General features: G+C 49.4%; 1 protein-coding gene across 1 annotated transcript; it reads left to right on the forward strand.

Annotated features, from left to right (window-relative positions):
- Nucleotides 1-26391: 26391 nt before the first annotated feature.
- On the forward strand, nt 26392-27917 carry TMEM30B (transmembrane protein 30B). Its single transcript, XM_063141039.1, has one exon. It carries the CDS (start codon nt 26392-26394, stop codon nt 27475-27477), a length of 1086 nt encoding a protein of 361 aa, XP_062997109.1. The 3' UTR covers nt 27478-27917.
- Nucleotides 27918-63514: the final 35597 nt, after the last annotated feature.

Below are 63514 nucleotides of genomic sequence, written 5' to 3' on the forward strand. Positions count from 1 at the left end.
TTTATAGTTGCTTATAGTTGTTTTTAGATATATGTTTCTGTGAATGTTGCATGTTTTTGTGCTTTTAAATTTTGTATATTGTTTTTAATTGTTTTGATCTTATGTAAACCACCCAGAGAAACGTAATAAATAAAAACAGTTATTATGTATTTTATTGTTGTAAGATACCTTATTAGGGCTTCTGCCCTGAATGATGGCCAAGAAATGTTTGAAATAAATAAAACAAAATTGCACAAGTAGGCAACGGCATCTGCGCCCCCTTCTCACCATCCCCATTGCCTGGGCCAGAGCGAGAGGCAGCTGAACAAGCAGGTTGCAGCAGCAAAGAAGAAGAGTAGGTCCAGGGGACTTTTGTCAATGGGTCTCTGCTGGGCTGTGGGCCCTCAGCAAGTACCCAACTGTGCCTACCCTTGATAACAAATGCACTTCCCTTGACTAGCCAGACTAACCCATTGTCTTCTGAACTCTGGCGACCTGGGCAAAACAACTGCAGTGCCTGTTAGATGCAGGCAGACCCTGGCAGGGTGGTCATGTGTCCTACTTTATGGATAGTCCTTTACTTGAAGGACTGTCTTCTGTTTGAAGGTCCTCTTGAAGGGTTGCCCAGTCCAAGTCCAGTTTAATGATCAAGGTCCCTATAAAGGGAGAACAGCAGGAGCCTTGACGGTTCCCCAACAACAGTTATCACCTGGACAGCACACTGAGCAGGCACACATGTCTCCTGGGCACAGCCATCGGCCATGCTGACTGGGGGATGATGGAAGTTGTAGTCCAACACACCTGGAGGGCACCAGGTTGGGGAAGGCTGGTGTGGACCATACTGAGCTAGATGGGCAAACAGGTCTGTCCTGGTAGAAGGCACCTGCCTCTTTGGAGAAGGGCTGGAGCTCAGAGGTAGGGCTCATGCGTTGGATGCAGGTCCTGGGTTGGATCTCTGCCATTTCTATACAGACTGGGGGAATCCCTTGTCTGAAACCTTGGAGAATAACTGCTGACCTGTGCAAACCAGAGGTTTTGGAACTTTTCAGATCTGGGACCAGCGGAGGCTGGAGGCTCCGATAAGAATATTAGAACCTAAGAGCCATGCTGGATCAGACCAAGGGTCCACCTAGTCCAGCATTCTGTTCACATAGTGGCCAACCAGCTGTTGACTAGGAACCCACAAGCAGGCCATGAGTGCAATAGCACCCTCTTACCCATGTTCCCCAGCAACTGGTGTATATAGGCGCTGCTTCTGACACTGAAGGTATCACATAGCCATCAGGACTAGTAGCCATTGTTAGCCTTCTCCTCCGGGAATTTATCCAACCTTTTAAAGTTATCCAAGTCTAGTATTATGAGAGAGGGGAAAAAAATGTCTCCCCATTTACATTCTCCACATCACGTTCTCCGGTGTCATTGTGGCAATGAATCCACTCTGGGGACATAACTAGATGAGGGCTTAACCCAGGGATCACCCTGGGATCATCCTTGTGCATCCAGATGATGCACAGGGGATCCCGGGAGCAGGGAGGGATGATCCCTCCATTTCCCTGGGATTTTGCCCTACCCTTCTAGCCTGGTTTTTCTGCAGTCCCGGGTGGATCCTGAGACTGCAGAACATGTGGCTGGGTGTCGCGGCTTGTCCCAGCTCCTCGCAAGGAGGGTGGGGTGGGGAGCAGGGAAATTAATTGGGGGTGGAGTAGGGGAAGCGGGGGAAATTCTTATTTTTTAAAAAAAACCACTTACCTTCTGTGCACAAGCGCTCATGCGCTTCGTGTTCTTTGAAAGAAAAAATGGTGGCCATGATGTCGTGTGCTGTGTGTATACGAGGGCGACGATTTCGCAATCATAAAATTGCAAGATCGCCTCCCTCCGACCCCCTTGTCTGGCTGAGGCCTGGGTTTTAGTCAGAACTCCAAAGGAGCTACCCAAGGTGCTTTTGCACCTTAGATTAGCTCCTTTAGAGTTCTAACTGAAACCCTGAGTGGATTCACCAGCCCATTGACAACAAAGCCACAGACCTCCTCTGCCTGGGGCCCACCTTTAGCCCAGACATTCATCTGAGCACCCACTTCTTAATCCCCCATAGGGATGTTTTTGCAACCCACCTGACCTCGGAGCCAGGGTTCACACCAATGCTATTCCCCTGACCTCAATGCTGTCTAGGGTCCATAGAATTTCTCTCTTCCTCAGCAATAACCCATCCTGCACTGCCTTCTGAAGCAAGGTGTATAAATGACTTATGAAAAATGGTTCTTTTCTGCTCTTTCCCCAAATGCTGACTTTCCTTCCTTACTTGCAGCTCTCAGGCATTACTGGGATTGGCAAAAGTTACAATTTGAACAAGGAATATTTATTTATTTATTTATTTATTTATTTATTTATTTATTGCATTTTTATACCGCCCAGTAGCCGAAGCTCTCTGGGCGGTTCACAAAAATTAAAAGCATTCAAAGTATAAAACAAACAGTATAAAAGCATGATATAAAATACAAAATAAAAGCACAACTTGGATAAAGTCAGCAGCGGATCAGAAATACAAATGTAAAATACAAATTTAAAACAGCAAAGTTAAAATTAAATTTATAGACTGTTAAAATGCTGAGAGAATAAAAAGGCCTTCACCTGGCGTCTGAAATAATATAGTGTAGGTGCCAAGCGAACCTCCTTAGGGAGCTCATTCCACAGCCGGGGTGCCACAGCAGAGAAGGCCCTCGTCCTGGTAGCCGCTTGCCTCACTTCTATTATATTATGCCATGCCCCAGCCTTGAGAAGAAGTCCACAAAAGTTAATACCTTGCAAACAACAACAACAACTTGATAACCTGCCAAGAGGCTAGAAGTCTCTGTTTCCATGCTAGCCACAGAAGAAGGGAAACCTTTTAGTGTGCGGGATCGCCTTCTCCCATACAGTCCGCCCTGCACACTCAGGTCCTCTGGGGAGAATTTACTTCAGTCAGCCAAGACTAGGCTGACATCAGTTTCCCAGAGGACCTTTTCTTCTGTCGCTCCTGGATTATGGAACAGCCTGCTGAAGGAGATTCATAATATTAATTCTCTCTGTGATTTTAAGGCAGCTTTGAAGACTAGCCTTTTCCAGCAGGCCTACCCAGATTAATGTAAAATCAAGAATTTTTAAAATGTGTTGAATCCTGTACTAATGTTGTTCCCCGCCTCGATCCAAAGCGAGAGGCAGGTAATAAATAAATAAAATTATTATTATTATTATTATTATTATTATTATTATTATTATTATTATTATGCTAAGTAGCCTCTTAGCAGGCTAATAAAAAAATGGCCATCTCTCAAGCAGGCTGCCTTTGGAGATCTGGAGTGATCTGACCCTCTTTGCCAGCCCAGTGCATGCCCATGTTGGCCATGGGGGAAGTATTTTTGCTTCCTCCATGGCTAGCATGGAAACCAAGTGATCCATCCCTTATATACCAGCCCACTCATTCACGTGCATGGAATTCCTTGTTGTTTATGGTGACTGGGTGACTTGTTCAATGCAAGGCTGCCATGTACAAGGTGTCCTACATGAGTACCATGTAGGGATAGGGGGAGTGCAACCCTGTTGATTCTCCTGGACCTTTCAAGGCCATCAATATGGCATCCTTCTGGAAAGGTTGTCTGGGCTGGGAGTTGGAGGTACTGCACTGCAGTGGTTCTGCTCCTACTTGGATGGCCAATTCCCAAAGGTCGTACTGGGGGGTTATTACTCTGTGCTGTGGCACCTAGGCCAGGGGGTTCCACAGGGCTCTATTTCACCCCCACACACACACACACTGTTCAACATCTACATTAAAATGCTGGGAGAGGTTATCCAGAGATGTGGGCTGAGATATCATCAATATGCAGATGACACCCAGCTCTACCTCTCTTTTTCATTAAACCCAAGTGAGGCAGTAGCTGCTCTGAATCAGTGCCTGGGCATGGTAATGGACTGGATGAGGGCCAACAGAGACTCAATCCAAGCAAGATGGAGGTACTGCTAGTGGGTGGGTCACCTGTCTGGCTAAGTGATGTTCAACTTATTCTGGAGGGGGTTGCACCCCCCTGAAGGACTGGGTTCATAGTTTGGGGGTGCTCTTGGATCCAGAACTGTCACTTGAGGCACAGGTAGACTCAGTAGGCACATATACCAACTACACGCTTATCTGGGCAGAGATAGTCTAGGTACAGTTATCCATGCTCTGATACCCTCTCGCCTGTATTACTTCAATATGTTATACACAAGGCTGCCCTTGAAAATGGTCCCCAAACTTCAGCTGGTCCAAAATAGGGCAGAGAGATTGTTAAAGGGAACTGGCCAATGAGAATGCATGCCAGTCCTTTTCCAGCTTCACTGGCTGCCAGTCCAGGTCCGGGCCCAATTCAAAGTGCTAGTATTAACATTCAAAGCCCTAAATGGCTTAGGGCCAGGTTATCTGAAGGAACGACTTCTCTCAAATGTACCTGCCCGGACCTTAAGATCATCTTCAGGGGTCCTCCTCTGTGAGCCCCTGCCAAAGGAAGTGAGGCGGGTGTCTCCAGGAGGAGGGCCTTCTCTGTTGTGGCACCATGGTTGTGGCACAAGCTCCCTAGAAAGATTCGCCTGGCACTTATGTTATCCTCTTTCCAATGCCAGGGGAAAACCTTTTTATTTCCCCAGTATTTTACCATTTTACCATCCTAGTCTTTTAACTTGCTGTTGTAAATCTATATTTTAAATCTCTGCATTGTTGCTCGGTTTTATTCTGGTTGTACTTTCAAACTGTGTTTTTATATTGTGGTTTAAGTTTTATACTTAAGCTGTACTTTGTGGTTTTAATTTTTGTGAACCGCCCAGAGAGCTTTGGCTATTGGGCAGTATAGAAATGCAGTTAGTAAATAAATAAATGAATAAATTGACTGAAAAAGCAGGGACATGCCAAAACACAGTATCTCAAAATGGGATCTGGACAGGACACTATCGTGCACCTTTATTGCAGTCATTAGTTCACAACAGTCAGGTGTCGTGTGTTACGAAAGGTGCTGCCCTTTGTGGATTCAAGGATTTCCGAAAGCATGAAGAAGCAGGAATACAAAGAATGTACATTTCAAAAACATGTCCCCACATTTGGAGGATGGGTGAAGAGTCTAAAATGCCCACTTCTACAAATGCCGATAGGTGTGTGTTCCAGAAATCGTTCAAATCTCGATTGAAAGTTTGTATGCATTAGTATCCAAAGCCTGTATGTACAAGAAACTCACAACGATTAAACAGCAATGAGTCTTGTGGCACCGTAGAGTCCACGGAAAGTTATGCTGGGATGAATTTGTTTGTTTTTCAGCAGCCGCAAGAGTCTGTGTTGCTTTTGTGCAGAAGACTAACATGGCCACTTCCTTCAGATGTACAAAAATTACGATTAGCAGTTCCAGGAGAAGTGAAACAAATTGCAAGGAGCGTGGTGGTGTGAACATGCACTAAACTGAGCTGATCCCATTAACAGTGCCCAGAAAGCATAATATTGTGTGTGAGCAATGTGAACAATATGAAGAAATGAGTTAGAGTATCAGATGGCAAAAGAGTGTTAACAAGAAACAGGAGGGTTGCCTACATACCACAGTGATGGCGCATAGCTGTACAGAAAGTACCTATGGGAATGCTGGAAAAGTGATCTGGCAACCTGTTTCATGTCATTCTGGTTCTTCAGGTTGGGCGCCTTCATTTGTCTGGCTCTGACAGAGAGACCTGTCCTACATTCCCTTGTTGATCCTTGTTATTTGCTTCAGAACAAAGAAGATGAGCATGAAATGATGCATCAGGCGATTAAGGCACGGTTGAGCTATTCTGGGAGAGACGGCACCTCATCAAATTCCATTTGGAAGCAATGAGCTCATGGCGTTCAGGCGTGCTAGAGCCCTGTTGTTTGGTCAGAAGATATGGCAACAGTATTTCCCCATCAAGCTAGTTTTTGCACTTTTAGTAGAGAGTACTTCATATGCAGGAGCATTCAGCTATTGAGCCTGTTGGACATCATGACAGCTCACCACCGCTTAATTTACCTGCAGGGCCTGTCACATTGTGCCTGGCACCTGTGGGCACCCAGCTGAAGGGATTGTTTGGGGGGTTAGACAACTCTCAAATAACCCTAAAACAAGGCGTGGGTTATTTGAAGGTTGTCTAACCTTCTAACAACCCCTGTTGCCTGGGTTTGCATGGCAAGCAGAGGTGAGACACTGAGGGCCCCCAGCAGCTGTTAGACTCACCCCCCGAACTTTCTCCTTGCAATGGTCCTCCCCCTTGGTCATTATGCAACTGTTATATAAATCATATAGTGGTGCATTTGGGGAGGGCCCATAGCTCAGACGAAAAGCACATGCAGAAGGTCTCAGGTTCAACTCAGCCAAAGCATCTCATCACTGAGAAAGATCCTAGACTCCCTACTAGGCTAAGCAGGCAAAACTGGACGAACATCCAAATAGGTGGCCATCACCACATCTTCTGGACATTCCTAGTTGAAATTTGACTCAGACTAAGGCCACAGCTAGACCTAAGGTTTATCCTGGGATCATCCAGGGTTCACCCCTGCCTGAGCACTGGATCCTCTGTGTGTCACCTAGATGAACAGGTTTGACCCCTGGACGATCCAGGGATAAACCTTAGGTCTAGCTATGGCCTAAGACATAAATACATATTATCTGAATTTGTGCATTTCCCCACCCTCTTCCCCATGCCTTTTCCCTTCTGTGTTGTGTCTATCAGATTTTACACCATTAAACCACCTTGACTGCAATAACGGTAGGGGAATAACATTTTAGCAAAACCAGCCAACGCCATTGATCCATTTATATGACAGTGGTGTAGCCTAATGGCTGCTAAAAGATGTTGCTGAGCTACATAAGAAGAGCCCTAGTCGATCAGACCACGGGTCCATCTAGTCCAGCAGTCTGTTCACACAGTGGCCAACCAGCTGTCGACCAGGGATCCACCAACAGGACATGGTGCAATAGCGCCCTCCCACCCATGTTCCCCAGCAACTGGTGGGGATACACCAGTTATACAGACTTATTGCCTCTGATACTGGAGGTATCATATAGCCATGAGGACTAGTAGCCATTGATAGCCTTCTCCTCCAGGAATTTCTCCAACCCCCTTCTAAAGCCATCCAAATTGGTGGCCATCACCACATCACCAGGACATTCCTAGTTCAAATTTCACCTCTGACTTTATGTCCTTGGCGGGAGTGGGGAAGGAGGGAGCATAGGCAAGCCACTTTCTCTTAACCCCTGCTCCTATTTGCAGTATAGGGTTAATAATGCTGACCTACCTTACAAGGTTGTTGTATAGATTACAACAAGATTATATATGCAACACGCTCTGAATACTGCAAAGTGCTGCACTACATACATGCTAAGCATCAGGGGCACTGCTGGACACTTAAAAGACCTGTGGCCCAATCTTTCCACTGGCATCGATGGAAGCTTTTTTCTAAGCTCAGTTGCCATGCTGGGTTAGAGAGCATTGCAAGGTGTGTGTGGTGGGGGGTCAACCCTTTCCTCTCCAGCTGCAATCCCCCTTGAGTATTGCCTCCTGCATGGCAGTTAAGCTGAGGAGGAAAAGGTCCCATTGGCACCAATAGAAAGTTCAGGCTCTGTGAAGTAGATACAGGGGCCATGGGAAACAAATCCACAGCTGTAGACCTATGGGCTCAGGGCAAGTAATGGCCCTGCTAAGAATTATTATTAGTCTTATTAAGCAATGCTTGTTCAATGCTGGGTTTATCAGACTATTTATATCCAAACACATCCAATCAGATATGGAAACATCCTTTCTGGCCTCTTTGAAGAACATGCGCCTCATTAAAGTCCACACCCTTGGCACATCAGACATCATGCCTAAATTATCATATGATGTGCCCTTTGGTGATTGAGACGTTGGGATGAATCATAAAGAGAGTTATGATTCCAACCCTTCACTTCGTTTCTATGAACAGAAGCGCTGTGCTACCCTTAATAAGAAGTGGCAAGACATTGCATTGCATGGCTCACTGGCTTCTCGAACTACTCACAACTCTGGAACCAAGGCTGACGTCAAAGGTAGGCTTGGTCAGGCACCGGCTGAGAGCCCACACCCCAGCAGGGGCCCAATGGCAAGAGCCCCCCCCCCCCCCCGGGCTTGCTCCTCCTGCATTATTGCAACCTGCTTGTTCACCTGCCTCTTGCTCTGACCCAGGCAACGGTGATGGTGAAAAGGAGGAACAGGAGATGCCATGCCCTACTTGCTCCCTGGATCTCTGCCTTGCAATGAAGTAAGTGGTAGCAATGATGAGAAAGCAGAGGAGGAGCAATAGCAGTTGGTGACATTGGTAGTGAGAAGGTTGACTCACCCATGGAGGTGAGTCAACCTATGTTGCCCAAGGGTCCTCAAAAACCTGGAGCTGGCACTGCCTGGAACAATTTTAGCGCATAAAATCCTATGCAGGCTTAGGGCCTTGCTAGACCTACCTTTAAATCCGGGCGTGTGGCGGGGCCAGCCTGCGCTAGAAGTAGTGTGGGCTTTTGCTCTTGTCTACATGTAACACGTGAAGGGGTAAAGGAAAGCCTTGTTGCGTCGGCCATTTTTTTTTCAATTTAAAGGGGCCATGTGCGCAAGAGTGCACCAACGCTAAGGTAGGCTTTTTTAAAAAGGGGGGGTCCCCCACTCCCCCTGCCCCGATTCCCCCCAATGTCCAATACCCCCCGCGATGTCCAATGCCCCCCCGCCCGCCCCCATGATGTCCGATGCCCCCCATTCCCCCTGAGCCGCGATTCCCCCCCGATGTCCCCTGGGCCGCGATTCCCACCCAATCTCCTCTGGCCTCTGTTTCCCGCCCCCCGGATCTCTCTTGGCCTCCGTTTCCTACCCCCCGATCTCCCCATGGCCTCCATTTCCTGCCTCCCCCACATGTCTCATAGGCCGCGATTCCCCCCTCCCTGTCCCCGGCGTAGCCCTGATGGCCGCAGCACTCCTGTGGAATCTGGGGTCATCCCATAAAGCTGATTAGTGAGAGATTCAGGACAAATAAAAGGAAGTACTTCTTCACACAGTGCATAGTTAGTGGAACTCAATACCACAAGATGTAGTGATGGCCACCATTGGTTGGCCACTGTGTGAACAGAGTGCTAGACTAGATGGAACCTTGGTCTGATCCAGCAGGGGACTTCTTATGTTCTTATTGATCATTTTGTTCCGTGGAGGCTGGTGGTTCCTATGTCCGTGGGGTGGTGAATCCGCTTTGGGTTTCAGTCAGAACCAGCAGGAATGCTGGAACAGCTATCCAAGGTTGAAGCCTTCACTGATTTTGGTTGCCTTTTTCTCTTTTCCACCCTGCCTAACAAGCTCCCAGGAATGATTCAATCCCTAGGGTGACCAACTGTCAGGATTTCCCCGGATTTGTCCTGGTTTTTGTTCTTCCCATGGTGTCAGGGGGGATTTTCTATAATTTTCAATAATGTCCTGGAATGACACACCTTCCCCTTTAAGGCTGCCATTAGCATGGCAGGAGGGAATGACATGCTTTCTTGAGGCACATCATTCCCCCACCCCGAGCTCCAATTGAGGTCTTAAAGGGGAAAGTGGGTCATTCGTGGACATTATAGAAAAGACCCCAATTGGAGTGGATGGTGGGGGTGCAGAATGAAATCTTTTCCCCTCCTCCACTCCAATCGGGTTCTTTAAGGTGGCGGGGGAATAACGTACTTTTTGCAGGACTCAGAAAGCTGCTTCCACACACACACACTAGGTGTCCTCTTTTTTGGTTTCCCAAATATGGTCACCCTATCAATCCCCATCATCTCCAATTCAAAGAATCAGGTAGCAAGTGACAAGAAATACCTCTGCTTGATAACCTGGAGAATAGCTGGTGACTAGAAGAAGACATTGGCATAGGTATTTGCTACACACACACACAGGTTCTGGAAAGAAGATTCTGCAAGTATTGATCCTGGTTTGAAACCTTCTGCTGATGAAAGTGCTGTATGTGTTTCTGCTAAAACACTGTGACCTCAAACTATAGGACTGCAAAGAGAAAATAGGGTTGGGGTTTATTTATTTATTTTTCAGGCATACCTCAAAAGATGTTAAGAAACCTATTCATAAAACATTTTACACTTGACCGATTTTGCATCTCACTCTTCATCATTTCATGTCAACGTTGCACAAGCTATTGAGCAAATGTCACCATTATATCGCCTTCAACTCCCTTAAAAACTTCTCGGCCTCCAACCCAAAGAATAAATAATTGCATTAAACATCTTGCTGCCTGTGCTGTGGAAAGCCGGCTACTTTTTCCATTCAAAACAGAGTGATGCTAACCAGCACACAACTGCTAGGATATTAAATGACATCAAAAGAACTGGGGCGAACAAACATTTTCTATAGCTGTTGTACGGTATCATATATCAAACGTAAATTGTTTTGCAACAGTCGAGCATAAATAGTTAACGAAACAAGTTGTTAACAGCAACCGAGCGCAAACGGTTTACAAAAACAGCGTGATAACTGAATGGTTGCAATAACTGAGCTTCAGGCCTCCGGCTTCTTCCACCTGTTTTGCAATGCTTCCTCCGAGTCAGAATATCACAACTTAGATCCCCAGCCAGAAAACGCAAATCTTCAGGAGCGGTAACAGCTGGCTCCAACTGCTGCCTTCTGTATTGTTGCATTGTTACTTTTTCATTCAGCCTAATAATTTGTTGCAACTCAACAGCTTACATGGAGGCACGGAACTAATCTTCGGTGGGGGCCCCCTATCAGGCCCAGTAACAGCTCTAGGTTTTGGAGGACCTAGAGCCGGGGGTTGGACTCGATGGCTTTATAGGCCCCTTCCAACACTACTATCCTATGATTCTATGGCCCTTGGGCAATACACCCCAATGAACCCCCTACGTCAGTGAATCTACCTTCTCGCCGCCACTGTCACCAACTGTTCCTGCTCCTCATTCTTTTTCTCACCATTGCTCCTGCTTGCTTCTTGACAGGCAGAGCGCCAGTAAGCCAGCTGGCAGTGCCACCTCCTGCTCTTCCGTCTCACCATCGCCATCGTCTGGGTCAGAGCAAGAGGCAGGTGAAGAAGCAGGGTGCAATGAAGAAGAGGAGCAACTCCAAGGGGCTCCTGCCAGTGGGTCCCTGTTGCGGTGTCGGCCCTTGGCAAGTGTCCAACCATGCCTAGCCTTGACGCCCATCTGATCCGGCCCTCTACAGGCTGGATGATGTCAGTGCGTGCTGCTATGGCCACTGATGTCATCACTCCACCCAGTTTCACATTTTCTATGCTGAGGAGAGACATGGAGAAAGACTCAGCCAGTGCTGAATGAAGCAGGGGCTCCTCCTAGCCAGCCAAGTCCCTGGCTTTGTGCTCTGCTCATCACCTGATGGGAAGTGGTATATAAATGGATTTCGATGACCGCTCCTCCCAGTGATGATCAAGACGGGCACCTTCTCAATTGCCCCAAACTAGTATGCCATCAGGAGCAGCAAGAGGACTGCGAAGGAAGGTTCAGCTACTTGGAAGAGCAGCCTCTGCCTATATATGTCTACGAACATCTCCATCGGCAGCACTGGAAAGAGAGCAAAGGCGACTCGGATGATGCAAGTCCCCCGCTGCCCATCTCCTTGCTGTGGTCTCCAAACTCAGATCAGAGATAACAACAGGGATTCCTGCTGGTGGTGAATCCACTCTGGGTTTCACTCAGAACCAGTCAGAACTCTGAAGGGCAAGCACTTTGGAGAGCAGCAAGCATTGAGCAGGGGATGATGATGATGATTTGCATTTATATTCCACCTTTTTTCCTCCAAGGAACCCAAGGTGACATACATGATGTTTGCCGAGGTGATGCTTGCCCTGTCCTGGACGGGGTTGCACTCTCCCTAAAGGATCGGGTCCGTAGTTTGGAGGTGCTCTTGGATCCAGAACTGTCACTTGAGGCACAGGTGAACTCAGTGGCAAAGAGCACCTTTTATCAACTTAGGCTGATATACCAGCTGCGCCCTTATCTGGGCAGAGATAGCCTAGCTACAGTGATCCATGCTCTGATAACCTCTCGTTTGGATTACTGCAATGCGTTATACGTGGGGCTGCCTTTGAAAACGGTCCGGAAGCTTCAGCTGGTACAAAACAGGGCAGCCTAACAGGGACTGGCTGACGAAACCACATCACCCCAGTCCTTTTCCAGCTTCATTGGCTGCCAGTCCAGGTTTGGGCCCGATTCAAAGTGCTGGTATTAACATTTAAAGCCCTAAATGGCTTGGGGCCAGGCTATCTGAAGGAACGCCTCCTCCCGTATGTACCTGCTCAGACCCTAAGGTCATCCTCAGGGGTCCTTCTCCGCGAGCCCCTGCCAAAGGAAGTGAGGCAGGTGGCTACCAGGAGGAGCAGGGCCTTCTCTGCTGTGGCACCCCGGCTGTGTAATGAGCTCCCTAAGGAGGTTCGCTTGGCACCTACATTATATGCTTTTAGACGCCAGGTCTAAGACGCCGCTCTGCATGAAGAATTGGAAACTCTGCAAAACCCTTTTTATTCTCCCAGCATTTTAACAGTCTATAAATACATTTTAACTTGGTGTTTTAAATTTGTAATTTTGCATTGCTGCTGTTTTTATCTGGTTGAGCTTTTATATTGTACTATTTTATATTATGGCTTTATACTGTTGTTTTATACTTTGAATGGTTTTAATTTTTGTGAACCGCACAGAGAGCGCCAGCTATTGGGTGGTATAGAAATGTAATTAATTAATAAATAATAAATAAATACATAGTCATCCTCCTCTCCATTTTATTCTCACAACAAGAACCCTGGGAGGTAGATTTGGCTGAGAGTTAGTGACTGGCCCAAAGTCACCCAGTGAGCTTCCCTGGCTGAGTGGGGACCCAGATCTCCCGACTCCAACACTTTAGCCACTACACCACACCAGCTCTCGATGGCCTTATATGCCCGTTCCAGCTCAACTATTCTATGATTCTGTGAGATAAATCCAGGGCCAGGGGAAATAGAGTTCGGACTGGGACCTTATGGGCCCAGGATTAATGATGCCCTTGAGAAGCATGCCTTAAGTCCTTATCCCAATCCTCTAAAGCTAAAGTACTTTCCCAGTCTTATTTTGAATATGTATGGGTAGAAGGAGAGGAAGCAAGATTGTGCAAGCGCTCCCCACTCCCAGCCTGCTTGCAATGAAATTTCCACACAGATCAGCAGATCCATTCTTGGTGCATGCAGAACCTACCCACCCACCCACAGCGCTCTGCATGAAGAATTGGAAACTCTGCAAAAACAAAAACAAAACAAAAAACAAACAAAAAACCCACCCAACAGTGGCAGCTGGTGGTTCTGGTGTCAGTGGATTTCAATACAGAATCTCCTTTAGAGTTCTGACTGAAACAGGAGAAGATTCACTACACCACTGACCTCAGAGCCACCAGCCTCCACTGAGGATTCCTGGGGATTTCCCTATACATGGAAAGAAGTAGGCCCTGACACTTTTGCACAGAACACACAGCATCAACATGAATCTTGTCCTAATGTCATTAATGCTGTGACTCTAAACACAACACATGGATTTAAATCTCATTGTTTTCAATGGGATATACTTCCACCCTATCTCACAAACATCCTTCAAAAGGAAAAGCTAAAATTAAAACAAACCCCAATCTTTTGGTAAAGTCCTCTTTTGTTTTAATGAAATCGCCATTCCTCTTCTTTGAAACCATCAGTTCTGTTGATGTTTAACTAGTAATCGATCTTAAAAGCACTCAGATGGAAGACCTAGGGCGTTGCTAGACCTACCGGGTGTTCCGTCGTTGAGGAGCGGTGAAAGCGGCTTTTCCCGTTCAGCCGTGACGCCTCATCATCCACACCTGCCTTCGATTTGTGGTGGAAGTTTGCGCCGGTTGTGCTGCTGCCGCCGCGAGAACGGTTGCGCAGCCACACCGGCCTGATTGCCGCGGCTTTTTTTTTCGCTCGCTGCACGGTTTGCGCACGTCCGAAAGACCGCAAACTTGCGCAGCCGTCAGCGATGCCGCCGCCGGCCCTGGCGGCGGCAGCGGCGGCAGTGCCAGTGCCAGCCGAAGTGCTGCTGGTGCTGTTGAGGGTCAACATTGATGCGCTCACTTCCTGATGGGGGTCGTGGCGGGTGTCATATGACCCGAGGTCAATCGTCTGCATGGCCACTCTGTGCCTACATCTCCCATCATGCCTCTGAGGTGTCGGCGGCGATGACCGCCTCTGTGCCCTGTGCCCCATCCCAAGGAGCCAACCCACATCTGGCCGTAGCCATGGCAGCAGCCCACAAACAGCTCTGCCCTCTGCCAGCCTGGTACCCACACTAACAGGCAGCGTACAGCACCGCCATTATGCGGCCACGGTAGCTGCCCACCGCAAGGAGTCACCAGCCACTTTTCCGGTCCTCCGTTCCTGCGCAAACTGTCACTGGGGAAATAAAAAAAAAAAGCCGCTCCGCCGCGCTGCCCCAGCTGCCGGACTGCGCGCAAATGGCGGAGGCGGCTTGACCGAAGCCGCTGACCACTCCCCCTTAGCACGCCTTTTCCTGCCCAGTGCGGACCGCAGTGACCTCACATCCTCCCACACGTACTCCGAATTACCGCGGGACAGCAGGAAAAGGCGTCCTAAAACTCACTTTTTTAAAGTCGGGAGAAAGAGGCTTCACCGCGGGATAACGGCGGATCCTCGTGAACGTCATCTGGAAGCCTCGACGTGACTGCGGAAGGTAACGCGCGCTAGAGCCTCGTCTAGTAACGCCCCTAGAGTGCCCAAAGTTGCACAAGGATAACAAAAACAGCATTGCTTAACAAAAGAAACTGTGTTCAAGGACCCAGGCATTCGATGAGTTATGTGTGCACCACAGCGTTGGTCTTGTTTTTACTTCAGTCATTTTACTGCCAGCTGTTATTTATGTTCCAGCTTCCTTGAGAAACAGTGTGAAAGGGAGCTATGAACCAGGAAGTCAAATATCACCACCTCTGCCATGACTTCACTACGTGGTCTTAGGCAAGCCACTCACTCTTGGCCTCAGCCCCTCCCCTCCCCCCACATCTATCAATAGTACGGCCATAGTAACACTGACCTAACTTCAAAGGGTTTTTGTATGATTATTGAGCAGTGCTGGAGAGAAGTCCCAGAGTTAGGCTTGGAACTTTAACTGTAGTCTAACGCAACTAGAGGACATCAGATTGGGAAAGGGTGCATTTTGCCATTATATTTACAGCTCAGTGGTGGGGTGTGTGGGGTTCCCCATAGGGATGTATGAGAAACTTGTTTCCGCTTGTTGTTTTTATCAAGATTTTCCAGTTTGCGCCTTCTGGACTAAACATGGACTTGGATGCAATCTGCTGCTGAAGTCCATACACTTCTAAACTTGCAATATGATTCACACAACAACAACCAAAAATGTGTTTGACAACATATGTACGTTTGAAAAATGTGCATAAAAAGGCATTACTTTGGGGAAATGCACACAAATACACTTCGTCCCATGGGAGAAGAATGTGTACATTTTGATGATGTGCACTGCTGATGTGTACATTTGGAAAGGGACACATGAAAATACGCATGGAATTCTAATGTGAAAGGAAAAAAATTAAAAATGATCGAAAAGAGATCCTGGCCTTCCTCTGTGTGACAACCTTTTAAGTATTTGAAGAGTGCTATCATGTCTCCACTCAGCCTTCTCTTCACACCCTGGATCAGGACCAGGGTGTGAAGGGAAGAGAGTGTTTTTAAACCCACCCCACATACTGTTTTTCCCACTCCCCAAGTTAATATTTGCTCCTGAAAGTGCCATTGGGGGACATTGTAGCTCGAGGGGGTGATTATCAGTTGAAAAATTGCTCAGAGGAAGGGTTAAGTCATCAGGGCCCGTAAATGGGATCACACATACACACCCACACCCATAAACCATGGCTATATCAAAAAGAAATACAAGCCCAGGAGAGACCACATGACAATCATATAATCTAGGTATTTCAAGGTAGCTCACAATATATAAAGTAAACAAACAATAGCACCAATACATAAAACTCAGTAAGCATTTCAATAAGATATTTCAAATACAATATCAATATTCTAATCATCTCAGAAACAATTTTTTTAAAAATAATTACAAATCAAACCAAAATCTCTGCACATATATGAAACATTCCCTTTCCCTGTAAATGAATGTTATTTTGAAGAGGAAAAGCATGTCTGAGCCTTTTTTACACTGACATGCAATTTGTTTATAGCAAAAGTCCCAGATGATTTCACTATTCAATGACCTTTCATTCACCCATTCCTGTAATTAATTCAGATCAAATGAATGAACTAATCCTCTTGAAATTCAGATTGCTACATATAGTTTGGGGCAATAGTCTTGCTTCACTTTCATAGAAAACAAAAGACACAACATCTGAAAAGGAAGAGCAAGAAAACAATGGCTTCTCACGCTCTCTGCTACAAATGAAAAAAGCATTTTGTGTGCGCCATTTAGGGAATGCTGCCCTTGATTTCTATGAAGCTGCCACGAATATCAGATTTTGGCTGCAACCTTATGCACCAGCCTTGTTCCACCTGGCTCCCTCAGGATATGTTAGATGACAACTCCCATCATCCCCAAGCAGCATAGCAAATGGCTGGTGACTGTGGATGATAGGAGTTGCAGTGGAACACATCTGAATGGCAGCAGCCTGCAGGGGAGGCTGCAATAAATACTTGTGCTGAAGTAAGCTTATTTAAAATGATGGGATTTACTTTTGAGTATACTTGTATAGGGTTCCACTACAGGTCAGTTTCTCTTCTAAACGAAAAAAAAGAAGAACCTTTTTTAATATTAAATTATTGTTGCTGTTTCCTCTTATTTTTTGCTGCTGTTATAGTGTTTTGAGTTTCAATGTTAGGTTACAGGAGTTCATTAAAATTCTTAATTCATGGTTTTGTCTTTCCTGTTATGCACCTTGAGGTCTTAGAGCAGCCTTCCTCAACCTGGGGCGCTCCAGATGTGTAGGACTACAACTCCCAGAATGCCCCAGCCAGCTGGCTGGGGCATTCTGGGAGATGCAGTCCTACACATCTGGAGCGCCCCAGGTTGAGGAAGGCTGTCTTAGAGCATCATCACACAGGGGGAAACCGTGTTTCCTTTCCGTCAGTTCTCTGCCCGTGCATTTGTCCCTCATTACTTCCTCTTTTGAAAGAGGAAGTAAACAACATGGACGTGGCCTATTTTCATCCTGCTGCTTCTCCTGCACACAGCAGAAGATAGCTGCAACTTCCATCTTTAAAAATAACTTGACTGGGGTATTTTCTGTGACGCGAAGAAGGCTAGAAGGGGTAGGAGGGGCATAGGAGGCAGATGACATTGTGAGAGGGGCCCGCGAAAATCCGTGAGTGCCCAGTAACGAGCGTGCAGCAAACGCTCATCTGATGGAGCTCTTAGAAGGAAAAGCACGATATAAGTGTTTTAAACAAATAAATAAATATTACATAAATTGAGGTTCATGAGCTTTGGGGCATAAACAAATTAAACAGGATTGGGTCAAGTTGATTCCATCATCAAAATATTCCACATTGGTGCAATAGGATTTTTTAAGTGGTCAAAACTGAATACACATTGCATACATAACTTATCCATACATTTCTTTGTCAAAGGGTAATTCCACGAGAAAGTTTGAAACAAGGATCTAATTTCTGGCTCATGGAACTTAGGGTGACCATATGAAAAGGAGGATAGGGGGCTCCTGTATCTTTAACAGTTGCATAGAAAAGGGAATTTCAGCAGGTGTCATTTGTATGCATGTCGCACCTGGTGAAATTTCATCTTTATCACAACAGTTAAAGTTGCAGGAGCTATACTGTGACCAGATTTAAAAGAGGGCAGGGCACCTACAGCTTTAACTGTTGTGATGAAGAGGAAATTTCACCAGGTTCTCCATATATACAAATGACACCTGCTGAAATTCCCTTTTCAATACAACTATTCAAGATACAGGAACCCTGTCCTCCTTTTCATATGGTCACCCTATGAAACTCTCCCAAGCAAAACAGCACATTAACTATTTTGCTGCCACGTTGCCATGTGCATGAGCTCAGAGGGGAACTTTTAATGACAGCAGGTGAACAGGAAATGTTTAATCTCTAAAAATAAAGTTTCCGTTTTCTTTGTGAGGCATGCCTTCTTTGGTTGTAGCAAGCTTTATATGTGCACATATGTTTTAAAAGAAAAAGAAACTGTAAGATGTTCCGGTCACATGTCAAATTAGGTAGGGAGGATTTGTTGGAAAGTCTGTTGTGACTTAAAGCAGAGTTCTACAAAGAAAGTGTGGCAACACAGCATTTAGTATTGTATTAAACCTCCATCCGACGAGTGTTTTACTGCATGCTCATTGCTCTGGACTCACGGATTGCTCACATGATGTCGTCCGCCTCTCTCGCGTCTTCTGCCCCTTTTGGCCCCAGAAAAAGTCCGGTTGCTGCTCTCTCCTGCCAGACTGAATGGGCCTCATTACTTCCTGTTTTTAGGAAGCCACGTCGAAGCGACGACAGAGAGAAACAATGGGAGCTGCGCATTTTGACCTAGATGTGATGAAGCTTTTAGAATCTTTTATTTAAACACAGTAGTAGTACTTTCTAAATGGTTCTAGCCTACACTGAATGCAGACTGAAGCCAGTTTAGAAGAAGTTCAAATCAACTTACTTTATTAGGGCTTTTATACACATCATCAGAGAAGGCTATCTAACACTCTTTAACAGTATTTCATTTTAATGTTCACCATTTTTAACTTTTGTAAACCGCCCAGAGAGCTTTGGCTATGGGGCAGTATATAAATGATAATGATAATGATGATGATGATGATGATGATGATGATGATGATGATAATAATAATGGAACCAATGACCTAGGGAGGTCATGGGCTCCCCCACACTAGAGGCATTCAAGCTGCAGCTAGACAGCCATCTGTCAGGTATGATTTAAATGAAGATCCCTACATTGAGCATGGGTTGGACTCGATGACCTTATAGGCCCCTTCCAACCCTACTGTTCTATGGTTCTATGAACTACAAGCTCCACTTAAAGCTGGCTGCATTAGTGTAACTGAGTGAAGACATGAGATATGGTTTCTCTGCCCCCTCTGTGGAGAGATAGCATGGTGCTTGCTGCAGAGGAAGAGGGAAAGGGAAGGGAAGGAGCAAGTAATAGGAACTCATCAAGCTATAGGACATACTCTATCACCCCCTAGTGTCTGGAAGTATGCGGAGTTGTTCCTATTATCCAACAAAAATAACCATAGGAAAAGGCCATGGCTCAGTAGAGCACCTGGTTTTCATGCAGAAGGTCCCAGGTTCAATCCCTGGCATCTCCAGTTAGGGCTGGGAAAAGCCCTTGTCTGGAACCCTGGAAGCGCTGCTGCCAGTCAGTGTTGACAAAACTGAGCTACATCGGCTAATGATTTGATTCTTTATAGGGCAGCTTTCCTATCTTGCATAAATCAATACTTTTGAAATAAATATTAAAATATTTTCACAGCTTGTGCCTTTTCATTTCAGCTTTCATCTCAGGGGACAGTTATCAAATGACCAGTTTAAACATGTGTAAGAACAGCTACAACAGAAGAATAAGAGTCACTTTCTTAAAGATACCACACTGCAATTTTGCATGTTAATCAGAAGCTAAACCCATTGTTCACACTCCCAGGTAAATGTGCGTTGAACTGCAGTCTAAATAGTGTTGTGTGACAGAAACTCCAAGGAAGCTATTCCTTCTCTACTGAATAATTATTAACTTAATGTAAAAAGAAGATAAATTTTGATTGGCTTGTGCAAGTCAATGTTTTCTTAACTGTACCCTTGTAAATTCCTATAAAGCAGGGAAAGATTAAAAAAAAACAAGGAAATAACTGGTCTGGGTGTGTCGGTGCTCAGGGTTTTCAAACCTCTTCCTGGTACAGAACCTATTATGGCTACAATCCTTGAATCACTACAATGGAGGTCCTGGGGTCATCCCTGTTCCTGTAAATGATACACAGGGATCCCGGGAGCAGGCAGGGACAACCCCAGGACGATCCCGGGATAAACCTTAGGTCTAGCTAAGGCTTAAGTTTACAGAATTACTTCACACGATTTGAAGCATGCAAGCAATGCCTGCTTTGGTCCATATAGTCATGTTGCACATCCTTTCTACATTTCCAAAAAAGGGGAAATGTAACTGTAAAAGTGAATGTCTGATAACACTGCAATGGTTGTATTTGTTCTTAGAGCCAGTCTGCATATCTTCCTTGAGCCTCTATCTGTGGTTGCTGACCCATCAGCCCAGGAACATTTTAAACTTTAAATTGGTTTAAGGCACATTTCCACTAGGTTGCAGCAGATGGAGAAGTGGGAAGAAGCAGGGCCACCCCACTGGCTCTCCAAAGAGATCAGTTTCTTTTGGCTCCTTATTGCCCTGAACTGTTACGTTAAACCTGATCCTTAGAACCTTATAGCTTTAAGAACTGGTGCTTTCTTTTTTCCTCCTCCCTCCCCATCGCCTTTTCCTCTTGTGCCATCTGTCTTTTAGATGCACTGGATTTATTTTCTATTGACAGAGATGTTTCGACCTGGAGTGGCTTATCAAACAAGAGAACAAACTCCTGGCCTAAGGCCCACGATTTTCACAATACAATGGTTTTGGCAATGGTACTGGCACTGAAGAATTGAAATTAAAATATGCTGTATGTGTTTTGATTTGTAGAACAAAATAAATTTATTAAGTTGTTTGCTGAGATGCCAAGCAATTTTCAAGTGGTCAGTGAAGAAACAACAACCCTTTCCTCTAGGTGGCTGTAGAATTTTATGGTCCTATTGATTGTAAGGCCAAGTCTACTAAGGGCACAATCCTATTGATTGCGCCCTTGAAGATAGTAATCCCATGAACTCGGAGGGGAGGAGCAGGGGAGGAGGAGCGGCAGAGGTTATTAATCTTTCCCAGAGACAGGGAATAATCATTCCCGGAGACATATCTCAAATGATTAAATTAAATCTAAATTAGTTGATTCATGATATTTCATGAGATATTGATAGATAGGCATCCTTAAAGTTAAGTTTATGGGGCAAGGTTAATACACTTAAGATGAATACTATACCTCAAATTGTTTATGTTATACATGGAAGCTCTTTACTTATACCTAGCAAATATTTTCAAAAACTTAATACTTTGTTTGTAAATTCTTTGGGGGTTCCTGTCCACCAAGAATATCCCTGAAAAGGCTTTCCAGACCTTTTCATTGGGCTTATTTGCGCACCTGCACCAAATTTTGGTCCTTTCCACTTAGATTCGATTTTCTACCTTCAACAGTTTTGGAATCATCCTATTTGGAGCCTCTTTCCAAATTGATGGCACTAGGTTCTCAGCATATTAAAGTGGAAAGGGCTCCTCCCACAAACTTAGCAGTTAGAGATGTGTAGCATATAACGTCATGCCAATTACATTTTGATCCGTTTTCTCATGCTAATCTGACTCTATTATTTATTTATTTATTTATTTAGAATATTTATATACCGCTCCCCATTGAAAAATTTCAGAGCGGTGTACAAGATAAAATGAAAATAAAAACAGAATAAAGCAGTTAAAATTTAAAAGAAGCAAAAACAGAGATTCAAGGCTGCATATTAAGCAAAGGCTTCTTGGACTATAGGAGAAACCCAGATTTAAGAATAGGAAAAATGTTTTTATGGCAGACTTGGGCCTTTCCTAGACCAAGGGTTATCCCGGGCTGATACCAGGTTTCACCCGTGCGTCCAGATGACACACAGGGGATCCCGGGCTCAGAGAGGGATCATCCCTCCCTGGCCCTGGGATAAAGCCCTACACTTTGGACCCGCTTTTTCTCACAGTCTCTGGTGAGACCAAGAGGGTGTCGCCCATTTCTGCGGCTTTTCCTGGCTCCACGAGATTACTTGCTGTGCCCATCGGGGCTAGGATGGGGGGAGCGAGGAAATCAATTTTTTTTAAATAACACACAACAACTCTTACATTGTCTCTCGTGCAGCTGGCCCTTTAAAAGTTTTTTTTAAAATGGTGGGCACACAACGGCTCTCTTCTTGAGCTCGTAGTGACTCGTGTGTAAATGAAGGCGAGATCTCGCATTATTCATAAAGCGAGGTCTCCCCTCTTCTCCCCCGGATTTTCACTTAGGCCTAGCAAAGGCCTTGGACAGACAGAATGATTTTTACTCTGGATCAATTATTGGGTGCAGATGATGAGTTTGTTATTTTCAACTCTACATGATAATTTTAAATTACCTGCCACAGATGAATGGCAGTATTTGCAACTGCAACATTTGTTAGACTCTAGGGGCTCATCTACATCAAGCAGGATATTCCACTATGAAAGCGGTATATAAAAGGCAGGATCTGCACTACTGCTTTATAGTGGTACTGAAGTGCACTGACAACTGTTGGGACCCATTGACACATCTACACCAAGCAGGATATAACACTATGAAAGTGGTATGAAAGCAGTATATGGTCTGTGTCATGTGTCCCAACAGTTGTCAGTGCACTTCAATTCCGCTATAAAGCAGTAGTGTGGCTCCTGCCTTTTTAATACTGCTTTCATACCACTTTCATAGGAGAATAAATAGGGAATTGGAATGTCCTATTTTATAGAATCAATGGACCAATGTTTTGGCATCGGAATCTGATATGTCAATGGATCTCGTTTATGTTTTATCAAGCAGAAAATACTGTTTTGGGTATATTCCACGCCACAGCGTCTGTTTAATAAAGGTTTGTTCAAATCGACTAATTGTTGAAAGTGTCACATGGCTAATGCTTCTTTTGTTCATATGTTCTGGAAATGTCAAATAGTTGCCGCCTTTTGGGAGGAAATTAGCAGACATATTAGAAAAGCACTTTAATATTTTCAGATGTGCATGTCATCTTAAACTACATACCAGCTTCTTGGAAAATAACACACGGTCAAAGTAAATGGATTTTTCATGCCCTTTTCACTGCCAAAATAATTATTCTACAATATTGGAAAGATAAAACCACACTCCCTATAATACAATGGATTGAAGACTTAACAACAATAGCAACATTTGAAAGAGTGGTATACAGGCACCATTTACAAATGGACTTCTACTCAAACATTTGGTTTGCTTTTACGGACATTTATGTGTAATATATGCTATTTTTCTTTTTGTTCTTTTTTCGTTTTAAAAAATCACAATAAAAAATTGATTTAAAAAATGACTAGGGACTCTGAACAGGGCTGTTCACTGAGAATGTTAGGATGAAAAGTCACTTCCAAGCAGGCTTTGAGGTCCTCGTCCTGCACTCCCTTAGTGTAGAATGAAAGCATTCTAGAAACACTCCTGGCAAAGTGAATTTATTTATTTGTTTGTTTACAATATTTATATACTGCTCCATATCTAAAATAGATTCTGGAGCAGTGAACATAGGAATAAAACAGTAAAAAGAAAGACAATTAAAACAGCAAATTAAAATTGTAGAATTTAAAACAAAGTACCCATAAAATACAATGGCTGGTCAGGAAAATAGTTATTTTCAGGAGGCACCGTAAACAGCATAGTTTTGGCGCCTGCTGACCTCTAGAGGCAGGGAGTTCCAAAGAGAAGGGGCCACCACACTAAAGGTTTTTTCCTGGTGGACCTCAATCAAGCCAAAGATCCATGTGGAACCAGCAGGAGCATGCCCTCCAATGACCTCTGGGCAGGTTGGTAAGGGGGAAGGTGCTCTCTCAGGTATCCTGGTCCCAAGGTGAATGACAATGCAATCCTCTTAACCGCTGCTTCCTAATACTACTAATCAAAAATCATTACATCTCATGTACAAGTCCTATGCCTTGGGCTTTTATAGTCCACAAAAAACCATGTGTTAAGTCTTTAAAGTGTTGCAAGACTCTTTGTTGTTTCTGCTGAACACAACACAACACAATTGGCCTCTGGAAACAGTCACCCTCAGGAAATTGTCTTTGGAAATTGTCTTTCTTTGGAAGACTTCATAATCTGGAGCCCCATGTAAATTTCCATGAATAAGGCAAGGTGATTACACAATCAAAGCCTTGCCTGAGGGTGCTTCCAAATGAGACTTTTATTGTGCTACCATACTGGTTTATTTATGCGCTTTCCAATGGCCACTGCTGCTGCTGCTGCTGCTGCTACTTCTTCTTCTTCTTCTTCTCAGGAAAAAAAATCTGTTACGGGAGAAAAGACTGAAGAGCTGCAAAAATGTGTTTTGAGTGTTAGCATTAGGACTTCACGTAGGGTGGCTATGTGTTCTCTTTTACAGAGAACTGTCCTCCAATTGAAGACAGCCCTCTGTTTGAAGAGCTACTATGAGGGCGTTCCTCTATTTTGAAGTCCTCTATTTGAAGAGCTGTCCAGTCCAAGTCTGCTTTAAACCATCCTAATGAAGGGGTGGACCTCGAAGTTGCCCATCAACAGAATGAGCAAAGGCACACAACTCACCCGGTCATAGGCTTTCTCACTAAGGGGAGATGCATTGCAATTCTATTTAAATTAGAACAATTTTGAAGTGTGCAATGTCCTCTTTTTGGCCGATGCACAAGTGATTTGGTGATTCCTCAGTTCTCTGCCTGGAAGCCCTCAAGTCCCCACAGTACGTTCCATTGTGTTCAATGGGTTTTCCCTCCCAGGAAGGTGAGTAAGGACCATTTTCTAAAGGGTAGCTGTGTTAGTCCACTGTAGAAAAAAGCAACAGAGTTTTGTGGCACCTTGAGGTGCAATCCTATGCGTGTTAGACTGGGGGCGGGGGAGCCGTAAAACACCCTGCCAGTGGAGGCTGGTGACTCCTATGTCAGTGGGGCTGTAAATTCACTCTGGGCTTGAGCAGAACCAGCTAGATCTCTAAAGGAGTTTATCTGTAAGCTGCCCTGAGACCTTAATGACAATAGGGCGGGATACAAATGTTTTAAATAAATAAATGAGCTATCCAAGGCACTGAACCTATTTCAGGGCTATGAATCAGCACTTGTCTAACTCGTTTAGAGTTCTGACTGAATTCCAGAGCGGATTCATCGCCCCGTCAGAATAGGAGTCAGTAGCCTCCACTACTCCCAGCAACCCCCCCCCCCCCAAGCAAGTTGTTCGGTCTAAACCCGCATAGGATTGTGCCATTGAAGACTTTATGCATTTATTTTGGCATGCTGCGTAGGGTGACCATATGAAAAGGAAAACAGGGCTCCTGTATCTTTAACAGTTCCATAGAAAAGGGAATTTCAGCAGGTATCATTTGTATATATGGAGGACCTGGTGAAATTCCCTCTTCATCACAACAGTTAAAGCTGCAGGAGCTATACTAGAGTGACTAGGCTTAAAAGAGGGCAGGGCACCTGCAGCTTTAACTGCTGTGATGAAGAGGGAATTTCACCAGGTTCCCCATATATACAAAGGTAGGGTGACCATATGAAAAAGAGGACAGGGCTCCTGTATCTTTAACAGGTGCATAGAAAAGGGAATTTCAGCAGGTGACATTTGCATATATGGAGAACCTGGTGAAATTCCCTCTTCAACACCACAGTTAAAGCTGCAGGAGCTATACTGGAGTGACCATTTTAAAAGAGGGCAGGGCACCTGCAGCTTTATTTGTGGTGATGAAGAGGAAATTTCACCAGGTTCCCCGTATATACAAATGACACCTGCAGAAATTCCCCTTTCAATACAACTGTTAAAGATACAGGAGGAGCCCTGTCCTCCTTTTCATATGGTCACCCTATAAAAAGGATGCCTGCTGAAACGCCCTTTTCCATGCAACTGTTAAAGATACAGGAGCCCAGTCCTCCTTTTCATACGGTCACCCTAATGCTGCGGGCAACCGAAAACTCCGCGGCTGGCCCTGCCCTTTCTTACCTGTGGCGGCGCCTCCGGGCGGGGCGGGGCGAGGCAGGTGGAACGGACCGTGCGCCAACGTCTTCCCTCAAGCCTCTCTTTCCCTCCGCCCCGCTCCCTCTTCCGCGGAAGTGCCCGAGGCGACTGGGCGGGTGTGATAGACGCGTCCCCACCTGGGCTGCGGGAAGGGGCCCTTCTCCCCCGCCGAGCGCCCACCTGGGGCTCTTCGCTCCCTCGCACGGCTGGAGGCAGCGGCCAAGTTGGCGGCGGCGGCGGCGGCGAGCGCGCCTTGACTCGCACCTGGAGTGGGCGGTGACGCGAGGAAGCCGCGCGCCGGGACGTGGCCTCGCACACCTGCGGGGCGGGGCCGGCGGCCAACGGAGGTGGCACCGGTGGGCCGCTACCTGTGCAGAAGCGAGAGGAGAGGGAGGGAGGGAGAGACGCCGGAGAAGGTCCGGGCCGCTTCTCCCGCCGTCGCGGCAGCCTCGAGGGCGAGGCTTGCGCGTCCTCTCCTCAGCCGAGCCCGCGCGAGCAGGCCCAGCTCTCGCGGAGGAGAAGCGCCCCGACGACAAGATGGCCTCGGCCTCTTACGACGTCAGCGGCGCCCAGTTGCCCGACGGCGACGCCGCCGCCGCGGCGCAAAACAAGCCGGACAACACGGCGTTCACGCAGCAGCGCCTGCCGGCCTGGCAGCCGCTGCTGTCGGCCGGCACGGTGCTGCCGCTCTTCTTCTGCCTGGGCCTGGCCTTCGTGGCCGTCGGGCTGGGCCTCCACTTCTCCTCGGAGCACATCGAAGAGATCGAGATCGACTACACCCGCGTGCTGGACGGTCCCAATTGCTCCGCCTGCGCCCGCTTCGCCGGCAGCCTCCCCGGCCGCGGGCCCTGCTGCCTGGTGCGCTTCGAGCTGCCGGTGGACTTCCCCGCGCCCGTCTGCCTCTACTACCAGCTCTCCAACTACTTCCAGAACAACCGGCGCTACAGCATCTCCCGTGACGACGAGCAGCTCAGCGGCGACTCCACGGCGCTGCGCCACCCCATCCAGGAGTGCCAGCCCTACCAAAAGACCGCCAAGGGGACACCCATCGCGCCCTGCGGCTCTGTGGCCAACAGCCTCTTCAACGACACCTTTGAGCTCTATCGGGCGGTTGCGGGCGGCTTGCTGGAACGGGTGCCCCTGGACAAGAGGGGCATCTCCTGGTGGACCGACACCAACGTCAAGTTCCATAATCCAGAACCTGTCAATGGGTCCCTGAAAGCCGCCTTCTGGGGCACCGCCAAGCCCCCTTTCTGGCCTGTCCCGGTCTACGACTTGGATGAAAACAACATCAACAACACCGGCTTCGTCAACGAGGACTTCATCGTGTGGATGCGCATCGCCGCCTTACCCAGCTTTCGCAAGCTCTATGCCCGTGTCCGCTACGGGAATTTCACCGTGGGGCTGCCACGCGGCACGTACTATCTCAATATCACATACAATTACCCGGTCCTCTCTTTCCGTGGCAGCAAGAAGATCATCTTCAGCACGCTCTCCTGGATGGGTGGAAAGAATCCTTTCTTGGGCATCACCTACCTCGTCTTCGGCTCTGTCTGCATTGTCACCGGCATTGTGATGTTGGTTGTGCACATCAAATATCGGCACCAGGATGAGGAAGATTAATGGACAAAGCTCTGAAAGCCAACATGTTTGCGGGGAGATAGCTTCAGGAAGTGTGCCACATTCTTCCTGTATGTTGGCAGAATTCATCAACCCTAGTTTACGATGTCATCTTTGTCTCCGGCTGCTTCGGCCAAGAGTGGCCAACACTACATGGCTGGCTTTTCTGCCTTCCTTATAGGGCTGTCCCCCAAGGAAACGGTTGTTTAATTAAGGTGGAAAGCTCTTACCTGGTTAGTCCTTATAGACCTATGGCCTGTTCTCAAAATACTGCAGGAAGCATCCTTCTAGAAATGGCACCATGCCAATGTTTTCATACTGAGATGGGAGAACCAGACCAGAGCACTTTGACTTGAGCCAGGCTGAGAATCTCAATAGAATCACTCGATTCTTGTAGCATTGTATAGAGTTTTAAGGAGTCTTTTATTTCCCTTTAGCTCTGTATGGACTTAGAATCATAGAATAGTAGAGTTGGAAGGGGCCTATAAGGCCATTGAGTCCAACCCCCTGCTCAATTCAGGAATCCACCCTAAAGCATCCCTGACAGATGGTTGTCCACTGCCTCTTGAAGGCCTCTAGTGTTGTTGTCTGGTGAATGATTTTGTGGCCTCATTTTGCTACCAAAAGCAATTTGCAGTAAATTTGCACCAGGGGATTCTACATGCAGCAATATACAAAGTGTACATGCTGGTGGTGTTCATATTACGTTTCAGAATTGTTTGCAACTGAACATGCACCAGCTTCACCTGTTTAATATTTTATTTCAAATGCTTTGTTCGCCATCACAATTGTTTGATGCCTTGGGTTCTGGGATGTTTTTTCTTCTCTTCTTCCCAGTTTGGATCCACAATTGGACAATATCTTTATTAGGACTAACCAAACTGCAACAAAATCATGTGCAAGTTTTAAAGTTCACTGTAACTCTTCATAGTGATACAAAAAGCAGAGGGTGATGTGGAGACACAAGCAAGTATGAATATTAGGCTAGATGTTGTGGCGATATGGTCTGCATTTTAGATGAAGTCTCAACAGGAGATTTCAGACTGGATTAATTTATTACTCAGTCATTGCTAGGTGCTGGAGGCACCATGTTACACCTAAGATTCTGGTATAAGCAGTAGCTGACTCCCATTATTTAAAATATAAAGGTCAGCTATTACCCAGATTTGTCTCCAGCCTTGAATGGAACACAAAGGTTCCTGGGTAGGCAGAGAACAGAAGGGGAGGGAAACATGACAACCTTTAATTATTTTTGGACAGTGTAGTAGGTAAAATGTCAATTGAAGCCAAAATATGTAATATTTCTTAGCATTTGGAGGGAATGGAAAGTCCTTATTCAGAAGGTATAAAAAACACCTTTCTCTGGTTGTAGTTTCTGCCCTCAATGGCTAAATACTGTATTCTCCAAGGCACATGAAGATAGACATGCTGGTCCCATCCACACTTGAGCGCTACTTTCACTAGGACCAACCAAAATGCTTGAATGCTACCTTCTACACATCATGAGGGACACCAGGAGGGAAGCGCAAACTCCGTTCCTGATCATACTGTGTTAGGAGTGGGTCCTCTGCATGGCAGATGTGGAATTTTAAGTGTGTTTGTGTGTGTGTGTGAGACGAATGCTATTTTCAGGATAACAAGAAGAGCTCTTGAACTGCAGCTTCAGTTGTGCAAATGATACACAGATTGCAAGGCACTTCCTACCACTTTTGATTGGAGCAGCAGTGTAGGTAACATTTGAAAACAACTGGAAGACCAAATCACTGATCTGGTGAATCATGTTTGGTTGTTATGAGCTGAGTGAATATTTCAAGACAGGTTAGTCCATAGTCCTAGGTCAACAGGCCTTACCTGTTTACAAACGATTTCAAGATTGTGTCTTCAAGCATTTTACTTTTTTCTCTCTGTTTTTAAAGATGGCTCTAGGCTGCTGTTATCCCAACACTGGGATGTAAAGGCCTTGCCTCTATGTAGTAGCTTTCAAAAACACACACCCAAAAAGCTATGTTTGTCCTTTGATCTTTTGCTACTTGCATTTCTGCACAAAGCTTATCTCTGTGTGGTTGTATAAATAAGCATCTGCTTCCGCCACCCGTCCATGCACTACAAACCAGTGAAATGGTACATACAGAGATGTAAAATGGTAGACAGACCTGTTAGTGTATAGTTAAGGCAATTGTAAAACAGTAATTTTGATGTTCTAAACATTTTGTGTAGAAATTTGTTCTGTGTACAGTGCTTATAATATCCAGGATAACTCAGTATATTTTTTTTTCCATGATAAACCAGTCACTTACTGAGAAACTGAGTTCTTGTAGCAGCTGAAATGTGAAATGATGGCATGCACCAATGTCATAACTGTTCATGGAACAATTAAGGGGAAGTTCCTTTTCATAAATCTTCATAATAAAAAGCCAGTTATTTTTATAAATTTCTATAGCAGTCTTGATCATTCAAATGCCAAAATTAAGGAAAAAATGCTTTTCATTAGTATTTATAATAAAACCTGGTGATTATTTTATAAAGCCCTATGGCTCTCTTGATAATTCATATGCCACAATGGCTGTCTTTGTGAGATATCTAGATTTTCAGTGGTATTTTTCAGATATGTGTATGATCTCTTGCGTTTTAATAATGCAATTTCTTTTTAATAGAAGTTACGTAATGCATAAGTATACACTTGCATGAGATTTGCATACTGAAGTTCCTTGTATGTGAAGTAAAATGAAGGGCACCATGAAAACTCAAGTTTCCTAAAACTTTCAAAAATGTATAGTGCCTATTTTTTCCTCCTGAGAAATGGCCTTATGATAATAAATTATTTTAATTTTAAACCTTGTAAGGTAAACTTTGTAAATTTTACACCTTGCTGCTCGAGGGAGTGGATGTTGCATGAGGCCTTGCTCTGCCCACCCACCCCCAGCTGTGTGACCAGCCAAATGTCCACAGTTGCATCGAAGAAAAGTAATCTCCATACAGCTTCTGGAGGACTGACATAGCTGGAACCAAGGGACAATCAGTTTTGCCCTCAGACTACTAACACCCATGACTGAGTCTTGGGGGATCTGGGTTCTTAGTCCCCTCTCAGCCATGGAAGCTCAATGGGTGACTTTGGGATAGTCACAGACTCTCAGCCTAACCTACCTCACAGGGTTGTTGTGAGGATAAAATGTAGATTAGGAGGGTTATGTACACTCCCTTGGGTTACTTGGAGGGGGAGGGAAAGGCATGATATAAAAGCAAGCAAGCAATAAAATTAATACAATCACCTTTGTTTCTTTATATATCTTATGCATCTTTATGTATCTGGGCTTATGTCTTTATGCATCTTCTCTTTAATACAATCACTATTCTTACATCAGTTCTTACTTATGTATCATTAAGCATTTTACTTTTCTCTTCATTTGGAATTTTATAAAAAGCCATCTTATTTGGGGCTGAGAGATGTGGGTTAGCAATTTCTCAGTAGCCTTCACAGCAATTCCGATGAAATGAAACCCAGCTATTTTCTGGAAATAGGTCACAACAGCTATGGAGACAAGCATTAATATTGTATCCCAGCTTATGATGCTTGGATACAGTGGGCAGCATCGAGTCAGACACTAGTAAATTGTATTGCACAGGCATAAGAGGTGTCAAGCACAATGCAGCAGTATTAGTTGGTACTTGGTATGACAGTTTTTCTGGGGTAATCCTTTGACACCAGCTAAATGCTAATGGTGTTACACTAAAGTTCCCTATGCTAATACAATGTAATTAATGTTAGTGTCTAATTGTCCCCTCAAACTAGTTTAAAAGGGCTATTCTGGAAGAAAATGCAAAGTTTACAAAGGCCATCAAGTAGCTTACAACAGCATGTGATGGAGAGATTCACTACAACATGCAGATCAGGGTAAAGTAACCCTTTGTTGATTTATTCTTACACTGTGTGTGAGGTGTGTGTGGACCTATGCTGTGATGTACTCCAGAGAGATCATAAGAACTGCAGAGTGATGCATCTTGCAAGTTGGGATTTTTTTCTGCTCATAAAAGCTCCCCCTGTTAACATCTGATTGTTAATGTCTGATCCACCAGATAATGTTGTGTACTTTGCACGTCCATGGAAACAGCTGCCCCTTCCACAAATAAAATGCAGACTAGATCTCTATTTTCAAACCCAACTGCTTAAGAAAAGAGCCAATTTCTCTTTATCTTCCAATGCAAAGCAGTATCCAGAAATTATTTATTACCACTGGTCTGTCAGCTGAGAAAATTATTCTAGATTGGGGAGAAAGAATGTAAGCAGAATGTTACATAAGTTCTGGGCATTTCCCATTTCCTAAGGCAAATCAGCCAAGGGAGTTTACTCATTTTATTTTTAGAAAAGCTTTAAGCAAGTGGAAGAACAGGAGAGACTTTCACAACCTCAGCTTGCAAACAGAGGAACTGAGTGAAAAAGAGAAACCTTCCTCAGATTCACAGAAAACAGCATTGGGCAGGATCTACACTATTTTATAACAGCATTAACAACTGTTGGGGCACAGGACACATTCCACATACTGTTTTCAAACCGCTTTCAAAGTGTTATATCCCGCTTGATGTGGATCTGGCCTTGAGATAGAATTATATCTATCAACATTGTCCCGTATGATAACTTTTACTTGCTTATAGGATTGGCAAGGCAATAGAATGCCACTTAACAAACAGAACTATACAACAAATGAACACGCCCTAACAGCACAAGCTTCAATGTTTCTTTGTTTCAAAAGAAGGAGTGGCAGACACCTAATATAATGTCATGCTCAGAAGGCAGTCCAAGCAGAGAGCGTTCTAGTGAATAGGTTATGAGGGAACTACAAGGCAGAAGCCGGTGCACAGACATTATTCCAGTGCTCTGAACCTAAAAAGGAAGGCTTTCAGCCTAGATAAGGAGAGAAAACCTCCCTATTGACTTTTTCCATGATATGTATGTGTGTGTGTGTGTGTGTGTGTGTGTGTGTGTGTGTATATCTATCTATCTATCTATCTATCTATCTATCTATCTATCTATCTCACCTCTTAGAGCTTTATCACACCAGCATTATACTGTGCAATCACTGCAAATTGCATGCAAAGGACTCAGAAGTTTTCCACCTTATAATCTGCTGTGGTTGTGAAGTACTCCTATGCATCCTGCCTTAATTGTGCAATAAAGCAAAAAGATTCGCCATATTTAGCCCCTACTTTCCGAGCGTATCTTCTGAGCCGCCGCTGGGGCACAGGAGCAGGATTTTAAAGAAATGCTTACATGCTTTAAAGATATCAAATTTGAATTGAATTGGGTCATCCACTGATTTTTCAATGATTTTTTTTACATTTCCCCCCTTAAACTCACTTCCTGGTATGCAAAGGGTCACTGTCGCCCTGTAGCAAAAACAACAACAACCGCGAAAGCTTAGGGATAATCCGAGGGAAGCAGGTACATGGGATGAAGCTTTTAGATAGACTTGGCTTATTTCAAGCGTTTCATCACAAGGCCTTGGACCATCAACCCTTTCTTAAGTTTTTTAGATTTTTCCGGGGCAAAGACTTTCTACTATCAGACCAATGCAAACATTTCCCCACAGCTGGCCAGGCAATTCTCATTGCCTGTACTGGTGTTCATCTAATATAATAAGGTACTCTTTGTCCTTCCCATTTATATATCCAAATGATTATGCATTTTAATTTTAAATCTCCTCTATTTAATGTTGTGATTTTTAAAGTGTGATGATGACCTCTACATATAAAGAATAAGCTTGACTTGAAGAGTCCAGATCCTTCTTAGGATGGTTCATTTTGCTGGCGACGTTTCAGGGACACCTTTAATCGAGATGGGGGCATCATGATGCCAAAGTTGGGCGTAAGGTCTGGGGCCCTGGATTCATCTGGCCACAGTAGCTGGAAGTTTCTCAGGATGCTGGTGAAGAAGAGGAATATTTCTATCCGAGCCAGGTTCTCTCCTAAACAGCCCCTTGGGCCTGGGAATGAAAAGATAAGGAGGAAGTTAGTTCTAGTAAGACCTATAAACACCACCATTGATGGAATGGTGTGTTGGCTGCCTTTATCCCTTCTGTCAAAGGAATGCCACCACAGGGCTAGTTCAGATGTTCACAGCTGTTTATCATAGACATGTGCCAACTATCTGCAGGGACACAGAGAACATGACACAGGTCTCAATGGGTAGTATCCAATGTTAGTCCTATGTAGAGTATGAAATGAATGGGATTTTAAGTTAGCTGTGACTAATTTTTCCCATTTAAATGGGTCTACACTACGTAGGACTAACATTGGATACTACCCACATCTTCCAAAGATACAGATACAAGAGGTAGTGATGGGTACCAACTTGGATGTCTTTAACTAGACAAATTCATGAAAGGTAAGGTGAGCAATGACTGCTATTCATGATGATTATATTGTACTTCCAGTATCAAAGGCATTATAGCTCTCAATTGCTGGAGCACGTGAGCAGGAGGGTGATATTGTAATCACATCCTACTTATGAGTTTCCTAGAGGCATCTCATTGGATGCTGTGTGGATAGAATGCTGGATTTCGTGAGACTTCAGTCTGATCCAGCAGGGTTCTTCATATGTTTTTAGTTACAACCTCCCAAAATGGAATTCATGGTGGCACATATTTCAGCTGCTGCCAATGAAGTGGTAAAACAAACCGCGTACACACACACACACACACACACACACACACACACACACACACAGAGCATTTACCTGCTGGGAAAGGCAGGAAGGCTTCAGGCTTCATGGACTCTCACTTTTCGTTTAGAAAGTTGGAGGGGTTGAACTCACTTAGATACTTCCACTGAGACTCATCATGATGGACAGAATGAATATTAGGCCTTAGCTAGACCGAAGCTTTATCCCGGGGTCATCCCTGCCTGCTCCCGGGATCCCCTTTGTGTCATTTACATGAACAGGGATAACCCCTGGACAATCCTGGGATAAACCTTAAGTCTAGCTAAGGCATGGGTTCTCAACAAGGGGGGGGGAATTCCCCCCAGGGGGGAGTTTTAGGGTTCCAGGGGGGGAATTGGGACCACTATTCAGCAAAGTATGATGGGTGGCAGCTCCACAATGTGGGCGGCAGCTCCGCATTGCGGCTTCCGAGCAGAAGTCTGAACGTGGAACCGCCCCACCCCCACCCCAGCGTCCCTGGCTTTGCTTAGGCTGGGTGGGCGCGGGGTGCCATCTCACCCGCCCAGGCCCAGCTGAATCCTCGGGCTGGGCCAGCTCACATCCAACAATGCGTGTGAGTGCTGCGCGGCGCGCGGCGCCCCTCTTAGCTTGGCGCTCTAGGCAGCCACCTGAGTGGCCTCTATGGTAGCACCGGCCCTGGCTGCACCCCTCCGGGGACTTTGTCCATGTCCTGTGAAAGTCAGTCCACAAGCCATGATTAAATGGTGTGCAGGATTGCATTGTAGAACCTGTAGCATCTAAGCTGCCACAGATGTGAGCAGTGTGACGCATGTCACAGTCTCCTAATGGAGGCTTCTGAACGTCATCCTGGAAGACTCAGAAAAGCTCCAGTGAAGGACTAACCGTGTGCTCTTTCTTGTGTTTGGTCTCATTGGTCTCATTCACTTTGAGCTTTACACTGCCTGTGTTTTAGTTTTCTCCCAGTCTGTATCATTGCTCCCAGTTTGGGAGATCCATCCAGCCTTTTTTTGGGCTTGACGGATTTCTGTGCACTCAACCCTTGACTGACTCAGCTTGCATTTGTTTTCCCAGAAATCTGGGAACTCTTTTGGTTTTTTAAAAAATTATTATTATTATTATTATTATTATTATTATTATTATTATTATTATTATTAAATAGCCATTTGCACAAATTACAGGCACAATTTGTGCAAATTATGTCTATTTACATTTTTTTTAAAAAAACCCAACAAGAACGGAAATTCCCTGGATTGGTCTGACCCGATGAAGATCGAGTAGGGGCAACTTTTGGGGAAATGAGCCAAAGTCCAGGGGGCCAAGATGAGAAAAAGCTCAGCATGCTCCAACCCCTGCATGGACTCTTCCGACATCCCCTAGAACCCAGGCCCCTGGTAAACAGGATGGTCCCTGAGCGCCACCTTGTGAACGTGGAAGGAATAATGAAGTGAGGGTTCCCATCCATCCCAGCCTGTCACTGGTGTGACTTACTCATGTTTTCTGTAAATGCTTGAATCAAGTGAGTAGCCTCCTCCAGGATCCTTTCTTCCATTGATCTCTCGCCCAGTCCGAAACTCCTGAGAACCATCAGCGCAAACTTTCGTTGTTCCTTCCATACTTGCCCATAGGATGCCATGATTACACCTGCGAGACTACAAGGCAAAGAACTGAAAATGGGCACAAAATCATGAATCTGTATTCTTGCTAATGGGGCCCCAATTCCAACATATGGTTGCCAAAGGATGTGGATGCCAGATAAATTAGGGTGACCATATGAAAAGGAGGACAGGGCTCCTGTATCTTTAACAGTTGCATAGAAAATGGAATTTCATTAGGTGTCATTTGAATGCATGCAGCACCTGGCAAAATTTCCTCTACATCACAACAGTTAAAGATGCAGGGCACCTGCCTTCTTTTGTATCTAGTCATGCTATTGGATAAATCTCCCTCTTCTTGGTGTACATTCTTCCCTTCAGCCCAGCATCCAGGAAGGGAGATTGATAGTGGGATAACATATAGGGTAAGTTACTTACTTACTTACTTACTTACTTACCCAGACCCTAAGGTCATCCTCAGGGGTCCTTCTCCGCGAGCCCCTGCCAAAGGAAGTGAGGCAGGTGGCTACCAGGAGCAGGGCCTTCTCTGCTGTGGCACCTCGGCTGTGGAATGAGCTCCCTAAGGAGGTTCGCTTGGCACTTACATTATATGCTTTTAGACACCAGCTGAAGACCTCTTTATTCTCCCAGCATTTTAACAGTCTATAAATAAATTTTAACTTGGTGTTTTAAATTTGTAAGTTTACATTGCTGCTGTTTTTATCTGGTTGAGTTTTTATATTGTATTTTATATTATGGTTTTATACTGTTGTTTTATACTTTGAATGTTTTTAATTTTTGTGAATTGCCCAGAGAGCTCCGGCTACTGGGCGGTATAGAAATGTAATAAATAATAAAATAAATAAATAATAAATAAATAATAAATGATAATAATACTTTTATTTATTTATTTATTTATCATTACGTTTATATCCTGACTTTTATCATTTAAATGAACCCAAGGCAGCCTACATGGTCCTCCTCCTCCTCTCCATTTTATCTTCACAACAGCCCTGTGAGATTAAGCTAAGAGTGAGTGACTGGCCCAAAGTCACCTAGTGAGATTCATGGCTGAATGGGGATTAGAACCTAGGGACCTTGCAGGCATCGGATTGGGGCTCAATGCTCAGTGATTTCTTGCAGGCTCAGCCCCCTGGACACCAGTCTGTGATCCCCACACTTGCCTGACCTGTACTTTTGTTTAAATGGGTTCTTTATGGCTGCCATTCGCTCAAAATCAGAATGTATTGGAAAGGCTGAGCTGCCATTTTTATACGAAATGGCAGCTTGAGGAGGGATCATGAGGCCACTTGCCGCTTTCCAGGCTCCCATGGTTGGGGTCTGGTGTGTCGTCTGTGAGGTGGGATGAAGTGAGTTTGCTCATCCCTATTAGAATCTGGAGTCCTGAGTCCAGTCCGACATTCAAAACATTCTCCCTGGGTGCCTCACACACACCACCTTCCATTGATGCATACGTATGTATAACATATGCACATGTGGTCTTACGAAGAAGAAACAGAGGCATTAATTTTAAAGATAGGAAAAATGGCTTGGAATTGAATATTTAATATTCAGCTACCTTTTTTCTTAGAAATGAAGTCTATAATAGCATTCTGGCCTCACAGCAAATTCAGTTTCTTTCGTCACCAGGACCTCTTTTACATTATTATTATTTATTTATTTATATAGCGCCATCAATGTACATGGTGCTGTACAGAGTAAAACAATAAAATAGCAAGACCCTGCCGCATAGGCTTACATTCTAATAAAATCATAATAAAACAATAAGGAGGGGAAGAGAATGCACCAAACAGGCACAGGGTAGAGTAAAACTAACAGTATAAAAGTCAGAACAAAATCAAGTTTTAAAAGCTTTAGGAAAAAGAAGCGTTTTTAGCTGAGCTTTAAAAGCTGCGATTGAACTTGTAGTTCTCAAATGTTCTGGAAGAGCGTTCCAGGCGTAAGGGGCAGCAGAAGAAAATGGACGAAGCCGGGCAAGGGAAGTAGAGGCCCTTGGGCAGGCGAGAAACATGGCATCAGAGGAGCGAAGAGCACGAGCGGGGCTATAGTGTGAGATGAGAGTGTTTATACATAGGAGTGTTCCTCCTATGTATAAACTCTTCCCTCCATCTCTCCTGCCGGGTCCGCTCTTTCCCCCCTGGCCCCCATCATTCCCCCCCCCCCACGATTCCCTCACCCCTGGCCGGATGGGCACAGCGCTCAACTTCTCCTGGCTACTCACGAGTAAGCGAGCAGCCAGGAAAAGCCACCGAACCTGCTAGACTTTCTGCAGCCCCGTTCTTAGCCCGGGGCTGCGGAAAAACTGGCCCAAAAGTGGTGCCGGTTATCCCAGGCCAAGGGAGGGGTTAGCCTGGCCTGACCCCCGGATCCCCTGTGTGTCATCTGCATGCACAGCAGGGAGCCTGGACCTCGCACCGGGCTAAACCCTTGTCTAGGAAGGCTCCCAGTGTAGTTCCCCCCTTACTTTGGAAGTCACTACTCCTGGAGGTCAGTCAGGAGCCAAACACTGGGATGTTTCCAGAACCTCCTGAAAACTAGGGCTGTGCACCACCTCAGGCTGAATCCCTGAATCCGAGCTGAGGCGGGCTGATTCAACCTGCTTCAGTCCGAATCCAAGGCAGTACTGGGGCAGTCCGAGTCACCCTGAGGTCAAAGCAGATTGGCAACAAACCTGCAAGGCCAGCCTGCTCTGGGGGGGGGGGGGGAGATCTCGCTTTGGTGCCGAGGTAAGGCAGGCACCCCCCAACGTGTCCCAAGTCAAATTGGGGTGGTTTTGGAAGCTGTGAAATGGCCTCTGAGGTGAGGCAAGGGGGACATGCACAGCCCTACTGAAAACAACTTTATTTCAGTAAGCCTTCTTTGAAGCCATGGTTTTTATGGGAATTCTTCTTTCTTTTTAATAATTTTAAACATGGAATTCTATTCTTTTCTGTTATCTCCTATCACTGCTCTGGAATCTGCTCTGGAATATGTCGAGAGCTATATAAATGTTGTAAAATAAATAAATAAAAATAATAAATAAATTTATTTCTTACCCGTCTCTCCATTTTGATCAAGGCGGGGAACAACAGTAAATATAAAATACATAAAACTGAATTAAAACATAATATACATTGTTAAAACATCCTTAAAAAGCATGCTAAAAGCATCCTAAAATTCCACTGGATAGGCCTGCCGGAAGGGATCAGTCTTTATAGCTTTCTTGAATGCTAATAGACTGTTAAGTTGACGAGTCTCCTCTGGCAGGCCAAATAACAATGGAGGCATCAAGAACTCTGCCTCATGTGCTCAAAGCGGTATTAACACTATGGCTCCCATTTCCCCCAAACCCCACATCACATCACATCCCTCTCTCCCAATGGCCAACTTTGAACTTAGATTTCTCCCCCTCCACTGCAATCTTCTCTCTCTGGCAAGGGTCCACAGCCCCTGTAATTTCGCCCACTCCTGCTAGATAAAATTTACTACCGAGATCTCTTGACCTGGACCCAGTCAGGAGGCAACTAAACACCCCTTTTCTGGTCCTGTCTTATGGAATATCAGTTCTTCCTCTTGTTCTTCTTGCTTTTCTTGTTCTTCTCCATTATACCATGCAGTAGCAGGAGGAGGATAGTTAGTTAGTTTATTTATTTCGGTCGTAGACCAGCACAACAGAAAACATCATCACAATAATATTAAAAACCCCAATATACAATAAAATTCATACATAAAATCCATAAAACGTGGCAGTCTCAGCCTAAGTCTAAGGTGCAATAACATTCTTCAACATCAATTTCCGTCGGCTTATGGCAGCCGCACAAAAACTGGCCACTTTTAGAGTAACTTGAGGATTCTGATCCGATAGAAGATGTTTTATGTAATATTCATCTGATCTACCGGGAGTTCGCTGCAAGATAGAGGTTATAAATGTTTGGCGTAAATCTTGATAAAAGGAACAATACAGCAGAACATGGTTTTGCAAGCAGCATGGCTTTGAAAATGTGGTGGTTTGGCAAGGGGGCATTGGTGCCATTTCTCCCGTGGGCTGGGCTTTAGAAGTGATTATGCGGGAGTCGCAAACAACAATAACAACAACAATAATGCAATAAAGTGCATTATTACCAGCAAAGTGCTGGTATTGACATTCAAAGCCCTAAATGGTTTGGGGCCAGGTTATTTGAAGGAACGCCTCCTCCCAGATGTACCTGCCCGGACCTTAAGATCATCCACAGGGGTCCTTCTCCATGAGCCCCTGCCAAAGGAAGCAAGGCAGGTGGCTACCAGGTAGAGGGCCTTCTCTGCTGTGGCGCCCTGGCTGTGGAACGAGCTCCCCAGAGAGGTTTGCCTGGTGCCTACACTGTACTCCTTTCGTCGCCAGCTGAAGACCTTTTTATTCTCTCAGTATTTTAACACTTAATTTTAACTTAAATTTAAATTTTACTGTTCTAACTCTGTATTTTAATCTTATATCAATTTTTGCTGCATGGTTTTATCCCGGTTGTGCTTTTTATACTGTATTTTGTAATTGTGCTTTTAACCTGTTGGTTGTTTTATTGTGGTTTTAATTTTTGTGAACCGCCCAGAGAGCTTCAGCTATTGGGCAGTATAAAAATGTAATAAATAAATAAATAAATAAATAAATAAATAAATAAATAAATAAAATAATTTAATAATTATTGTATAGTGCTATTCTATGACATGCACACCCATAACGAAAGGTACCATAACCCAAAGAAAGGAGGGAAGGGCCCACATGGTGGGGTTATAGTATCAGTTTCTGTGTATCCCGCCTACTTTTACAAAATGTCCTCCCCCACTTTCACGGAATCATTAATCCCCCACAAAAGTGTGTGTGTGTGTGTGTGTGTGTCCATCTCTCCTTGTTACTGCCATTTGGAGACACGGAAAGATCACAAAGATGGTTTGTCAAAACGTTTTCATTCCACTTCATGATACCATGCACAGAATAACTGTTTCATAGTAGAAACACGAATTGTGTTCTCACGGCTTCCACGATATCCAACGACAGAGTGACTACATGGGCTTCAAAGTGGACAAGGACTGGAAAATCAGTCTTTGAACTTGGAATGGCAGCATTACTGAAAAGGTGTTCGTTTTCAGCCTCAGGAGGCACGGCCCCCTGAATTCCTAAGCATTGAAAGGCGTGTTTATCGAGGACCGTATCAACTTTGTGCTTCAATCTCTCCCATCACTCATCCAGCTTGGTTGCTACAAAGCTATGGGAAAGTCCAGGGCATGTTCAGTTTATTTTGAGAGGCTGTTGGTTCTGCTGTATCACATACTGGCCTTGCTCTCACAAGTAAGATGAGGTCTGTTGTTTGTTTGTTTGTTTACCAACTGGGAGAGTGACTGTGTCGATAATAAACCAATATGTTGTCCCTGTAAGGTGTATTAATGGACACCACATGATCAACAGATGAATTCCTCATGGCAGGCCCCTCATACATTGCTATGTTGGGGGTCTTGTGAGAGCAGGAGGAAATGACCCTCCCTACCCTGCCAGCCCTCAACTATGTTGCTTATGACACGGTCTCTATTGTGATGCAATTAGTATTCTGGATGAGAGGAGAGCAGCAGGGGTTGCTAGTGCATCCCACCCACCCCTGAGTTCACAGATCAAGCTCTTGGTGTCAGGTGAGTGGGAAAGACAGAACCCTAAAGCCAGACTCGTAAATAACAACAGCCAGAGTGTGGGTTGAATATTAGCTATTGTTGAATCCTGGGTTATTGTTATGTGCGAGCACTGCATTATGGTTTAACTATGGGGCTGTTAACCATGAACAACCCAAAAAGAGGAGCCATGAGTTTTTGTTGTTGTTGTTGGATTGCAAACTCTAATTTGTTTTTCATTAACCATCCCTATTTAAACCATAGTTCAGGGTTTATACATAGAGACAACCCATAATTCAATAATAACTCACACTCAACCCATACACTGTGTTGTCACTCTAGGTCATTGAGCTGGAGGAAAAAGGAAGACTTAAATAATGCAACAGAGAATAACACAGCAAAGTAGCACCCCACACATGCATTGAAGCAATGTGAGGTAAGTAAGGCATCTCAGGCCTTTGGTAGACCTACCTGAAAATCCGGGAGAGAGGAGGGGAGACCTCACGTTGTGAATAATGCGAGATCTCACCCTCGTTTACACGCAAGGCGCGACAAGCTCAAGAAGAGAGCCGTCACGCCCCCATTTTTTAATTCTTAAAGAGGTAGGAGCAGTACACCGATCCTGCGCAAAGGTGTTTTTAATTTTTTTTTTACCAACTTTCCCCACACCCCCCATCCTTGCCCCAATGGGCGCAGCTCCTGGCTCTGCGCAAGTAATCACTCGGTGCCGGGAAAAGCCACGGAAATGGGCCACACACTTACAGTCTCAAGACTGCAGGAAAAAGCAAGCCCAAAGTGTAGGGCTTTATCCCGGGGCCAAGGAGGGTTGATCCCTGCCTGAGCCCGGGATCCCCTGTGCGTCATCTGGACGCACAGGGGCGATCCCGAGTATCAGCCTGGGATAACCCCTGTTCTAGCAAAGGCCTCTGTCTGCGTTACCAAGGAACAGGAGATCAGCCCTGCCGTTGCTGAACTCTTGATACCATAGCAGAACAGGTGAGCATTTAACATTCCTTAACACCTTATCAGTGAGTTGTGGGGGACAGGAAGGGAAACGTTGCTGTAGAAGCCAGCGTCCATCCAACTTCTCCTGGTTTCATCAATACGGATCTCTTTTTGTCATTACGATATGTGTCGTTGCAGTAGCCAGTATTTCTCAGATGAATAAGGAAAATAAAATAATATGCAATCCTTCTAACATTTCCCCCCCCCCCCCCCTTATCCCCTTTTTTCTGTACTCAGGGAATTTATATGCATTGCAGGGAGAGAGAGAGAGACGGAAAGAGAGAGAGTTGTGTGAAGTGACACAACAGCAAAACAACTAGGAGACTTTGGATCCACTGTGGATGCGGCCAGTCTTAAGGTAAAATGTATCAGAAAGATAGAAAGACTAACAACAGGCCATTTTCAATAGAATTCTCAGTCAAAAATAAAAGGTAATCATCTTCTCTCTTTTCTAAAATCGTAACATCAGTGTTCAATGTGATTTTTTCTTTTGGTCTTTCAGTGGCGTGTTGTGATGTATTATTATTATTATTATTATTATTATTATTATTATTATTATTATTATTATTATTTGCCCAACCCAGGTAATAATTCATTGAAGGGCAAGATATAACTATTGATATTAAATTAATTAAATAACATTTCACCTGTGATTATGTTTTTACTATAACTTTCCACTAGAACTTATTATCTCTGTGAGGAGAACAGTTATCAGGAGCAACAGTTTAGAATGCCTGGAGGTGAAGGTTCCTCAGGAGAAAAAACACTTGATGATTGGAATAACACTTACAAATTGTCCTCTAGATTAAGGCCATTTGGACAAGGAGTTCTCAGTCAGGAATAAGAGGTAAGCATTCCCCCCTCCCTTTTCTAACATGGTAACATCATTTTTGAATGTGATATTTTCTGTTGGTCTTAAAGTGTTTTGTTCTTTTGTGGGTATTTATTATAATTGTTGTTAGACCCACCTGTCATGATCCATGGAAGGGCAGAATATAACCATAGACAGTAAATTAATTAACTTTACCATGAATTTCCATTGGAGCTTATTATCTGTGTGAGGAGAACAGGCCCAAAGATTTGGAGTGCAGTGAATCCTTTTTCACCTTCAGGTAAGAAAGACTCTTTCTCAAGGAGGAATTATTCATTTAATCAGGGTTATTTTCAGTTGGAAGCAGGAAAAGATCAAATGCATCAGAAGACATCTGCAGATCTGAAACCTGGCCATTGGCTAGCCAGCCTGAAAGTGGAGGCAATGGAGGATCTCCAAAGCAAAATGGAAAAACACAGTTAAGTTCAGACAACAAAGTCAGAACCAGGTAGGGATTTCTGTGCCTGTTGCTCTCTTTGTTCATATTTGTGACTCCTCATGTACAAGCAGTTCAATCAGTCCATCACAGCCCAGAAGCACATAGGCAATGAACAGTTTGGACTATCTGGCAATGGAATGGATTCAGTTCTTTTTCTGAGTACAATCTACAAAATCAGGAAGGAGACAGGAATTTGTCTTGGGGTGAGTCAGTTACTTTCAAAAGCAGGTAAGAAATGCTTCTTATCATCTTCCCCAAACTTTCAAAATATTGTTCAGCAAATCTATGTGCCACCTTATATTCATTAATCTTGTAGGTGCCAAAGTACTCTTTGTCTGAATAATGTGGTGGAACTGAATGCAGTCCAACGGTCTTCCTATTCGCTGATGGCAAGGATATGGATGGTCTAAAAATGTAATCTTACTTTCTGTGTTATTGTAAGTACGTTTTTACTGGGTGATATTTATTGGCTTTGCTCCTGTGTAAATTGCTTAGAGTGCTGCTGCAGGTTGAGAGGTGACCGGCAAAATTTAAGTCAAGAAATGTAAGAATGAGGCAGGACAAGTGACATCAAAGCATTGTGGAAATGGTGGAGAAGACAACAAAAAACGCATCAAATGTAAAGGACCCAGCCATATGCTTTCACTGCACTTTGGTCCAGATGGGGGGGAAATTACATCTGAACAAAACAGGTGAGAAGGGTTATTAAAGACACTGTTCTGTCAAGCAGGACTTCTGTTTGCAGGTTGGAAAGGGGAAACTCTCCCTAGCGAAAGAACTGCGGAACTTTTCCTCTCTGAAAAGGCATGAATGTGGCATAAGTGCATAATTAATTAAAAGGCTGGAGGCTGGAATGAAAATAATAATATGGCCATGAAGTTAATCAAGCAATTCATTTTTGCTCTCCATTCTGAAGACTGAGAGGTAAGCTTTCTCTCTCTTTTCTAGCATTATGTAAGATCATGGATGAATGTGATATTTTTCTGTTTATTGGGTTGTTTTGTTGTTGTTTTGTATTTATTATAATTGTTAGCACTACCCAAGTTGTGATTCATGGAAGGGCAGGATGTAGTTATTGATAATTAATTAAAATTTCTTCTCTAGCTATGTTTTTTACTATAATTTTCCATCGGAGCTTATTATCTGTGTGAGGAGAACAGGCAAAAAGTTTTGGAGCACGTGCAGCTGGGTCTCCTGAAGAGGATCCTTTTTCACCTTTAGGTAAGAAAGACTCTTTCTCAAGGAGGAATTATTCGTTTAATCAGGTTTATTTTCAGTTGGAAGTGGAAAAAAAGCATCAGAAGACATCTGCAGATCTTAAACCTGGTGTTTGGCTAGCCTGAAAATGGAGGCAACAGAGGATCTCCAAAGCAAAATGAAAACACACAGTTAAATTCAGACAACAAAGTCAGAACCAGGTAGGTATTTCAGTTCCTGTTGCTCTCTTTGGTTGCCTCCTTCCCTCTTGGATATCTCTTTCCTCTTGGCCCACTGGCCTCCACCTTCCCCCTTGGAGTTCTCTTTCCTCCTGGCCCACTGGCCGCCTCCTTCCCCTCTGGGGCTCTCCCTTCCTCCTGGCCCACTGGCCTCCTACTTCCCCTGTGAGGCTCCCCCTCACTCTTGGCCCACTGGCCTCCTCCTTCCCCTCTGGGGATCTCTCTTCCTCCTGGCCCACTGGCCACCTCCTTCCACCTTGGGGCTCTGTCTTTCCCCTGGCCCACTGGCCTCCTCCTTCCCCCTTGGATCTCCCTTCCCTCTTGGCCCACTGGCCTCCTCCTTCCCCCTTGGAGTTCTCTTTCCTCTTGGCCCACTGGCCTCCCCCTTCCCCCTCTGGGGCTCTCTTGCCTCTTGGCCCACTGGCCTCCTCCTTCCACATCTTCAATATGGCCCTTGCTGATATGCCCAGGGTAGCACTGATCGCCACTTCTGGGGTCGGGAAGGAATTTTCCTCCAGGGCAGATTGGCTGGAGACCCTGGAGGTTTTTCGCCTTCCTCTGGGCATCCAGCAGGGGTCACTTCTTAGGCCATTTCAGGAATTAAAAAACATATTAGAATTAAAAGAACTTTCAGAACTGAACTCCAAAATTAAAAATATAACCCATTTGTAAAATTAATAGGGACCGTAAACATAGAAACAGACTTTCCCTCTTGGCCCAGTGGCCTCTTCCTTCCCCATTGGGGTTCTCTCTCCCTCCTGGCCCACTGGCCTCCTCCTTCCCCCTTGGGGCTCTGTCTTCCTCCTGGCCCACTGGCCTCATCCTATACCCTGGGGCTCTCTCTTCCTCGTGGCCTAGTGGCCTCCTTCCCCTCTAGGGCTTTGTCTTCTGCCTGGCCCAGTGGCATACTCCATCCTCTCTGGGGCTCTCTCTTCCCCCTGGCCCAGTGGCCTCCTCCTATCCCCTTGGGTCTCTCCCTTCCTCCTGGCCCACTGGCCTCCTCCTTCCCCCTTGGGGCTCTCTTTCCTCTTGGCCCACTGGCCTCTCCCTCCCCCTCTGGGGCTCTTTCTTCCTCCTGGCCTAGCGGCCTCCCCCTCTGGGGGTATGTCTTCCTCCTGGCCCAGTGGCCTCCTCCTCTCCCTCTGGGGCTCTCTCTTCCTCCTGGCCCAGTGGCTTCCTCTTTCCCCATCAGGACTCTTTCTTCCTGCTGGCCCACTGGCCTCCCCCTTCCCCTCTGGGGCTCTCTCTTCCTCTTGGCCCACTGGCCTCCCCCTTCCCCCTCTGGGGCTCTCTTCCCTCTTGGCCCACTGGCCTCCTCCTTCCACATCTGCACTATGGCCCCTGCTGATATGCCCAGGGTAGCACTGATTGCCACTTCTGGGGTCGGGAAGGAATTTTCCTCCAGGGCAGATTGGCTGGAGACCCTGGAGGTTTTTCGCCTTCCTCTGGGCATCCAGCAGGGGTCACTTCTTAGGCCATTTCAGGAATTAAAAAACATATTAGAATTAAAAGAACTTTCAGAACTGAACTCCAAAATTAAAAATATAACCCATTTGTAAAATTAATAGGGACCGTAAACATAGAAACAGACTTTCCCTCTTGGCCCAGGGGCCTCTTCCTTCCCCATTGGGGTTCTCTCTCCCTCCTGGCCCACTGGCCTCCTCCTTCCCCCTTGGGGCTCTCTTTTCTCTTGGCCCACTGGCCTCCTCCTTCCACCTTGGGGCTCTCTTTCCTCTTGGCCCACTGGCCTCCTCCTTCCCCCTTGGGGATCTCTCTATCTCTTGGCCCACTGGCCTCCTCCTCTCCCCTCTGGGGCTCTCTGTTCCTCCTGGCCCAGTGGCTTCCTCCTTCCCCATCAGGGCTCTCTCTTCCTCGTGGCCCTGTGGCCTCCTCCTTCCCCTCTGGGGCTCTCTCTTCCTCCTGGCCCAGTGGCTTCCTCCTTCCCCATCAGGACTCTTTCTTCCTGCTGGCCCAGTGGCCTCCTCCTTCCCCTCTGGGGGTATGTCTTCCTCTTGGCCCACTGGCCTCCTCCTCTCCCCTTGGGTCTCTCTCTTCCTCTTGGCACACTGGCCTCCTCCTTCCCCTTTTGGGCTCTCCCTTCCTCCTTGCCCAGTGGCCTCCTTCTTCCCCTCTGGGGCTCCCTCTTCCTCTTGGCCCACTATCCTCCTCCTTCCCCTCTGGGGCTCTCTCTTCCTCTTGGCCCACAGGCCTCCTGCTTCCCCCTTGGGGCTCTGTCTTCCTCTTGGCCCACTGGCCTCCTGCTTCCCCTCTGGGGCTCTGTCTTCCTCCTGACCCACTGGCCTCCTGCTTCCCCTCTGGGGCTCTGTCTTCCTCCTGGCCCACTGGCCTCATCCTATTCCCTGGGGCTCTCTCTTCCTCGTGGCCTAGTGGCCTCCTTCCCCTCTAGGGCTTTGTCTTCCGCCTGGCCCAGTGGCCTACTTCTTCCTCTCTGGGGCTCTCTCTTCCTCCTGGCCCAGTGGCCTCCTCCTTCCACCTTGGGGTTCTCTCTCCCTCCTGGCCCACTGGCCTCCTCCTTCCCCCTTGGGACTCTCTTTTCTCTTGGCCCACTGGCCTCCTCGTTCCACCTTGGGGCTCTCTTTCCTCTTGGCCCACTGGCCTCCTCCTTCCCCCTTGGGGGTCTCTCTATCTCTTGGCCCACTGGCCTCCCCCTTCCCCCTCTGGGGTTCTCTTCCCTCTTGGCCCACTGGCCTCCTCCTTCCACATCTGCACTATGGCTCCTGCTGATATGCCCAGGGTAGCACTGATCGCCACTTTTGGGGTCGGGAAGGAATTTTCCTCCAGGGTAGATTGGCTGGAGACCCTGGAGGTTTTTCGCCTTCCTCTGGGCATCCAGCAGGGGTCACTTCTTAGGCCATTTCAGGAATTAAAAAACATACTAGAATTAAAAGAATTTTCAGAACTGAACTCCAAAATTAAAAATATAACCCATTTGGAAAATTAATAGGGACCGTAAACATAGAAACAGACTTTCCCTCTTGGCCCAGGGGCCTCTTCCTTCCCCATTGGGGCTCTCTTTTCTCTTGGCCCACTGGCCTCCTCCTTCCACCTTGGGGCTCTCTTTCCTCTTGGCCTACTGGCCTCCTCCTTCCCCCTTGGGGCTCTCTCTATCTCTTGGCCCACTGGCCTCCTCCTCTCCCCTCTTGGGCTCTCTGTTCCTCCTGGCCCAGTGGCTTCCTCCTTCCCCATCAGGGCTCTCTCTTCCTCGAGGCCCAGTGGCCTCCTCCTTCCCCTCTGGGGCTCTCTCTTCCTCTTGGCCCAGTGGCTTCCTCCTTCCCCATCAGGGATCTCTCTTCCTCCTGGCCCAGTGGCTTCCTCCTTCCCCATCAGGACTCTTTCTTCCTACTGGCCCAGTGGCCTCCTACTTCCCCTCTGGGGCTCTGTCTTCCTCTTGGCCCACTGGCCTCCTCCTCTCCCCTTGGGTCTCTCTCTTCCTCTTGGCCCACTGGCCTCCACCTTCCCCTCTGGGGCTCTTTCCTCTTGGCCCCCTGGCCTCCACCTTCCCCTCTTGGGCTCTCTCTTCCTCCTTGCCCAGTGGCCTCCTCCTTCCCCTCTGGGGCTCCCTCTTCCTCTTGGCCCACTATCCTCCTCCTTCCCCTCTGGGGCTCTGTCTTCCTCCTGGCCCACTGGCCTCCTGCTTCCCCTCTGGGGCTCTGTCTTCCTCCTGGCCCACTGGCCTCATCCTATTCCCTGGGGCTCTCTCTTCCTTGTGGCCTAGTGGCCTCCTTCCCCTCTAGGGCTTTGTCTTCTGCCTGGCCCAGTGGCCTACTCCTATCCCCTTGGGTCTCTCCCTTCCTCCTGGCCCACTGGCCTCCTCCTTCCCCTCTGGGGCTATGTCTTCCTCCTGGCCCAGTGGCCTCCTCCTCTCCCTCTGGGGCTCTCCCTTCCTCCTGGCCCAGTGGCCTTCTCATAACTCCTTGGGGCTCTCTTCCCTCTTGGCCCAGTAGCTTCCTCCTTCCCCATCGGGGCCCTTTCTTCCTCGTGGCCCAGTGGCCTCCTCCTTCCGCTCTGTGGCTCTGTCTTCCTCTTGGCCCACTGACTTCCTCCTTCCCCTCTGGGGCTCTCTCTTCCTCCTGGCCCAGTGGCCTCCTCCTTCCCCTCTAGGGCTCTGTCCTCCTCTTGGCCCACTGGCTTCCCCCTTCCCCTCTGGGGCTCTGTACTCCTCTTGGCCCACTGGCCTCCTCCTATCCCCTTGTGTCTCTCTCTTCGTCTTGGCCCACTGGCCTCGTTCTTCCACCTTGGGGCTCTCTTTCCTCTTGGCCGACTAGCCTCCTCCCCCTCTGGGGCTGTCTTTCCTCTTGGCCCACTGGCCTCCTTCTTCCCCCTTGGGGCTCTCTTTCCTCTTGGCGCTCAGGCCTCCTCCTTCCCCCTCTGGGTCTATCTTCCCTCCTGGCCCAGTGGCCTCCTCCTATCCCCTTGGGTCTCTCCCTTCCTCCTGGCCCACTGGCTGCCTCCTTCCCCCCTTGGGGCTCTCTTTCGTCTTGGCCCACTGGCCTCCCCCTCCCCCTCTGGGGCTCTCTTTCCTCTTGGCCCACTGGCCTCCTCCTTCCCCTCCTGGGCTCTCTCTTCCTCCTGGCCCAGTGGCCTCCTCATAACTCCTTGGGGCTCTCTTCCCTCTTAGCCCAGTGGCTTCCTCCTTCCCCATCGGGGCTCTTTTTTCCTCCTGGCCCAGTGCCCTCCTCCTTCCGCTCTGTGGCTCTGTCTTCCTCTTGGCCCACTGGCTTCCTCCTTCCCCTCTGGGGCTCTCTATCCTCTTGGCCCGCTGGCCTCCTTGTTCCCCACCAGGGCTCTCTCTTCCTCCTGGCCCAGTGGCCTCCTCCTTCCCCTCTGGGGCTCTTTCTTCCTCCTGGCCTAGTGGCCTCCTCCTCCCGCTCTGTGGCTCTGTCTTCCTCTTGGCCAATTGGCTTCCTCCTTCCCCTCTGGGGCTCTGTATTCTAGGGGTGTGCACGGACCCCCCAATCCGCTTTGTGGTCTGATCAGGAAAATCCGGATCGGGCCCAAGCCTCTTCGCGCCGCTCAGCCCGTCTCCCGCTCCGCTCTGTGGAGCGAGATCTGGCTTTGCCGCTGTCACTATATGGGCGGCGGCAGCGGCCGCAGCGCAAGAGAGACCACCCACCCACCCCGCCCCCTTACCTTCCTCCATCGCGGGATTCAATTGAGGCCCCGGTTGAAGCCAGTAGAGGCCTCGGCCTTCACTTCCAGCTGCAACTGGGGCCTCAATTGAAACCGGCGACGTAGAAAGGTAAGCGTCCCTCATCCCTGCTCCCTTACCTGGCGCCGCCACCGCCGCTGCTGCATGGATGGCGGAGCCGGTGACGCCAGGTAGGCCTGCCCCCCGCCCCTGCCCCCGCCCCTTTACCTTCCTCCATCGCAGGATTCAATTGAGGCCCCGGTTGAAGCCTGTAGAGGCCTCAGCCTTCACTTCCAGCTTCAACTGGGGCCTCAATTGAAGCCGGCGATGGAGGAAGGTAAGCGTCCCTCCTCCCTGCTCCCTTACATGGCGCCACTACCACCGCTGCTGCATGGATGGCGGCGCCGGTGGCGCCAGGTATGCCAGACCCCCGGCCTTGCCCCCGCCCCCTTACCTTCCTCCATTGCGGGATTCAATTGAGGCCCCAGTTGAAACCGGAAGAGGCCTCGGCCTTCACTTCCAGCTGCAACTGGGGCCTCAATTGAAACCGGCGACGTAGAAAGGTAAGCGTCCCTCATCCCTGCTCCCTTACCTGGCGCCGCCACCGCCGCTGCTGCATGGATGGCGGAGCTGGTGGCGCCAGGTAGGCCTGCCCCCCGCCCCTGCCCCCCCCTTACCTTCCTCCATCGCGGGATTCAATTGAGGCCCCGGTTGAAGCCAGTAGAGGCCTCGGCCTTCACTTCCAGCTGCAACTGGGCCTCAATTGAAACCGGCGACGTAGAAAGGTAAGCGTCCCTCATCCCTGCTCCCTTACATGGCGCCACTACCACCGCTGCTGCATGGATGGCGGCGCCGGTGGCGCCAGGTAGGCCAGACCCCCGGCCCTGCCCCCGCCCCTTTACCTTCCTCCATCGCGGGATTCAATTGAGGCCCCGGTTGAAGCCTGTAGAGGCCTCAGCCTTCACTTCCAGCTTCAACTGGGGCCTCAATTGAAACCGGTGACAGAGGAAGGTAAGCGTTCCTCCTCCCTGCTCCCTTACCTGCCGCCGCCGCTGCTGCTGCATGGATGGCGGCGCCGGCGGCGCCAGGTAGGCCAGGCCCCCGCCCCGTCCCCCGTCCCAGCCCCTGCCCCCTTACCTTCCTCTGTCGCGGGATTCAATTGAGACCCCGGTTGAAGCCAGAAGAGGCCTCGGCCTTCACTTCCAGCTTCAACTGGGGCCTCAATTGAAGCCGGCGATGGAGGAAGGTAAGCGTCCCTCCTCCCTGCTCCCTTACATGGCGCCACTACCACCGCTGCTGCATGGATGGCGGCGCCGGTGGCGCCAGGTAGGCCAGACCCCCGGCCCTGCCCCCGCCCCCTTACCTTCCTCCATTGCGGGATTCAATTGAGGCCCCAGTTGAAACCGGAAGAGGCCTCGGCCTTCACTTCCAGCTGCAACTGGGGCCTCAATTGAAACCGGCGACGTAAAAAGGTAAGCGTCCCTCATCCCTGCTCCCTTACCTGGCGCCGCCACCGCCGCTGCTGCATGGATGGCGGAGCTGGTGGCGCCAGGTAGGCCTGCCCCCCGCCCCTGCCCCCCCCTTACCTTCCTCCATCGCGGGATTCAATTGAGGCCCCGGTTGAAGCCAGTAGAGGCCTCGGCCTTCACTTCCAGCTGCAACTGGGCCTCAATTGAAACCGGCGACGTAGAAAGGTAAGCGTCCCTCATCCCTGCTCCCTTACATGGCGCCACTACCACCGCTGCTGCATGGATGGCGGCGCCGGTGGCGCCAGGTAGGCCAGACCCCCGGCCCTGCCCCCGCCCCTTTACCTTCCTCCATCGCGGGATTCAATTGAGGCCCCGGTTGAAGCCTGTAGAGGCCTCAGCCTTCACTTCCAGCTTCAACTGGGGCCTCAATTGAAACCGGTGACAGAGGAAGGTAAGCGTTCCTCCTCCCTGCTCCCTTACCTGCCGCCGCCGGCGCTGCTGCATAGATGGCGGTGCCGGCGGCGCCAGGTAGGCCAGGCCCCCGCCCCGTCCCCCGTCCCAGCCCCTGCCCCCTTACCTTCCTCCGTCGCGGGATTCAATTGAGGCCCCGGTTGAAGCCAGAAGAGGCCTCGGCCTTCACTTCCAGCTTCAACTGGGGCCTCAATTGAAGCCGGCGACGGAGGAAGGTAAGCATCCCTCCTCCCTGCTCCCTTACTTGCCGCTGCCGCGGCTGCTGCATGGATGGCGGCCCAGGCCCCCACACCCGCCCCCTTACCCTCCTCCACTGCAGGATTCAATTGAGGCCCCTGTTGAAGCCGGTAAAGGCCTCGGCCTTCACTTCCAGCTTCAACTGGGGCTTCCTACTTCCCCATCAGGACTCTTTCTTCCTGCTGGCCCAGTGGCCTCTTACTTCCCCTCTGGGGCTCTGTCTTCCTCTTGGCCCACTGGCCTCCTCCTCTCCCCTTGGGTCTCTCTCTTCCTCTTGGCCCACTGGCCTCCACCTTCCCCTCTGGGGCTCTTTCCTCTTGGCCCCCTGGCCTCCTCCTTCCCCTCTTGGGCTCTCTCTTCCTCCTTGCCCAGTGGCCTGCTCCTTCCCCTCTGGGGCTCCCTCTTCCTCTTGGCCCACTATCCTCCTCCTTCCCCTCTGGGGCTCTCTCTTACTCCTGGCCCACTGGCCTCCTGCTTCCCCTCTGGGGCTCTGTCTTCCTCCCGGCCCACTGGCCTCATCCTATTCCCTGGGGCTCTCTCTTCCTCTTGGCCTAGTGGCCTCCTTCCCCTCTAGGGCTTTGTCTTCCGCCTGGCCCAGTGGCCTACTCCTTCCTCTCTGGGGCTGTCTCTTCCTCCTGGCCCAGTGGCCTCCTCCTATCCCCTTGGGTCTCTCCCTTCCTCCTGGCCCACTGGCCTCCTCCTTCACCCTTGGGGCTCTCTTTCCTCTTGGCCCACTGGCCTCTCCCTCCCCCTCTGGGGCTCTCTCTTCCTCCTGGCCCAGTGGCCTCCTCCTTCCCCTCTGGGGCTCTCTCTTCCTCGTGGCCCAGTGGCCTCCTCCTTCCGCTCTGTGGCTCTGTCTTCCTCTTGGCCCACTGACTTCCTCCTTCCCCTCTGGGGCTCTCTCGTCCTCCTGGCCCAGTGGCCTCCTGCTTCCCCATCGGGGCTCTCTCTTCCTCTTGGCCCACTGGCTTCCCCCTTCCCCTCTGGGGATCAGTACTCCTCTTGGCCCACTGGCCTCCTCCTATCCCCTTGTGTCTCTCTCTTCCTCTTGGCCCACTGGTCTCATTCTTCCACCTTGGGGCTCTCTTTCCTCTTGGCCGACTGGCCTCCTCCCCCTCTGGGGCTGTCTTTCCTCTTGGCCCACTGGCCTCCTTCTTCCCCCTTCGGGCTCTCTTTCCTCTTGGCCGACTGGCCTCCTCCCCCTCTGGGGCTATCTTCCCTCCTGGCCCAGTGGCCTCCTCCTATCTCCTTGGGTCTCTCCCTTCCTCCTGGCCCATTGGCCGCCTCCTTCCCCCCTTGGGGCTCTCTTTCGTCTTGGCCCACTGGCCTCCTCCTTCCCCTCTGGGGCTCTCTCTTCCTGTTTCCCCTCTGGGGCTCTCTCTTCCTCCTGGCCCAGTGGCCTCCTCATAACTCCTTGGGGCTCTCTTCCCTCCTGGTCCAGTGGCCTCCTCCTTCCACTCTGTGGCTCTGTCTTCCTCCTGGCCCAGTGGCCTCCTCCTCTCCCTCTGGGGCTCTCTCTTCCTCCTGGCCCAGTGGCTTCCTCCTCTCCCTCTGGGGCTCTCTCTTCCTCCTGGCCCAGTGGCCTCCTCATAACTCCTTGGGGCTCACTTCCCTCCTGACCCAGTGGCCTCCTCCTTGCGCTCTGTGGCTCTGTCTTCCTCTTGGCCCACTGGCCTCCTTGTTCCCCACCAGGGCTCCCTCTTCCTCCTGGCCTAGCGGCCTCCTCCTCCCGCTCTGTGGCTCTGTCTTCCTCTTGGCCAATTGGCTTCCTCCTTCCCCTCTGGGGCTCTGTATTCTAGGGGTGTGCATGGAGCCCCCAATCTGCTTCGTGGCCTGATCCGGAAAATCCGGATCGGGCCCGAGCCTCTTCGCGCCACTCCGCCCGTCTCCCGCTCCGCTCTGCGGAGCAAGATCCGGCTTTGCTGCTGTCACTATATGGGCGGTGGCAGCAGCCGCGGCGCAAGAGAAACCACCCACCCACCCCGCCCCTTATCTTCCTCAGTCGCGGGGTTCAATTGAGGCCCCAGTTGAAACCGGAAGAGGCCTCAGCCTTCACTTCCAGCTACAACTGGGGCCTCAATTGAAACCGGCGACGTAGAAAGGTAAGCGTCCCTCCTCCCTGCTCCCTTATCTGGCGCCGCCACCGCCGCTGCATGGATGGCGGGGCCGGTGGCGCCAGGTAGGCCAGACTCCCGCCCCTGCCTCCACACCCGCCCCCTTACCTTCCTCCACTGCGGGATTCAATTGAGGCCCCGGTTGAAGCCAGAAGAGGCCTCGGCCTTCACTTCCAGCTTCAACCGGGGCCTCAATTGAAGCTGGCGACGGAAGAAGGTAAGCGTTCCTCCTCCATGCTCCTATACCTGGCGCTGCCGCCACCGCCGCTGCCGCCGCATGGATGGCAGCGCCGGCGGCACCAGGTAGGCCAGGCCCCCGCCTCGGCCCCCACACCCACCCCCTTACCTTCCTCCACTGCGGGATTCAATTGAGGCCCCGGTTGAAGCCGTTAAAGGCCTCGGCCTTCACTTCCAGCTTCAACCGGGGCCTCAATTGAAGCCGGCGACAGAGGAAGGTAAGCGTTCCTCTTCCCTGCTCCCTTACCTGCCGCCGCCGCCATCGCTGCTGCATGGATGGCGGCGCCGGCAGCGCCAGGTAGGCCAGGCCCCCGCCCCGGCCCCCACACCTGCCCCCTTACCTTCCTCCACTGCAGGATTCAATTGAGGCCCCGGTTGAAGCCGGTAAAGGCCTCGGCCTTCACTTCCAGCTTCAACTGGGGCTTCCTCCTTCCCCATCAGGACTCTTTCTTCCTGCTGGCCCAGTGGCCTCCTACTTCCCCTCTGGGGCTCTGTCTTCCTCTTGGCCCACTGGCCTCCTCCTCTCTCCTTGGGTCTCTCTCTTCCTATTGGCCCACTGGCCTCCACCTTCCCCTCTGGGGCTCTTTCCTCTTAGCCCCCTGGCCTCCTCCTTCCCCTCTTGGGCTCTCTCTTCCTCCTTGCCCAGTGGCCTCCTTCCCCTCTGGGTCTCCCTCTTCCTCTTGGCCCACTATCCTCCTCCTTCCCCTCTGGGGCTCTCTCTTCCTCTTGGCCCACAGGCCTCATGCTTTCCCCTTGGGGCTCTGTCTTCCTCCTGGCCCACTGGCCTCCTGCTTCCCCTCTGGGGCTCTCTCTTCCTCCTGGCCCACTGGCCTCATCCGATTCCCTGGGGTTCTCTCTTCCTCGTGGCCTAGCGGCCTCCTTCCCCTCTAGGGCTTTGTCTTCTGCCTGGCCCAGTGGCCTACTCCTTCCTCTCTGGGGCTCTCTCTTCCTCCTGGCCCAGTGGCCTCCTCCTATCCCCTTGGGTCTCTCCCTTCCTCCTGGCCCACTGGCCTCCTCCTTCCCCCTTGGGGCTCTCTTTCCTCTTGGCCCACTGGCCTCCCCCTCCCCCTCTGGGGCTCTCTCTTCCTCCTGGCCTAGTGGCCTCCTCCTTCCCCTCTGGGGCTATGTCTTCCTCCTGGCCCAGTGGCCTCCTCCTCTCCCTCTGGGGCTCTCTCTTCCTCCTGGCCCAGTGGCCTTCTCATAACTCCTTGGGGCTCTGTCTTCCTCTTGGCCCACTGGCTTCCCCCTTCCCCTCTGGGGCTCTGTACTCCTCTTGGCCCACTGGCCTCCTCCTATCCCCTTGTGTCTCTCTCTTCCTCTTGGCCCACTGGCCTCCTCCTTCCCCCTTGGGGCTCTCTTTCCTCTTGGCGCTCAGGCCTCCTCCTTCCCCCTCTGGGTCTATCTTCCCTCCTGGCCCAGTGGCCTCCTCCTATCCCCTTGGGTCTCTCCCTTCCTCCTGGCCCACTGGCCGCCTCCTTCCCCCCTTGGGGCTCTCTTTCGTCTTGGCCCACTGGCCTCCCCCTCCCCCTCTGGGGCTCTCTTTCCTCTTGGCCCACTGGCCTCCTCCTTCCCCTCTGGGGCTCTCTCTTCCTCCTTCCCCTCTGGGGCTCTCTCTTCCTCCTTGCCCAGTGGCCTCCTCCTTCCCCTCTGGGGCTCCCTCTTCATCTTGGCCCACTATCCTCCTCCTTCCCCTCTGGGGCTCTCTCTTCCTCTTGGCCCACAGGCCTCCTGCTTCCCCCTCTTGGGCTCTCTCTTCCTCCTTGCCCAGTGGCCTCCTCATAACTCCTTGGGGCTCTCTTCCCTCTTGGCCCAGTGGCTTCCTCCTTCCCCATCGGGGCTCTTTCTTCCTCCTGGCCCAGTGGCCTCCTCCTTGCGCTCTGTGGCTCTGTCTTCCTCTTGGCCCACTGGCTTCCTCCTTCCCCTCTGGGGCTCTCTTTCCTCTTGGCCCACTGGCCTCCTCCTTCCGCTCTGTGGCTCTGTCTTCCTCTTGGCCCAGTGGCCTCCTCCTTCCCCTCTGGGGCTCTTTCTTCCTCGTGGCCTAGTGGCCTCCTCCTCCCGCTCTGTGGCTCTGTCTTCCTCTTGGCCAATTGGCTTCCTCCTTCCCCTCTGGAGCTCTGTATTCTAGGGGTGTGCACGGACCCCCCAATCCGCTTCGTGGCCTGATCCGGAAAATCCGGATCGGGCCCAAGCCTCTTCGTGCCGCTCTGCCCGTCTCCCGCTCTGCTCTGTGGAGCGAGATCCGGCTTTGCCGCTGTCACTATATGGGCAGCGGCGGTGGCGCAAGAGAAACCACCCACCCACCCCGCCCCCTTACCTTCCTCTGTCATGGGATTCAAGTGAGGCCCCGGTTGAAGCCAGTAGAGGCCTCAGCCTTCACTTCCAGCTTCAACCGGGGCCTCAATTGAAGCCGGCGATGGAGGAAGGTAAGCATCCCTCCTCCCTGCTCCCTTACCTGGCGCCACTACCGCCACCGCTGCATGGATGGCAGCGCCGGTGGCGCCAGGTAGGCCAGACCCCCGCCCCTGCCCCCACCCCTTTACCTTCCTCCATCGCGGGATTCAATCGAGGCCCCGGTTGAAGCCTGTAGAGGCCTCGGCCTTCACTTCCAGCTTCAACCGGGGCCTCAATTGAAGCCGGTGACAGAGGAAGGTAAGCGTCCCTCCTCCCTGTTCCCTTACCTTCCGCCGCCGCCGCTGCTGTATGGATGGCGGTGCCGGCGGCGCCAGGTAGGCCAGGCCCCCGCCCCGTCTCCCGTCCCAGCCCCTGCCCCCTTACCTTTCTCCATCGCGGGATTCAATTGAGGCCCCGGTTGAAGCCTGTAGAGGCCTCGGCCTTCACTTCCAGCTTCAACCGGGGCCTCAATTGAAGCCGGTGACGGAGGAAGGTAAGCGTCCCTCCTCCCTGCTCCCTTACTTGCCGCTGCCGCCGCTGCTGCATGGATGGCGGCGCCGGTGGCGCCAGGTAGGCCAGGCCCCCGCCCCGTCCCCCGTCCCAGCCCCCGCCCCCTTACCTTCCTCCGTCGCGGGATTCAATTGAGGCCCCGGTTGAAGCCAGAAGAGGCCTCGGCCTTCACTTCCAGCTTCAACCGGGGCCTCAATTGAAGCCGGTGACGGAGGAAGGTAAGCATTCCTCCACCATGCTTCTTTACCGGTCGCCGCCGCCGCCGCTGCTGCATGGATGGCGGCGCTGGCAGTGCCAGGTAGGCCAGGCCCCCGCCCCGGCCCCCACACCCGCCCCCTTACCTTCCTCCACTGCAGGATTCAATTGAGGCCCCGGTTGAAGCCGGTAAAGGCCTCGGCCTTCACTTCCAGCTTCAACCGGGGCCTCAATTGAAGCCAGTGACAAAGGAAGGTAAGCGTCCCTCCTCCCTGCTCCCTTACCTGCCGCCGCTGCCGCTGCTGCATGGATGGCGGTGCCGGCGGCGCCAGGTAGGCCAAGCCCCCGCCCCGTCCCCCGTCCCAGCCCCTGCCCCCTTAACTTCCTCCATCGCGGGATTCAATTGAGGCCCCGGTTGAAGCCAGTAGAGGCCTCGGCCTTCACTTCCAGCTTCAACCAGGGCCTCAATTGAAGCCAGTGACAGAGGAAGTTAAGCGTCCCTCCTCCCTGCTCCCTTACTTGCCGCTGCCACCGCTGCTGCATGGATGGCGGCACCGGTGGCGCCAGGTAGGCCAGGCCCCCGCCCAGTCTCCCGTCCCAGCCCCCTCCCCCTTACCTTCCTCCGTCGCGGGATTCAATTGAGCCCCCAGTTGAAGCCAGAAGAGGCCTCGGCCTTCACTTCCAGCTTCAACCGGGGCCTCAATTGAAGCCGGCGATGGAGGAAGGTAAGCATCCCTCCTCCCTGCTCCCTTACCTGGCGCCACTACCGCCGCCGCTGCATGGATGGCGGCGCCGGTGGCGCCAGGTAGGCCAGACCCCCGCCCCTGCCCCCACCCCTTTACCTTCCTCCATCGCGGGATTCAACCGGGGCCTCAATTGAAGCCGGTGACAGAGGAAGGTAAGCGTCCCTCCTCCCTGCTCCCTTACTTGCCGCTGCCGCCGCTGCTGCATGGATGGCGGCGCCCGCGGCGCCGGTGGCGCCAGGTAGGCCAGGCCCCCGCCCCGTCCCCTGTCCCAGCCCCCGCCCCCTTACCTTCCTCCGTCGCGGGATTCAATTGAGGCCCCGGTTGAAGCCAGAAGAGGCCTCGGCCTTCACTTCCAGCTTCAACCGGGGCCTCAATTGAAGCCGGTGACGGAGGAAGGTAAGCATTCCTCCACCATGCTTCTTTACCGGTCGCCGCCGCCGCCGCTGCTGCATGGATGGCGGCGCTGGCGGCGCCAGGTAGGCCAGGCCCCCGCCCCGGCCCCCACACCCGCCCCCTTACCTTCCTCCACTGCAGGATTCAATTGAGGCCCCGGTTGAAGCCGGTAAAGGCCTCGGCCTTCACTTCCAGCTTCAACTGGGGCCTCAATTGAAGCCGGCGACGGAGGAAGGTAAGCGTCCCTCCTCCCTGCTCCCTTACCTGGTGCTGCCGCCACCGCCGCTGCATGGATGGTGGTGCCAGCAGCGCCAGATTAGTCCCCCTCCCCCCACTTCCCTTCAGGCGAAGCTCCGGATTGAGGCAATCCTCTTCGCCTCGATCCGCAGCCCCCCTCACTCTCTTCGCCTCCGCTTTAAGGGTAGGCGAAGCCCCCAGCTCTGCTCCTGCTTCTCCGGTTCGAGTAGAAGCGGAGCACATCACTACTGTATTCTTCTTGGCCCACTTGCCTCCTCCTATCCCCTTGAGTATCTCTCTTCATCTTGGTCCACTGGCCTCCTCCTTCCCCCTTGGGGCTCTCTTTCCTCTTGGCCCACTGGCCTCCTCCTCCCCCTCTGGGGCTCTCTTTTCTCTTGGCCCACTGGCCTCCTCCTTCCCCTTTGGGGCTCTCTTTCCTCTTGGCCCACTGGCCTCCTCCTATCCTCTTGGGTCTCTCCCTTCCTCCTGGCCCACTGGCCTCCTCCTATTCCCTTGAGTATCTCTCTTCATCTTGGCCCACTGGCCTCCTCCTTCCCCCTTGGGGCTCTCTTTCCTCTTGGCCCACTGGCCTCCTCATTCCTCCTTGGGGCTCTCTTCCCTCTTGGCCCACTGGCCTCCTCCTATCCCCTTGGGTCTCTCCCTTCCTCCTGGCCCACTGGCCTCCTCCTATCCCCTTGAGTATCTCTCTTCATCTTGGCCCACTGGCCTCCTCCTCCCCCTCTGGGGCTCTCTTTCCTCTTGGCCCACTGGCCTCCTCCTCCCCCTTTGGGGCTCTCTTTCCTCTTGGCCCACTGGCCTCCCCCTCCTCATCTGGGGCTCTCTTTCCTCTTGGCCCACTGGCCTCCTCGTTCCCCACCAGGGCTCTCTCTTCCTCCTGGCCCACTGGCCTCCTCCTTCCCCTTTGGGGCTCTCTTTCCTCTTGGCCCACTGGCCTTCTCATTCCCCCTTGGGGCTCTCTTTCCTCTTGGCCCACTGGCCTCCTCATTCCTCCTTGGGGCTCTCTTCCTCCTGGCCCAGTGGCCTCCTACTTCCCCTCTGGGGCTCTGTCTTCCTCCTGGCCCACTGGCCTCCTCCTCTCCCCTTGGGTCTCTCTCTTCCTCTTGGCCCACTGGCCTCCACCTTCCCCTCTGGGGCTCTTTCCTCTTGGCCCCCTGGCCTCCGCCTTCCCCTCTTGGGCTCTCTCTTCCTCCTGGCTCAGTGGCCTCCCCCTCTGGGGCTCCCTCTTCCTCTTGGCCCAGTGGCCTCCCCCTCCCCCTCTGGGTCTCTCTCTTCCTCCTGGCGCACTGGCCTCCTTTCCCCTTGGGTCTCTGTCTTCCTCCTGGCCCACTGGCCTCCTCCTTCCCCTCTGGGTCTCTATCTTCCTCCTGGCCCACTGGCCTCCTATCCCCTTGGGGCTCTCTCTTCCTCCTGGCCTAGTGGCCTCCTCCTTCCCCTCTAGGGCTCTGTTTTCTGCCTGGCCCAGTGGCCTCCTCCTCCCTCTCTGGGGCACTTTCTTCCTCCTGGCCCAGTGGCCTCCTCCTATCCCCTTGGGTCTCTCCCTTCCTCCTGGCCCACTGGACTCCTCCTCTCCCTCGGGCTCCCTCCTGGCCCAGTGGCCTCCTCCTTCCCCTCTGGGGCTCTCTTTTCTTTCTGGCCCACTGGCCTCCTCCTTCCCCCTTGGAGTTCTCTTTCCTCTTGTCCCACTGGCCTCCTCCTTCCCCTCTGGGGCTCTCTCTCCCTCCTGGCCCAGTGGCCTCCTCCTTCCCCTGTGAGGCTCCCCCTCACTCTTGGCCCACTGGCCTCCTCCTTCCCCCTTGAGGCTCTCTTTCCTCTTGGCCACTGGCCTCCTCTTTCTGCCTGTTTTCACATCTGCACTATGGCCCTTGCTGACGTGCCCAGGGTAGCACTGATCGCCACTTCTGGGGTCGGGAAGGAATTTTCCTCCAGGGCAGATTGGCTGGAGACCCTGGAGGTTTTTCGCCTTCCTCTGGGCATCCAGCAGGGGTCACTTCTTAGGGCAATTATTAAAAGTAGAGATTATATGTATATTAAATAGGACGATAAACCATAAACAAAACAACTAAACTTGAAAAAATCACTCTAAATAAGTGGTTTTAAAAACTAGATAGAAATAAATAATAAAATTCAATTCATCTTGATTGCAATAAACTTTGTCTCATTCTCCTTTGTTAAGTTTTGCACATCCTTGGGACTTCTTCACCTTCCGGGTTTTTCTTGCAGTTCTCTGGTTCCTTATCTCTATTCCAATCATCCACAATTATATCCCCTTCTTCTGGGATGTAAATTTTGGCACTGAAATGTTAAACCTATGCAAGGCTATGCTGGTGGTGGGAAAAGCTTGCTTTTCCAAATGGGATGTGTTCGCACGATTTGCGAACAGCAATGTCACTCTCATGCATCCTGAGCATCAAGTACTTGATACATCCATGTCTTCGCTCCCGTACTGCTGGTGATTATTGCTCCTTTACTGGATTCACAGCAGTGGCAAAAGGAAACTAGACCTCCATCCCTCAAAATAAGTAACCAAATTGATGCTTAGTGGCCCAGTGTTCTTTGTCTCCATGGAGGCAGGCTTCCTTACCAGGCTAACCTTGCTAAGGTGCAGACCTCATCCTCTGCTTGGAAATCTCTCATGTTTTCCCCCTTACTGAATTGCTCTTATCGCAGAAACCCCATTAAGGAGGGAAAAGACTGAGTCACTGCACATGGCCTTTTCTTAGTAGCACTACCACCCCTTCATCTGGAGGCACCTGCAGAAATTTATTTATTTATTACCTTTATATCCACATTTTTTCCTCCAAGGAACCCAAGGTGGCATACATAATCCTCCTCCTCTCTATTTTATCCTCACAACAACAACCCTGTGAGGTAGGTTGGGCTGAGTGCGTGCGACTGGCCCAAAGTCACCCAGTGAGCTTCCTGACTCCCAGGCCAACACAACACCTCACTGGTTCTTCCGTCCTTGCTTGCAAGCAACTCTCTGATATTGTACTATAATTTTACCACTGGGTGGCAGTGAAGGATTGTCAGTGTTTTCCTGCACCCACTTACCTCTGGGACTTTAACACTGTCTAGGAACATTATTCTTTGCAATGATAAAAAAGAAAGAAAGAAAGAGAGTAAGCGGACCTAACGGCAGTGTCAGAATTATTATATTATTATTATATTTATTTGTATCCCGCCTTTTGCCCAATGCTGGGCCTCAAGGCGGCCTTACAAAGTTTAAAATATACATGGGGGGGGGAGGGAAACAAAACCATAAACAATTAAAAAAATACACAACAAAATTATAAGACATTAACATAGATGGAGGGCTGGATTATTCTCCAAAGGCCTGCTTGAACAAAAAAGTTTTAGCCTGCTTCCGAAAGCCCATCAAGGAGGGAGCCAGCCTAGCTTCCCTGGGAAGAAAGTTCCAGAGCACCGGAGCAGCCACCGAGAAGGCCCTCTCCCATGTTCCCACCAAGCGTGCCTGTGAAGAAGGTGGGACTGAAAGAAGGGCTTCTCCAGAAGATCTCAAAGCACGGGCAGGCTCATAGGGGAGAATACGTTCTTTCAAATAACCTGGACCCGAACCATATAGGGCTTTATAGGTCATAACCAGCACTTTGAATGGTGCCCGGAAACAGACTGGAAGCCAGTGGAGCTGTTTTAACAGGGGAGTTGTCTGCTCCCTGTAACCAGCCCCGGTCAACAATCTGGCTGCAGCTCTTTGAACCAGCTGGAGTTTCCGAACACTCTTCAAAGGCAGCCCCACGTAGAGCGCGTTACAGTAATCCAATCAGGATGTAACTAAGGCATGTGTCACCGTGGCCAGGTCCGACATCTCTAGGAACAGGCGCAGCTGGCACACTAGCTTTAACTGAGCCTAGGGCATGAGGAGCACCAGGAGAGCCATCAGCGTATACCACGCCATCCACTCTGGACAAAGGAGGAAAATACAGGAAACCAACAAGATGCTTCTTAGGTGTCAGATAGTAGTCCTTGACTACTATAAAGCTCCCAGGTCAGGCTCAGTCCTTGGTCAGGGGGACTCTGGTGCAATTGAGCCCTTCAGACTTAGTGGTAAATTTCAAAGTGCAGGTGCTCATCATGACCAGCCCCGATAGCCATGCTTCCAAGGAGAGTCACAGATGCAGGCAGCGGTGTTGCGCCCAAGCTACAATATAGGGATGGGTGAATTTCCCCGAGTCCTGTTCATGCTCTGCTCTCCCACTGTT

Source organism: Elgaria multicarinata, chromosome 14 (assembly GCF_023053635.1).
Source record: "Elgaria multicarinata webbii isolate HBS135686 ecotype San Diego chromosome 14, rElgMul1.1.pri, whole genome shotgun sequence".
In the NCBI taxonomy this organism is placed as follows: Eukaryota; Metazoa; Chordata; class Lepidosauria; order Squamata; family Anguidae; genus Elgaria; species Elgaria multicarinata.

Bases quoted from the DNA above. Each gene is read 5' to 3' on its own strand.
- TMEM30B (XM_063141039.1), top strand. From the start codon at position 26,392: ATGGCCTCGGCCTCTTACGACGTCAGCGGCGCCCAGTTGCCCGACGGC.